Here is a 72089-nt window from a genome sequence, read left to right as displayed (position 1 = left end):
GGATTCTTATATCGAGGAATTGTGAGTCTTATCTTGCTTATATTTGTGCTACTAGTGTAGCGAGTTTGTCATTTGACTCTGTTCCTATTATTTGTGAGTTTCTTGATGTGTTCCCTACTGACCTGCCTGGTATTCCCCCTGTTTATAAGATTGAGTTTGTAAATGATTTCGAGCCTGGCACCCGGCCTATTTCTATGGCACCTTACCGTATGGATGCTGTTGAGCTTAAGAAGTTGACTTCTTAGCTTTAGAATCTCTTTGGTAAGGGTTTTATTAGACAGAGCATGTCCTCATGAGGAGATCCTGTATTATTTGTGAAGAAGAAAGATGGTTCTATGCGCATGTGCATGTTTCTATGCCCCACATTGATGATTTGTTTGACCAACTTCAGGGTACAACCATGTTTTCTAAGATTTATTTGAGGTCTAGATACCATCTGTTAAGGATCCGGGTTGAGTATGTCCCAAAGACATATTTAATAACCCATTATGGTCGTTATGAGTTCTTAGTGATGCCTTTTAGGTTGACTAATTCCCCAGCCGCTTTCATTGATTTGATGAACCCAGTATTTAGGCCTTGTTTGGACTCTCTTGCGATTGTGTTAATTGTGATATCCTTATGTATTCGAGGAGTAGTGAGGAGCATGCACAACATTTGAAGATTGTGCTCTAGACTTTGAGAGATCATTCATTTTTTGCCAAGTTCTCCAAGTATGAGTTTTGGCTTGAGTCGGTGACATTTCTTGGACATGTGGTATCTAAGAAAGGTATTATGGTAGATCCATTCAAAATTGAGGCTATCCATGATTGGGCTAGACCTACTTCTTTGACTGAGGTTTGTAGTTTCATTGGTTTGGCCAGTTATGATAGATGCTTCATTGAGGGGTTTGCTACTATTTCAACCTATGCGACCAGATTAACTCAGAAGGAGGTTCATTTCCGATGGTGAGGAGTGTGAGTCAATCTTTGGAAAGCTAAAGGGCTTTCTTACTTCATCTCCTGTGTTAGCTCTTTCTATTGAAGGTAAGAGATTCATCGTGTTTTGTGAAACTTCTAGTGTAGGCTAGGTTATGTATTGATGCAGTAGGGTCGTGTTATTGCTTATGCTTCTATAAAGCTTAAGGCCCATGGGCGCAACTACCTCACTCATGATTTGGAGTTGGTGGTAGTAGTTTTTGTGCTTGAGATTTAGTGGCATTATTTGTATGGTGTGCATTGCAAGATTTTCACCGGTCGTCGTAGTCTTCAGCATATTATGACCCAAAAAGAGCGCAATGCTCAACAACGTAGATGGACAAAGTTATTTAAGGACTATGATATTTCTATCTTGTATCATCAGGGCAAGGCAAACGTGATAGATGCCTTGAGCCGCATGTTAGTAGGTATGGGTAGTTTGGCTTGTATTTCTGTCTCTCAGAGGTCGTTAGCATGGACATTTAGGACTCATTTGGTAGAGTGTATAAGATAATACTGAATATGTTGTATTAGTAATATTGGGATTAGTAGTGCAGTGACTAGTAATACTGGGATTATTTTTTATGCAGTGTTTGGTTTAATGCATTGAAAACAATATGTATTGTTATATTTTAAAAAGAATATTGTTTATTTACAAAAATAACCTAGACATATAATAACTTTGTGTATTTTTTTTTACAAAACCTTATTATTCTTTTTTTAAAATAAAAAAAATTTAATAATATAACTAATTATTTACTTTAGAATTTGAAGATTTAATCATTCACTTACAAAAATTATTTTTTTATTATCTTTTCTTTGTTTGTTCATCATTTGCTTGTTGTTCCCACTTTGTGTTGTTTTTAAGTTGGAGGGAGGTACGTATAACTTTTGGATGAGATAATAAAATCATTATTAAAATAAAATTGTATTCTATAGAGTGTTAAAACTAAGTAGAAAAATTATTTTTATTTATGAGTATCCTATTTACAAAATTAAAGCTTATATGCAATTTGTTTTTAGATTTTAACCAATAAATATTTTTTTGAGTTAATGGAGTAGTTCTTTTTATAACTAAAATTATTTTGAAGGATATTATTATTTTGATAAATTGAAAAGAAGTAATTCATATTGAATAAATTGAAAAAGATTTAGAAAAAAATTAAAAAAATTTGAGGACATTTTTGTAAATTATAATAAAATTTGTAAACTAATTTATTTGAACAAATTTATTAGTACAAATATAAAAAATATAATTAAGAAAATAAAAAATATTTAAAAAAATTTGAGGGATATTCTTGTCTTTACACATACTAATCCCATGGTATTAAAACCCATGTATTACTAATACCACCATATGTAATGTATTAGTAATACATCCTATAATACTATGAAGGGTGTATAACTAATACATGGTATTAGTAATACATTGGTCCAAAATCCTACCAAATATAGTATTAACTAATACCAAACTTAATACATGGACTATTTCTCCTGTTACGGCCTACCAAATGACCCCTTAGTCCTTAGCTAACTTAATGGTTCGCCTTGATATTTCAGATCCTAGGAGGATTTTGGCTAGTGTGGAGGCGAGCTCCTCACTATTTGAGAAGATTTATGATCGCCAGTTTGATGATAGCAAGCTTTGCTTTGTAATCAGGTGTTGAGTGGTGAGCCCGAGGGTCATAACCCGAGACTATGCCCTAGTCGTAACACGGTGCTTAGAACCACAAATAATCCCAAGCTAACCCATGTACTGACATACTGCTTGAGCAACTGATTTAATATATATTTAAATGCTAAATAACTAAGTAGAAACATAATCATCATGAGATAAACTATTTCAATACACAACTGATCAAAGTTTACAGTACTAAAATTTAAGATAAAAAAAACTTAAATTACAAATACTGAATCTGACTGGCCATCTATGAAGCCTCTACTATACAGACTACCCAACTAACCCTAATCAATACATAAGAATAATGGAAATAAAATATAGGAATTGCAACTGACTTGAGTCCTGAAATAAGAGAACTCATCACCTGCTGGCTGAATGTTGATAATTGTCTGACCCTAGTGTGTGGGCTATATCTGGTACCTATATTATGAAGAAATATAGCCACAAATGCATATGTGTGGTCAGTACGTTGGAATGTATTGAGAATATGAGATGTGCAGTAAATCATGAAAATACTTAATATATTCTTTAAAACTGAGGACGTAACTTATTTGCTGAAATATACATTTAAATCATGGTTGTACGTGAAAGTTGTAAGACAAAGTGAAATTTCTAAATCATGACCTGAAAATATTTTTGTAAGCTGAGAAGCAGTAGAAACACGAATACTATATGTAAATCTCAGGTTAAAGCTGAATAGGTTGCAAACCGTACTCAAGATCATATATAAATACTGAACATGAAAGCATGAACATGTAAAATGAATGCAAGACCAAGTTAAGCATGTACTGAGATAATCTATAAAACTGACTGACTGAATAGGTGGTAAATTGAATACTTGGTCATACAAACTTTAACTGATATAATCTGAGTACTAAACTGAAACTGTAGGAGATATCATATAACAGACATGCCCCAATCTGAGCTATTCGGGGTCCAACTTATAACCCCAGTTGGTAGGGTGTCAGTACCTTGCCACAAGTACTAACACTGGCTGACAATGTGGATACAACAAAATTGATGTACTGAAGGTCTAGGATATTGACGGGTGACCCCTAAGAGAGTTTCAATCATTTACTGGTGGGTGACATCTCATAGCCTACGTTGGCTATAAGTTCTGGAACTTAGGGATTGCTACTAAAGGTCTCAGTCCTCTACTGACGGGTGATCCTTCATCCCTAGGTTTGCTCTATGCTAAATCCTACTTCCAACTGAATAGACACTGGCACTAATTAAAGTTAGCTGGACTCACAACTGATAATTGATCAACATAAATATGATTATAAAATTATGATCTGACTAACTTGTAACTTGAAAATCAGAATCATATGAAAACATATAGGTATCGGGTATTCATAACCCTCCAGCACTAGATGATACTTTAAACACCATTACAACATTTAAAACACTGTAAAGAAATTGATGATTCAAAGACCCAAAACATAGTACATTCCACTAAACTAATGAAATCCATGAAAGTTAAATATGGGGATGTGTTAAATATAGGAGGACAACATGATCATGTGGTTTAATTCATAACTTGATAAATTAACATGATATCAACTAAACATAATATGGTTGACTGAAATTATAAAGAATGTAAGAGTATAATTCAAATGAGGAAATACAATATCATGGTTTATATTCAAGACTACTTAGAGAAAATTAAGAAAATTAATGCTTAATATTAAAATTCCATAACAAGAGAAAAAAGGTTTACACTTGAATAAAAAGGAATTTTTTTGGGACTTCATGGGTGAAAGGAATTTATTGATGAATATGCCACATACCTAGACTTGCTTGAATCCTTGAAGAAACTTGGAATTGGGACCTTGAGAGTGTGAATTCCTTGAAGAAAACCCTTGCTATTGTTCTTGAGAACTTGTAAGGGAAAAGGGACCATTTATTGATATAATTGGGGTTATTTAATGATCAAATCATACTTACATAAGTCATAGGATAGTTTAGGATGATTTAGGGTGTAAATGACTTGTTTACCTTGGAAAACTAAAGAGAAATACATATTTTAACGTTCCAAAATAAGGTCCATGCCATGGGTATTATCGCAAAGTGTAAGATCTATGTCACAGGGCTTATCACAGATCCTAAGGTCCATGAAATGCTTCTTATTGTGGAGTGTAAGGTTTGTGCCTCGCTGAAATCGCGAACCCTCACTATTTCCTCACGAAAATGCTCATAACTTTTTGCTCAGGTATTTGATTAAAACAAAATTGGATGCATTGGAAAGAGGACAAATTTAAATATAACTTGGTGGGTCTTGATATCCAAAATTTATCATATTCCAGAATTTATACACGTTCAAAGGTTGCCCTTTTGGATCGAATACCAAAATTTAGTCTAATCTAAAGATCTTAGCTCAACCTTTCCCTAAGTGTTTCCTATGATCATTTTTCACCTAATAAACACTCTTCACACTAGGCTAATGATCATAAAACTTATATTCACACAAGATTCATTGGTTTTTAGTTAATACACATAGGAACAAGGGTTTAAATTCTAGCCTGAAAACACAGGGTGATACATTATCACCTCCTAAGAATCATTCATCCTCGAATGATGGGTAGGGATTTTTAAAGCTTTAGAAGTATGGACTAAAGTATGTAACTTCACATTAGAAATTCTCCATCAACAAAACACTTATAGGAATCAAAAGAAAAAGGGCTTTATGGCATTACTAAGTACATTATGTAAACACGAATCATGAGACAATGAGACTAAGGTTGTACAAGGGGTATTACAATGTCTGAGGTGGAATCTGTGGAAACTGAGATTGTTCACTGAACATTTATAAATTGAATCATGACTAAATATCTGATCAAGGACATGATGCATAGACTGAACTAAATTTATAACTTTCATGGACGTGAATGAATATCTCATAGAATAGCCATATTCATGAAACTTATGATAGTAAGATAAAACACCCTAAACTTTGGCCCTTGCAAAATTTCTTGAGTTTTGGACATTCTGGACAAGGTATGATTTATGAGTACTAGTAGCATGCTAAGGTACGGCTTGGTGACCTCCTCTCATATGTTAGTTAGTGATTCTTATTTATATTCTATCCAAGATACGATTTAGAATATTACTTCTTGTATGATAGGGTAAAAGTGGTATCTTACTAATTCGTATGATGCTTATTAACTAGTCTAGTGGATTTTGACCAAGGTACGATTCCTAGGGTACTACTCATATGCTAGAGTACACGTTGGGCATGCATGGTTGTATGTTGGGTAGTATATAGGTCCAAAGTGGTTCTAGTGTATTAGGCAAAGGTACTACTTATATCCAAGGTACGGTTTAGGGGTATAGGTTGTACCCTCCCATGGGTTAAGTTTTTAGCTTTTAAGTTGAGGGTAATTCAGACATTTACTACCCTAAAACCCTTATATCCCCACATTATATAACCCTTGGCGAACTCTCATAACCTACTTTGGAAAGATAAAACATTCTCAAATCCTCTGTAAATTCTCTCTTGAAGATTGGAGGTTAGGGTTTCTACAAGTGTCCATCTAGAGGCTCAAGAGTCAAGTTTCTCTCTATAAATCTTCATAAATAAGGCATGTATTCCTCCATCATGGTTAGTTCCAACAAAAAGCATATTTTATGAATTGTTTTCATGGCATAAATGTTCTATAGTTTTGAGTTTTCAAATATATGTTAGGGATTTTGGTTACAATGGTTGGGTATGGTTTTTTGATGTCTTTTAGTATGGTTTTCATATTATTATAGTGATTTGAACATTTGGTTGCATGGTAATGGTTAATTAGTACTTGGTTTTGGCTTTGGAAACACTATGCCCTCAACTTATTTAATAAAATGCCTATAAGAATATTTTTGGTTAAATTGTTGGACTTTCATTGAATTATGCATGATATAACTTGGTAATGGAACCCTAAATGGTATAAATTGTTTAAATGGTTTGGAATGGTTAAATAGTAAGGTCTTAGTGGTTATGGTTGGTCTAGTTGAAAGCCTTGTGCGGCACAAGGGAATCCTCCAAGCAAACTTAATAACATACATCTTGTGGGTTACATGGATTCCCCTAAGTCAACTTAATAATGTAATCTATAGGTATATGGTAATACCTTCTTCTTAAGAAAGATAGATAAGAATATTGCTTGCAAGCTATAGTCGGTATAATGATACCACTTGGTTAATAGTAATTGGAATTGGTGATTTAGTTGTGTGGTAATGGTTTTAATTGGGCAATAATTGCGGATTGTAATAGCTAACCATGAAGGTGGGAGTCCAATGGATGACCACTGGAAACTCATTTTTGCTGACGTGAGGATGGGTCATGGCGACCATATACTTGAGAGGTACATGAGAATCCCCTAACACTTATATATATGTATCATGGAGAGTGAAGGGTACACAGGAATCCCCTAATCCTATTATATCTATGCTTCATACAGCTACACACATCGGGGCCTTTCCAGGAGGTAACACTGGACCCATATAACCCATGGGTGGGTTATGATGATAATGCTACACATACCCAGGTTAATGGTTTTAAAGGAATGCAAAACCCAATTTTCTTTCCCAACATAGTTTATGTATATATATGTATAGTTGTTTATGCATATGGTTGTTTACTTGGTTTTAAAAGTTGGCATTATTTTATCCTTATCCCGAGTGCATGCTTGTTTTTACCCACTAACTCTTCTTCGGGCATTGTATCCCTACACGATGCAGGAACCGACCATACTACTCCTCCTGCTCATTGATTAGATTCGACGATTGCCAGTATTTGATTAAAGTGGTGAGCTTCTATAGTTTGGTAGGCATTTATTTCATGTCACTAATTACTTTACATACTTCTTTTCTTTTCATAGACTTTGGTTTTTGGCTATGGTCGAGGGCATGTCCCAACTAGATACTCTTTGGTTTGGATTAGAGGCTTTTTATGGACAACTGAGGACTTGGGTATGGAATGATTATGATATATATATATATATATATTGGGTTATTATTTTTGGTTTATTTGGTTGGTTACCAAATGGATTGACTTTGTTGGGTTGGTATAGAAAGTAGACCTATCCCAAAGTCATTATACCTTCTAATACACTATCTTCTTATATATTTGGAATTCACCCGACTCAGAGTATATATTGGTTGGTTAGATTGGGTATCGAGGGTAGTCTCCTGTCCTAGTTGGACTTGAGATTCCTAAGACAACAAGGTCCCGATTCGGATTGTGTCAAGTTGGTATTAGAGCCTAGGTTTCGGTGTCATGGGGTGTCTACAAAGATGTGTTAGAGTAGATCTTGCTTATGGGTGTATTATGACCCATACTTATAATCCAGAGGCTATAAGGAATTTAGGAATGTTCCACTTTCTTGTTGTTTTATTTTTGGGCTATAGAGTCTATGATCTTGAGCTCTTCCCTAAATCTTCTTTTTGTTCACCTTTCAGATCATGTCTTCTCAATGATCTAAATTTCGTGAAAACTTACCTATACTACTCTGGGATGACATGGATGGATCTCATCCAACTCATGGGAAACAAACCTAGTCAAGTGTTGTAGTCTCGAATTTTTGCCATGGAGTTCCACTGGTCTCCGCTAACCCTACTTTGAGAGATGACACTCATGCTTAGTTACCTTAAGAAGAGGTTACCAATGTCGAGTTTTGACATTCTATTCATCTATTGACCCAGATAGTGACATCACTGTCATGCCAGTCTGATCCAAGTGGTATGAGAAAGAATCAGACAATGTCGAGAAAGAGGCAGAGCAAGAAGTCTTAATGTTTAGGAGGGGTTAGAAAATTTGTAGTAGAAATGGTAGACAGTGGTTTGGGCAAGGGAATCCGAGGAGTTCCCATGGAGTTGTCAGTGTCCCCTATCCTTAGTTTTCTGGTGAATATTATGTTTTGGCTGATGGAGCTAAGTTAGCCCCACCATATCCTTCCTGTATGCTTTATGATCGATTCAACTATGGTTATTGCTATGAAGAGAGGAATAGGTATTTTTTTGTGGTCAGTTGTGTCACATGTAGCGAGAGTGTCCCACCAGGATTGCCACTGGGGAAAATAAGATACCGGTTGCTGCTTCTCTAGCTTTTGAACAAAGGGGTGCTGCTTCTGGTTCCATCACTGATCGGGATTATCTCAATATTCTTACTATCTTTTAAGAGTCTGAGGTATCTTTTTATACTGACACTCGTATGTTGATAACTCTTTTCTCGTTATGTGTATTGGTTACTTGGTAGGGGTCCCCTCTCTCTTATGTAACCCTATTAGTGGCTGTATATTTTTGGTTGGTTCAAAGTGTGTTTCATACCCTCTTTTTATTTCTACCTGGTAGGTGACTCTATGATTTCTAAAGAGTCTATAGGGTGTGTGTGGTATCGGTTAGTGGTGAGGAAAATCTGGTGGATTTGTTTGAACCGGATGTGTTGGATTTCAATGTCCTTTGAGGGATGGATTGGTTAGACTTGTGCTATGCATCATTACACTGTCGAAATCATAAGGTTGTCTATAAGCTCCCTTGCGAGCTGGTTGTTGGATCGGAGGATGGTTCCCTAGCTCTTAAGGGAAAGGTTATATCATATCTTGGATCTCGAAGATTAATCTCCAAAGTGGGTGTCATTATCATTTGGTCCAGGTTAAATATTCTAAATCGAAAGTTCTTTCTTTGCATTTAGTTTTGGTGGTGAATGAGTTTTCTGAGGTCTTTCTTGGTGACCCTAATAGTGTCCTTCTAATAGGAAGATAGATTTTGGGATTGATTTGGTTCCAAACACTTGCCCAATTTCTATTCTTTCTTTATAGATGTAAATCCTCGAGAGTATACCCTGGGCATCACACAGTGCTTACGGCCCCGTGGGACCACAAGTTAACCCATGACTGGTATCTGCTATGAGCACTGAATAATAATCATTAAACGTATGCGGAAGTAAATCTGAAAGTACCATAAGGTTCATAATACTAAAATATAATACGGCGTACATCTGTGGAATAACTGCTAACTGAAACTATCTGAAAGCCTCTAACTGAATGACTGTGGAGTTGATGGGACATGCCCCCAACTAACTCCGTCTGACTACTGGACTGAAGTACTAAAATAAACATAATCGGCCCTCGAAATATGAGGACTTACCACTGTTGTTATTGCTGTGCACTGTAATGTCTTAGTGCAGTTGGGAACTTGTGCATCCGAACCTATGATATGATACATCATAGCACAAAAAATGAGTATGCAGTCAGTACTTTGAATGTACTGGTATGCTAGATGAGGTTAGGCTAATAGACATGGGTTCATGTGTATGGATAACAACTGACTGAATGAATAGCATGAGATAACTAGATATGCATGTGTGAATGCTATAAAATCTGAGAATGCATTACCAAGCATATGACATGATTTTGAAATAGTCTGTAAACTATAATACTCAAATTTGATAACTGAATAACTGATAAACCGTTTGCTATGGTCAAACAAAACTGAACTGAGTTCTGAACTGAATACTGAATACTAAAATTGTGGGAGGTATCATCTAACCGACATACCCCGTTCTGAACTGATTGGGTTCCAACCGGTAACCCCAATTGGAAGAGTGTTAGTACCATTCCACGGGCACTAACAATGGCTGTGGAGTCAATCTTAATATGGCGGGTGACCCCTGAGATCAGTCTTAAACTATCGAGTGATCCCTGAGAGAGTCAGTCCTAAACTGGTGGATGACATCTCATAACCTGCACTGGCTACGTATTTATGGATCTTAGGGATTACTTCTAAGGACCCAGTCCTGGCAAACGGGTGAGCCCCCATCCCTAGGATTGCTTGGTGCTGAATCCTGTTCCTAACTGAAAGATGCTGAATATCAGATTGATCTAGGTTTAACTATTTATGATAATTGACTGAACTGATAACGCTTATAACTATTATAAAACTATTCTGTAGATACGGAAAAACTAGGTAAGCAGCTAAATTTAGGGTATTCAAAACCCCCAAGACTCGATGGCAATATCAACATGATCATACTACAACTTAAGAACATGATCGATAGTCATTATTCAAAACTCATTCTTTGAGGCATTTCATCAAACACTTGTAAGGTATAGCTTAAGCATGGGAATAGCTTTAAACTTGTAGTAATAGCATGATTTTAATACTAAAATCACCAAAAGATCACGCACAATTCATTCACTTAGACATTTTGTCAAACACTTAGGAGGCGTAACCTTGTACATGGGAAAGAACATCATATTAATTAATCATGACTACAACAATCAATTCACAATTCAAGGGTTTGACATGAGATATACATCAACCAAAATACCCATTGATTTATTTTACATGAAAATCGTATTATCTGAACTTGAAACTCAAATAATAACACATACATGGATATAATTCAATATAAATCATGTAAAACTCAGAATTTGAATTTAAAAGAGGTTCTTGGACTCCAAGGGTGGAAGGGACACAAGGATGAACATTTAACATACTAGAGTAGGTGAATTTGTGAGAATTGTTGGTGAATTCTTGGAACTTGATCTTAGACTTGATGAACTAGGGTTTGCTCTTGAGAGAATTGTATTAAAAGATGAGTGAATTTGCCTTGTGGAAGGCTTAATTTTGTGTTATGATGGGTTAAGATGGGTAGAAAATGACTCATTTGCCCCCATGATCCATAATTTAATAAACAAAAAATATGCCCACTGATGCGGCAGATGACGTGCTGCATCGATGGTATCAATGCAATTATCGATGCGCCGCATCGATGGAAATGACACTATAGCCAATGCGATGAATCCTGATCGCATTGGCTTGTTGTTTTGGTCATCTAAACGTGTCTCAAATGATGTCCAAAAATTTGAAAACTCACCCGAGATGACTATAGATAACCCTGATCATGAATCAATTTAAAAAATCGATAATCTAAGGTTGGAAAGGTTAAAATAAAATTCATCGAAGTTGAGAGGCCAAAATAAGACTAAGTCTTAACACTTAGCTGAATTTTCTAATTCTTGAATCCCTTTAGTATGCAACATAAGTCTGAAATGAGCTAAGATTCTTGTGATATCTCCCCCTTAGGAACATTCTTCCTAGAATGAGAGTGACTAAAACTGACAGGTACAGAGGAACTGAGATTACATGCTTAATATGCATGACTGAAGTGCTACTACATGGCTGAACCTGAAACATGGTGACTGGCTGAACTGACTCATGAATGTATGAATGATATGACAATGATAAGCAGCTTAAGCTGAGTATGGAAAAGAGAGATTCTAAGGAAAATTGTTACCTTAAGCTGAGAATGCCAAAGGATCTGAGATCATTTACTGGACATGTATGAATAGGAACATGAGATCCTAACTGAGTCTAAAATATGATACATGAACTGAATATCACAACTGGACAGATTTCTTGAACACATGCAGTGACATGAGAATGGTTATAAGGCTGAGATAGGAATGAGGGAGTAAATTTATGAGTAACCATTACCTCCTTCTGGATCTACTTTCTCAAGGAAAAGATGATAGATTTAGTTTATAAAAACTCGAGGCATTATGGCATCTCCCCCTTAGGATAGTATGTCCCCCGAAAGATATTGACTTGGTTGAAATACTGAGAAAAGACTGAGATGATGCACAAGACACAAATGAACTAAATTATAACTGAATATCTAGAATCTAAAACATGATGCATGAACTAAATTGTATTCATAAAAAAGGACTAATTCGGGATAAGCATGACATAAATCTAAATTTCGCTGATAATTATGTAGGTAGCATGAGTAATAGAACTGAACATACTGTAAAGTATGAATACATGAGTCATGAACTGCATGAATTAATTTTTGGAGTTTCACAATTTGAGGGACATAATTCATACTGCTAAGTGGATGGAACACCTCATACTACGAACTGGGAGAGTACATGGTTTTCTATAAGGTGCACGAATATGAGGTATGATCATAGATCTGATATGTAAAGCATGAGTAGATATCATGATAACTAAAGTACAAAATTTTAAGTTGAGATACGAATGGTTCGGGTATCTTCCCCCCTTACTGATATTCTACAATACACTGTATCACCACTAGAATCTGAGAGCCTGAATTGGTCACTTATGCTACCATATCTCCCTTATCTTAAAACCATCATTATAAATCTAGAAACTACTAAATCACTACTCTAAACTGAATTGCTGCCACCTTGCTCTAGAATTTGGGGGATAGTAATACGCGTAAATTGATAAACTCACCTTGAAAGACTACACCCGATAATATAAAACTTGCTGCTAGCACCTTCTTCTAGATACCACTCTTATCCCTCTATAGCCCCAACAATCACCATGTAACAACTTAAGATTAACTAACTCTGAATTTTCAACTCCTTTTTCTATTATCTCAACCTTCAAAGATTCTAACTTAGATTCTAACACATAACATGGATATCTTCAAATTTGTAATAACTATATTACTTTCATCATAGCCTACAAATATCACATCCACAACACATGTTTTGAGTCAACAAACATAAATTCTTGTATACACTACTTCAAGCCTACTGATTCACTTTTTACATGGCTAGTCCCATAAAATATATATAATCTGCTCAAATTTAGATAGAAACAACCCAACTCTACTACTTTTGCTAAAATCCTAGTTTTATTTTTTAAATTCTAGATCATATTCTATCATAGGATTCTGAGAAGGAATCTGAAAACACGTATGACTCCTAAGCACTGAAGTACTAACCCTTCATTCAATGTTCATCAGGATACTAAAAAAAGAACAACCCTGTTTCAATAATCAACTAAAGAATAACATGAATAGAGCCAATCCATATTGAGAATGATTTCAAAATCCATCAGCTCTAACTCTACAAAGTCTACTGAAGTAACCTTCTGAGACACCGTAACTGGGTAGTTTTTGTATACCCATCGGGCTATAATAGATTTACACTGGGGTAGATACTGAGAAGAGATCTGTTAAGGTTTTGAGACTGACTCTGAAGTTGATAGCTATGTAAGGGGTTACAAGAGAAGGTGAAGCTCCGTGGTCTATTAAAATATACATAAGAACGTGAAAGGCATGTAACATACCCGTAACTGCATCAGGAGGGCTTTCTAGATCATGTATGTACTGAAGTGCATATCACCTATTTTGACGCTGACCATTAGTTTCACTATAAGTGAAACCCTACTGAGTTGGGTGATCGAATGGGACTGGAGGATGATTGGACTAACCCTGTTGGTGGAAATCCTTTCCCCTCTGAGCCATTACTCTACACTCCCATATCCTATGGTGTAATTCTCCAAACATGGTACCCAAAATGCTACACGGTGCTCATAATTCCAAAGGACCATAAGCTAACCCATGACTAATATTTGTAACTGAGCCCTGAATAATAATGGTAATATCATAAATCCAGAAACATGAACTGAAAGGACATAAGGTTCAATACTGATACATAATTGAAAAATATGGTATAATAATACCAAAATAACTGAAATAACTGTCTAAACATTCTGCAGTCTGAAAGCCTCTAAAATTGAACTGTATGAATAAGGAGTTGATGGGACAATCCCACAACTAACCCCATCTGCTAAAATAAACTAAGTATTGAAAGAATGAAATAATTAAATAATAACATCCTTAAATGATGAGGACTCATTGCTGACTCTGACTGCTGAAACTAGAATGCTACTGATACTCTAGAGTGTGTGCTTCTGAACCTATGGTATAAAACACCATAGCATAAATGCGTCAGTACGATTGAATGTATTGTATGCAATTGAGGTATGATGAATACAATGGTTTATATGCACGAAAAATACTAACTAACTGAATAACATGAATGTGAGAAAACATGCATGAATATATAACTATATCTGAGATCGTGATAACACTGACTCATAAATTCTGATAATATGGATTTACTGATATCTGGGTACTAACACTGGGATACTAAAATTCTAAGTCTATTGAGTACTGAGGAACAAATATCTGATTACTAATAAAGAAATTGTTTCTAGCATTTTTGATTATGTAGAACTGGTCTGATTGACTACATCTGACAGTCCTAAATCTGAATACTGGTAATATAAATTTCATATAATTAATATACTATTAACTAGGTGACTATGTCTGACAGTCCTAATTTTGATGGAACTAGTTGAGTTTCATACTGAGCTGAGCGACGGTATCTTATAGTCCTGAAATTGTAGAACTGAACTGAGTTTTATTACTGAGACTCGATCTGAAACTGAGACTGTGGGAGGTAATCATCTAATCGATATGCCCCAAAACTGAACTGGTGGGGTCCAACCTATAACCCCAGTTGGAAGGGTGTCAGTACCATGCCATGGGTAAAGACAAGCTATGAGTAAACCCTCTCTGACAAGGAGCTCTTCCATCAACCCCTTCTAGTAGGAAAAATTCAAATGAGGTGTATAATCCCTAAAATCATAGGGTACATCTCAACCTACTATGGCTACGTAGTTATGGAATGCAAGGATTGCTTCTATGGATCACACCCTCTACTGACTAACAGGTGAGTCCCCATCCTTGGATTCACTCGGTTCTGAATCCTACTTCCAACTGAAGAGACATTGAACTGAACTATTATTGATAGTATCTTTTAGATGATTTGAATAGAGTTCACTAAATTTTGTTGACTGATTGAATACTACTGAGATCGGATAACTGACTGAGATTACTGTATTTTCCTGAGTCATATAACTCACTGAATTCTAATGATCTTGGATTGAATGGGAGTATCATGAAAACTGACACTGGCTCTAGGAACATAGCTAAATTGTTGGGTACAAGTACCCCCAGGACTCGATAGCATGAAACTTATAAGACTTGACACTTCGTGAAAACATAACCAATATCAACAATTCATAATACAATAAGTTGGGGATTTCATGAAATACATAGTTGTCATAGTGTTGTACATGGATGGAATTGCATATAGACATGTCATGCTTTCATCAACCTAATCTCATGAACATTCCATCAAATACTCATAATGTACACAATATCATGAAAGTCAGTCTTGGTCATAAGGGTAAAGCATACATTTACTATTTGAGTCACAATTGAGCTATAATACCCAATTTCTATCCTCCTAGCCATTTTTTCAAACACCCTACATGCACAACTTAGGAAATAGGTGAAATCATCAAATTACACATCATAAACAACTCAATTCATAGATTTCATCTTGCATGCTAACGTAGTTTCATGAAAACACATAAAGATTCCAACTTGGGAATTATACAATAAGATAAACATGGTTACAAATAACCCACAACATAAATATCATGTTTTATAATTTGAAAGAGGTTTCTTGGAATTCATGGATGAAAGGAATTCATAAATCAACACTTGACATACCTTAGTTCCTGATTTTCCAAAGATTGACAGAGAGATTCTTGAATTTGAGTATTGAATTTGAATCCTTAATTGAAAACTCTAACTTGTTCTTGAGAGAAACTTTGTATTTTGGGTGAACTATGGCTGAATCACCTGTTATTGGGTTTATCTAAGGATAAGAAATTGACCCTTTTGCCCTTAAAAATGTAGACATTTAATGACTAAAAACTGAGTGCCGACGCTACAAGCGATGTGGCGCATTGATGGCAGCGACGCGATACTCAATGCATCATGCCATGATCGCATCGAGCCTCAAAATTTATGGCTCTGACAGCCTGCACAAATGTTGACCAATGTGATTGGTTATGCGGTGCGCCATGATCGTGCTGGTTCACTATTTTGGGACTCCAAACATGATCTAAACGTGTTCCAAAAAATCCAAAATTTGTTCAGGAACTCCTATTGACCTTCCTAATCATGAACTAATAAAAATACGAACCATTAAAGGACGTTAAGGTTACAAAATGAGATTGCCAACTTTTGAAGGCCAGTAATAGGCAAAGTCTGGGAACCTAGCTAGAATTTTCTAAGTTTGGGACCCCTTGACAAGCTTAAAGGACTGAATTAAGATTTAGGATTTTACGAGGTCTTACATATGGCCTAGATTACCATACTTAAAGCATACATCACTTTCAACTCTACACATACCTAGGTGATTTCTACCATATTCTCTGCATAGCGGATGGGTACGACTGGCTCACACTACCCTGAGTTTTGGAGCTTGGCGCTCCATCCCAGAAGTCATTCCTAATCTTTGGTATTAGCGAAATAGCTAAAAATGGAGCTGGGGCTAAAAACTTCTGACTGAACTGAGAACGGTTACCACCCTCTGACGTTAGCTGAGCAAAACTAAAGCTAACCATTCTGGTTCTCTTATTCTATCTCTCTTTCTCCTTAAGCTTCCGCTCCTTAATATGTTGAGCATGGACCATAAGCCTAGATATGTCCATCTACTTAATTAACATTACAATCCTACACTCCTTGAGCACACTATCAGATACCCAGGGCATAAACTTACTCATCCTAGATCTGTTATCAGCCACCATATGAGAAGCATACCTGACTAACTGAGTAAACTTAAGGGAATACTCTTTCACACTCATATTGCCCTACTTCAAGTTGATAAACTCTAACACCTTAGATTTTCTCATCTCTAATGGGAAGAATCTTTCTAAGAAGGTTGTAGCAAAATCCTCCCATTCTTTAGGCTCTATATTTATGCCCTTATCCTATTTCCACTACTTAAACCAGGTGTGAACTATATCCTGCAATTAGTAAGTAGATAAATTTGCACTCTCACTAGGCTTCACACTCATAATGTCAATCACTTTCTGAATTATGTCAAGGAATTCCTGTGGATCCTCGTCAGACTTGGATCTTAAAAGAAAGAAGGATTCATTCGGGTGAAGTCTCAAATATGGGCTGCGATAGTATTAGCAACTAGATTAGCTAGGACTACAGCTGGTCGAACATTTTGAGATACTACAGAGTGATCTAGAGTAGTGAATGTAGTTTTAAACTCTGCATGAGAAACATACTCTTTTAGGGGATCTTCCTAGATGGGCGAAGGTACTGGCTGGTTTTTGTTTTTTCTTTCGTTAGTCTTTATGAGAGGCATATTTTATATACGGATGGAAGAATTGAATTATATAGAGATTTTAACTTGATCTTATGCTCATTCGCATGATATAAGCACTGAAAAAAGGGAAACTTTCATTAAGAATGTCTTGTAGCCTCTTGTCCATAAGTGTGGTACGCTTCACACCTATGCACAAGACTCTACTTGACGTGACTTTTGCACAAGACTCTACTTGACGTGACTTTCAGACTTTTTGGGACATTTTAAAATCTTAGGCTTTGATACTAAGTTTGTAATGCCCCTAGAGTACACCCTAGGCATCACATGGTGCTTACAACCCTGTAAGACCACAAACTAACCCATGACTGTTATCTGTTGTGAGCACTGAATAGTAATCATGAAATGTATGCTGAAGTAAAGCTGAAAATGCCATAAGGTTCATAATTGAAAAATAGTACTGAGTACATCTGTGGAATAACTGCTAACTAAAATTTTCTAAAAGCCTCTAACTAAATAACTGTGGAGTTGATAGGACATTCCCCTAACTAACTTTGACTAACTACTGGACTAAAGTACTAAAATAAACATAACCAACCCTCAAAATATAAGGACTCACCACTGCTACTATTGCTGATACACTAGAATATCTAAGTGCGATCGGGAACTTGAGCGTCCGAACCTATGCTATGATACATCATAGAGCAAGAAACGAGTATGTGGTTAGTACTTTGAATATACTGGTATGCTAGATAAGGTTAGTATGATATACATGGGTTCATGTGTATGAATAACAACTGACTGAATGAATAACATGAGATAACTGGATATGCATGTGTAAATGTTGTAAAATCTGAGAATGCATGACCAAGCATATAACATGATTCTGAAATAGTCTGTAAACTAACATACTAAAATCTAATAACTGAATAACTGATAAACTATATTCTATGGTCAAGCAAAACTGAGCTGAGTTCCGAACTGAATACTAAAACTGTGGGAGGTATCATCTAATCGACATATCCCTTTCTGAACTAATTGGGGTCCAACTTATAACCCCAGTTAGAAGGGCTTTAGTATTATATCATGGGTACTAACAATGATTGTAAAGTCAGTCCTAATGTGGTGAGTGACCCCTTAAATTAGTCCTAAACTAGAGGCTAATCCCTGAGAGTGTCTGTCCTAAACTGGCGGGTCACATCTCATAACCTACGTTAGCTACATAGTTCTAGAACTTAGGGATTTCTTCTAAGTACCCAGTCCTAGCTGACGGATGATTCCCCATCCCTAGGCTTGCTCGGTACTGAATCCTACTCCCAACTGAAAGACACTGAATACTGGACTGATATAAGTTTAACTATTTATGGTAATTGACTGAACTGATAACGGTCAAAACTATTGTGAAACCATTCTTTAGATACTAAAAAACTAGGTAAGCAACTAAATTTTGTATATTCAAAACTCACAGGACTCGATGGCAATAACAACAAGATCATACTAAAACTTGAGGACATGATAGGTAGTCATTATTCAAAACTCATTCTTTGAGGCATTTTATCAAACATTTGTAAGGCATAGATTAAGCATGGGAATAGTTTTAAACATATGGTAATAGTATGATTTCAATACTAAAATCACCAAAAGATCACAATGCATAATTCATTTACTTAGAAATTTTGTCAAACACTTAGGAGGCGTGACCTTGTACATGGGAATGAACATCATATTAATGCATCATGACTACAACAATAAATTCAAAATTCAAGGGTTTGACATGAGATCTACATCAACCAACATACCCACTAATTTATTTTATAAGAAAATCATGTTTTCTTAACTTGAAACTCAAATAATAACACTTACATGGACATAATTCAATATAAATTATGTGAAACTCATAATTTGAATTTAAAGTGGTTCTTGGACTCCAAGGGTGGAAGGAACCCAAGGATGAACATCTAACATACCAGTGTAGTTGAATTTATGAGAATTATTGGTGATTTCTTAGAACTTAATCTTCGAATTGATGAACTAGGGTTTGTTCTTGAGAAAATTATATGAAAGGATGAGTAAATTTGCCTTGTGGAAGTCTTAATTTTGTGTTTGATGGGCTAAGATGGGTGGAAAATGACTTCTTTGCCCCTATAAACCCGTAATTTAACAAATAAAAAATGTGCCGCGTCGATGGTATCGATATGATTACCGATGCATCGTATCAATGGTAATAATGTGATATCCAACCTGATGTATCCTAATCACGTTGGCTTGCTAATTTGGTCATCCAAACGTGTCTCAAACGATGTCTAAAAATTTCAAAACTCACCCGAGATTACCTATAGATAACCCTGATCATGAATCAATTTAAAAAATAAACAATCTAAGGTTGGGAAGGTCAAAATAAAATTTGTCTTAGTTGAGAGGCCAAAATAATACTAAGTCTTAACACTTAGCTAAAGTTTCTAAGTCTTGAACCCCTTTAGTATGCAACATAAGGCTGAAATGAGCTAAGATTCTTGTGAAGTTTTACAATAGAATGGTTTGGGTTAAGTTAGAGGATCTTAAGGAGCAATTAAAAAACCCTTAGATAAATGTTTCATCCATCCTAGTGTTTCTCCATGGGGCATTTCTGTTCTTTTATGTATAAGGTGGATGGTTTCCCTTAGGAAGGTATAGGTTGTTGGTGGGTTAATGAGGAATTTAGGGTGTCTTGCTTGTGGGGTGGACCATATGTGTATATTTTATATGGGGTACTTTGTTAGTAGTGCATGGTGGTTGATGTATAATAAGTTTGAACCTTGATATTGCTTTTGAAGAAGGGAGTATGTTAGCTTGGGGATAGCAATGCAGGAATTGTGAAGGTAGATTAGTAAGTTGGATGAGGTGTGCAGACTGAGTGAGGTTAATGGCTTAGGAAAATACAATAGGGGGAAAGTTGTGACGTATAGGTCGGGGATTCAGGCTGCACTGATGGATTGAAGGCTAAGTCATTAGATAGTTAGAGCATAAGGTTTGTATTATTATGCAAAACTATAGATAGCATTTAGATGGATGAGGTTTTAAGTATAGGGGAATCAAGCGTCCCTAGTGTATGTCCTTGGTGATACCCTTTAGAGCAAAGTATTGTGCTGGAAAGTGTAATAAGATGAACGTCGAGGATTAATGTTAAATCTTCTTCTAATGGTGGACTTCTAGGGAAGGTTAGGGTACATATTCTAGCAATTCTCTCCGATCTTAGTTACAAGGGCACTCTCCTAGTGTTGCACGTATTCTGGTAGTGCTCATGCCTAAGGTTTGTATTTTGCATTCGCCTTATTCCCTGGATATTAATCTTTACATTACGTTGCATTACCTATGATATAAGTAGTTATGTTTCTTTCGATGTCCAATCCTAAGTACTCCAACTATGGTGTGTTTGTCGGGATGGTTGTTCATTCATGAACTAAGTGTTGCTATGAAGTACCTCATGCCTATGGTGTCGTGTCTCTTTTTGGGGGTATCACTTGGATGGCATGAGTAATTCTTGTACATTAATTCCTTAATGACCATTCTTATGTTAGGGTAGTAGTAGCTTTTGAGGGGTAGTGGTGCTTTAAAATATGGGAAGTAGAAGTCCCTAGTGGGGGAGATTCTGGGTTGGCTACTAGAACTAAGGCTTTGGAAAAGAAGGGGAGGGTGAGTTAAGGTTATTTTCATGAGAAATGGTTAGGAGAAGAGGTGGTGAAAATCTTTGTGAAAATGGTAGAGGTTGTAAATCTTTGAAAGGGTAGGCCATACCGCGGGAGTAGAATAAGTAGGCTTAAATATTGTGATTAATGTATATACCAATCATTGTGTTGGGTACTCAGGAATCTTGATGGGGCATGATGTGTAGTGGTAGTGATGTAAGCGGAATGTTGTTTTGGGGTGGATGTAAGGAATCGAGCTCTGTGGCCTAAATTTACTCCTTTTAGCTCTGGATAAGCTTGAACATGGAAGTGGTGTATAGCTAGACTCAAGCTCTCATAGTGATATGTCTCTAGGAAATTCTAAGATGAATGGACTTTTCCTCTAGCATGAGTTCTATTTATCTGGTATACCATATGTTTGTGTTGAGGTAAGTTGTGGAAGGTCCTTCATTGGTTGGTTTCTTTGGGTGGCATTGGTATCTCAGACTCCTTGTCCTACAGAGGTTCCGGTGAGGATCTTGGGTTGGTAAGTTCACAAGCTATGAATAAAAAGGTGTGGCTTCGATTAAGGTTCTATGGTGAAACCAAAATTTTAAGGAATCCATTTGGGATGCAGAAGAGGAAATAGAGTCCAAGTATCTGTGTTGGTTCTTTATTTTGGAAATTTATGCATGAGGTATGTGTTCTTGTTCACATCTTTGTTTTCTAACTTTGTTAGAGGTCGAGAAGGAGGTGTTGGGGTGTAAATCATGCTTGGGGTATGTGATGATCTTCTCATCTTGTGTTATGTCCTTCTCTTCTAATTTAGTTGCAGGGAAGTTTGATAAGTATTAATGGTTAACTCATATTTGTGATCGCTTTTACCCGTCATTCGAGGATGAATAATCCTAAGTGGGGTAGAATGAAACACCCTACATTTTGGCCCTTGTAAAAAATTTCTTGAGTTCTTGACATTATGGACAAGGTACGAATAATGAGTACCGGTAGTATGCTAGGGTACAGCTTGGTGTCCCTCCTCTCATATGTTAGTCAGTGAGTTTTGGTTGCATTCTGTCTAAGGTACGAGTTAGAATCTTACTTCTTGTATAATAAGGTATGAGTGGTATCTTGCCAAGTCGTATGATGCTTATTAACTAGTTTAGTGGATTCTGAGCAAGGTATAATTCCTAGGGTACTACTCATATGCTAGGGTATGAGTTGGGTATATATGGTCATATGCTTGGCAGTATGGAGGTCTAAGGCAGTGCTAGGGTATGAGACAAGGGTACCACTCGTACCCTAGGGTACGATTTAGGGGGATGGGCCGTACCATATTGCTGGTTAAGTTTTCAACTTTTAAGCTGAGGGTATTCCGGACAATTCCAACCCCCAAAACCCTTATATCCCCATGTTATATAACCCTTGGTGGCCTTTCATAACTCACTTTGGAAAGATAAAACACCCTCAAATCCTCTCTAACTCTCTCTTAAAGATTGGAGGCTAAGGTTTCTACAAGTATCTATCTAGAGGCTCAAGAGTCAAGTTTCTCTCTGTGAATCTTCATAAATAAAGTATGTACTCCTCCCTTATTATTAGTTCCAACTAAAGGCATGTTTTATGAATTATTTTCATGGCATAAATGTTGTATGGTATTGGATTTTCAAATATATATTGGGTTTTTGGTTAAAATGGTTGGTATGGTTATCCCATGTCTTTTACTTATGGTTTTTATATTATTATGGTGGTTTTAACATTTGGTTGCATGGGAATGGTTAATTGATACTTGGTTTTGGCTTTGGAAACACTATCCCCCAACTTGTTTGATAAAATGTCTATGAGAATCTTTTTTATTAAATTGTTGGACTTTCATTGAACTATGCATGGAATAACTTGGTAATGGAACCCTAAATAGTATAAATGGTTTGGAATGGTTAAATGTTAAAGTCTTGGTAGTTATGGTACATCTAGCTGAATGCCTTGTGGGGTACAAAGGGAATCCCCCAAGCAAACTTAATAACAAACATCTTGTGGGGTACATGGGATTCCCCCAAGTCAACTTAATAATGTAATCATGGGTACATGGGAATCCTTTCTTCTTAAAAAAGATAGCTAAGGATATTGCTTGCAAGCTATATATAACGCCCTAATTTTCTGAACCGAAATGCTACACGGTGCCCATGACCCCGAAGGACCACAAGCTAACCCATGACTGATCACTGAATAACCATACTGTAAAATATACGAAAACATAATACTGTAAGGCCATAAGGTTCAAATCTGAATAAACGTCTGATAAAATAATGTCTGAAAATTGTATAACAATACCAACATAAATCTGAAATAACTCTCAGACATGTTGTAGTCTAAAAGCCTCTAACGGTACTGAATAAGGAGTTGAAGGAACATGTCTCCAACTAACTCCATCAACTGAAAACTAAATAAAATGATAAATAAAGTAATAATGATATCATCCTTGAATGAAGAGGACTCACTGCTGACACTGACTGCTGAAATCTGCAATGCTACTGCTTCTCTAAAACTCATGCCTCTGAACCTATGGTGTAACATTAAAAGAAAACACCATAGCGCAAATGCGTCAGTACGACTGAATGTACTGAGTATACGAGTGAGGTAGGCTATATGAAAAAGGTTTATATGCATGAACAATACTGACTGATATGAACGTGAGAATACATACATGCACAAATAACTGTAACTGCACTTGTAGTAATACTGACTACTGAGTTTGAATGCTGACACATGAGTTTACTGATATTGAGATACTGAATGATTGAGTTTATTGATATTGATATCTGGGTCACTAATAAGTGAGGAACTGATACTGTATTATGGAATACAGAAAGACTGATATTATATTACTGATAAGTGAATGGTTGTTTCTGATAAGTGTACCTAAGAGTTGTGTGATCAGTATGCATAATTACTTTCATTCCCAGCAAATAAGATCAAAGTTTCTCAAATGCAAACACCATAACAAGAAACACTTATTCAGTCAGCGTATAATTGATTTGAGCAGCGTTAAGCATTTTTCTAGAATAATAGATGGAATGTAAGATCTTCTCTCACTTTTTTCCTAGGACTTACTGTAGTGCCATACCACTAGCATAACACATAGCCTCAAACGGCAAGGACCAATCAGGAGACACAATAATAGATATTGAAATTAACTTCTCTTTTAGTCACTCAAATGACTTCAGACATGCATCATCAAACACAAATTTCATATCCTTCTCTAACAACTTGCACAAAGGATTTACAATTTTAGAGAAGTTCTTGATGAATCTTTGATAGAAACTTAATGACCCAAAAATCTATGAATACCCTTCACAAAAATTGGTGGAGACAATTCTAATCACCACAATCTTTTCCTTGTCAACTGCAATCCCCTTCATTGAAATTCTATAACCAAGTGATCTTAAGTGGATTTATGCACCTAAGTGTGGTTATTCGGCCTAAATTAGCTTAGTTTTGAGGACTTATAGAGTTCATAATGAGTTAATATTTATAATAAAGAGCATCTTAGTGTTACTTTATTTGTTATTAATGTTTAAGGTGTGTACAAACGAAATTTAGAACCAGAATGTACATTTACAATTCAAATAAGATAACTAGTATTCTTAGCTTGAGCTATGTTCTATTCTAGTCTGTCCTGCTTGATTCTAGCGTGGTTAAAGACCTAATTTGTGGTGTGTATTATTATAGTAAGATTGATATGATGATTAAGGTGATGTATATATGATATAGAATCTGTAATTGAAGAAGAAACACAACCATAAATCAAGGAATTGAAGACCAAATGCATGGAGTATTCAATGACCAAATCTGGAAATTGTTGACTCATTGGTGTACGACGTTGCCTAGCCACCATTTTAAGGGTGTTTCACACCATTGGCTGCATTATAAGAAGTCCATTCCATTATTTAGGAATAATAGCAGTGTGCCATGCTGCCTAGCCACCGCGATAGGGGCGTGGCACTAAGGCAAATAAAAAAGGGCCAATGTTGGCCTAGTATAAATAGGATACTCCTATTCTTTTGTATGAACCTTGGACAACCTTGGGGAATTTACATATAATTGATAAGTCTTCAATTAGGTTTTAACTGTTTATTTTTTCATTATTACATGGATTCTTTAACCATCATATTTTGTAAGTCCATGAGTGGCTAAACACCCTCAACTAGGGTTAAGGCCAAGAACATGATTAATTTTTCTTATAATTGAGTTGGTTTGTGTTTGTTTTTATTATTAGTGTTTCATGTATCATTTTTTTACTATCTTATGGATTCGTGACTCTTAGTATAAATACATAATTCTATCAGGAGCCCGGAAGGAGGAACGATAGAATAGATTGTGGGATATGTGAGATAGGTTTGTAACATTTCAATTGATTGAAGTTATAATTTATGTTTAGGATAGGAATATATCTAATTTTCCCTATTTTTATCATATACAAAAGTAAATACAAAAGTGTTTAGCTCAGTTCTTGCATTCCTATTCAATGATGTAGTTGTAAGGCTAAGTTAGATAGTTGATTAGAGGTTTGGAAGATCGTAATCATGTTATCAACCTCATAAACCAAAAACCAAGATAATTAACTAACCAACAAGATTATATATCTAAGTATGATTGTTCGTAGTGCCTTAGCCCTGGGATTTTGCCCAATATTGTTTAAGAACATTTACTTTACCGCATTATTTTAGTTTACTTTTAATTCCTAACTTTCAAATGCTTTTTGTTACTTTAGCACTTGTTAATCTTTGTAGTGAATCTTGAATTAGATAGTTGTTTAAAAAAAGTCCATGTAGGATCAATATTTGGCTTTTCTAAGGCCATTTTACTACTTTGTAAACTACGTACACTTACATGTGCACTTGGGCGCAACACCAAACACTATTTTTTCTTTCATTGTGAATGACACTTCTCCGAATTTAGAACCAAGTTAAAATTTTCACATCTCTTCAAAACATTTATGGGATGTGCCAAACAATATTCGAATGAATTATCAATAATCGAGAAGTCATCCATGAAAACCTCAATAGTGTCTTAAACCATGTCAAAAAAATAGCCACCATGCAACGGTAAAAGGTTGCGAGTGCATTAACAGACTAAAGGGCATCCTCTTGAACACTAAAATCCCATATGTACAAGTGAAAATTGTATTGTCTTGATCTTTGGGAGAAGTAAAATCTGGTTGTAATACCAATAATCGTCAAGAAACAATGCCATTCTCCACTAGCGAGATAGTCTAACATCTGATTCATAAAGGCATCAAAAAGTGATCCTTTCTAGTCCATGCATTTAATTTTCTGTAGTCCATGCACACACTCCACCCAATGACTAGTCTCATAGGAATAAGCTCATTTTTATCATTTGGAACCATAATGATTCTATCTTTTTTTGCACACATTGATGGGGATCACCCACTTGCTATATGCAATTGGATATACCATGTATGTATTCAACCATTTGATATTTTTTTCACCACCTCTTTCTAGGCAGATTTAATCTCCATTGATGCTCAATACAAGGCACACAATCCGCTCTAATTGCATTTTGTATGCACAAATTTTAGGAGAAATCCCAATGATATCAGCAATGGATCTTTCAATGACCCTCTTGAATCGCTTCAACATAGAAACTAAAGCCTCAACTTGCCAATCTACCAATTAGCTGCAATAATAATCAGCAATGTATTTTTGGCTCCGAAAAATGCATTACGAAGATGTGCTGGAAGAGATTTGAGCTTCAAGACTAAAGGTTTCTTAATATAAAGATGAGCTGGTGGGGTCACTCTATTCTTCAAATCAAGATCTAACTTATTCAGTGCATAACTATATGAAACCCTGCCTTCAGGTGTGCTAACCAACTTATCATAACCCTCAATATCATCGCTCTCGAAATTCATAATTACTGATGCAAGGGCCTCAAATTCAAGTCTCTCCTCAATAGAAGCTACCAAGTCATCCTCGTCGATTGTATCTATTACAGAGATCACAGGCATATCCTTTGGATACTTTATGAATTTGTACACATTAAAGGTAATTTGTTTGTTGTTCAGTCAAAATTTTATTTGCCTAGTCTCCATGTCAACCAACATACGCCCAATTGCAAGGAATGGACTCCGCAAAGGTGATGGAAACCTCAAAGCCAACCTCATAGTTAAGGATGACAAAATCAACTATAAAGATGACAGATCCAAATCTGACCAAAACATCACATAAAATTTTCATAGACCTTTTCACAATGCGATGTACCATGAGAAGTCTCATCGAAGTAGATTTGAGTGCACCTAACCCAACTATCTATAAATTACTATCAACATAGTGTTTGGTTGTTTATAAACTACTATGGGCATCAAGTTAATGCTATCTACTGAATAACTTACAACTTTTGCAAAGTTGAATGACCCAATAGTGCAAGGAATCGTTAAGGCTCCAGGGTTTTCTTTATTTTCAGCCAAGGATCTAGAGGCTATTTCACTACAGTGGTATACATTGTTAACGGACTCATAAATGACCTTTCTCTTCTTAGACACCAAATCCTTCATAAACTTTATGCAATCTAACATCTGTCCAAGTGCCTCAACTAGAGGGATATTAACTATCAACTTCTTCAGTATAGAAATAAACTTTTGATCGATAGTTTTTCTCTTCATCTTTCTTCTTTGATTTTTGCAAAAAAGTAGGAAGAGATCGTGGAATGGGAGTAATCGTTAAATGACACCATGAAAATTGAAGCTTCTAAGAATCAATGCAGGCTTAGCTTAGAGTAGAATATAATTATATCGAAGGATTCATGTAGCCATTGTCAACTAGTTTAGATTAAGAATTTAATTGTTGTTGTCTCAGTTGTGACTTTACTTAGGTCACGTTATTAGGAAAAATGTAAAATTTGGTAGAAATTTCACCAGATATCCATTTGAGCAACCCTATTTTTCTGGAAGTGTCTTTGACACTACCTTATAGATAGTATTGCAACATGCTATTGGTCTATAGTCACTTAGAGTCAAGCATTTAGGATCTTCTCATTGCTCCTGCATTTAGATAATCTATATATCCTAAAAAAATTTAAAATTTTGGTTGACATACCCATTAAAGCTAGGAGTCTTATCACCGGACATATGTATTAATTGGTAATTTGAAAAAGCATTGCCCATCAAATTAAATCTATCTTTATTTTGATTTGTCTGCATTATTTTTTTCTTAGTTCATTATAAAAAGAATGTCTCTTTCTTTTTTAGCAACTTTAATTTTAAATTTTTACATGGCACATTTAAAATCAGTCGATTAAATAACATTTTGATACATTTTGCGTAGGCGTTTGACCATGTTTCACTGTGACAAAAAGAAAGTAGTTTTTATTTTTAAAAAATTAGAGTTGTCTTTAGCCATACAACAAATTAGAGTTGTTTTTTTTTTTTTTTGTAAGCAATTTTGAGTGAAAATACCTTTTTGTTGTTTTTGGAACTTTTGAAAGTCGTTGAAAAAAATGAATTAAGTGAAAACAAAATTTGTTGAAATTTCATGGCCAAACGTGAACTCCCAAAAAAGGTGAAAACTTTTCGGGCCAAATGTCACATGTTTTTAGTTTAAGAAAACAAAATTCATGTTTTCTTAACTTTTTTAAACTTCATGCTAGTAAAATCAGAAAAATAAAATTGAAATGAAGAGATTATCATATTCATGATCATGGACAAGCCAAGTTCTAATTTTCTCACATTGGACAATTTCCTAAACTATATAATTTTTGGTGTACTCTATCCTTCATGAATTAAAATTTGATAGGATGAAGCATGCAACAAAATCAACTGTCAGCAGTTAAACACTCCGTTTATTTATGTAATATTATTATATTTACTCATTATTCTATTCTAAAAGGAGTTTTTATATATTTGAAAAATGTCTTATCTATAACAATGTTATTTTGTCCTGTATTAATAAGTTTTTATAACTTTATCAAGAATATACTAATACAAGAATCATGACGGTCAACTCTTCAGTAAAAAAATCGCCTAAACCCACAAAATTAAGTATACCAGAGACAGTTTTATGAGCGGTGAGAGCAATCTAATCTCTTGAACTCAATGCTCATAAAAGCTCATAAGCCAAAGCATTAGGGGTTTCATCCCTTACAATGACAAAGTTAAAACTTACAAGAAGGTAATTGATGAACAATTTATAAACTTTGACAAGGCATTGGCCAGTACCCTTATGAAGAGTGACACTTGATAGAAGTCCTACAAATTCGAGCACCCTAAAGTGGTAAGAATTTACTCCTACAATTCAATAATGTTGTCATCATACAATATTGAAATTTGAGCATTTTCATTAAATATTGTAGTAGAAAAAACTGTTTGAATTGCCAACCAAGAATGCACATACATAGGCTATGAAATACATAACCATCAAAGTGAATCGTGAAAAATATTGATAGCTACTACCATTCTAAACACCAAACAATATAAGGCTAAAGAGGATAACTCTTGATTCTATATGTTGAATCTTAATATATATCACAAATGCAACGCAGTAAAAAATTAAACAGGAACATATCCTCAGTCATTAATGTTTGAGTATTGTAGAGGATTGTGTTCGCATTGCCAAGAATTTTAACATAAAGGTAGAAAAAAGAAAGGGGCAAGGGATAGAAATAGCACCTAAAGCTAAAATAATACCACAAAAATAGTACTCAAAATTAAATACCTCATAAATAGTCATAAGTTAATTCCACAAACTAGCCTTCACTGTCATATACGCTTAAACAAAATCAAAAACTCCCTTGAAGTAACTTTCCCTTTCTTTCTTTTCTTTTCCTTCACAATTTCCTTTTCATTGAAATTCCTAAACCTTTGTTCAGTGCCAGCTTTTTTATAAAGCAGGTAAAGCTCTTGCTTTAGGTCCCCAATTTTGGGGGCCCCACTTTACATCCCTATTTATAAAAAAAATAGTATAGGTATTTATATTCAATGGACTTAAAACTTAGAAAAGTAAAGGGCCCATTTGTATCAAATATTATTAGACAACAACAACAACAACAAACTCAGTGTATTCCCAGAAAGTGAGGTCTGGGGAGGGTAAAATGTACGCAGTCCATACCGCTACCTCCAAAGAAGTAGAGAGGCTATTTTCGATAGACCCTCGGGTCCAGGTAGTGAATAGTAACCAAAGCGTAGTGAAGCACGATGGATGACCTAACATAAAAAGGAATAATACATACTAAAATAAAAATAAAATAAAGTAGAAATCCGAGCAATACTAAATAAGATAAATAGGCACAATAAATAAGAGATAAGCGATAGGGCATCCAGAATACGACACCCCCTAGTAGTAAGAAACATTCACAGACCAGGGACACCTGGGCCCTCCTGACTAGTTGCTCCTACCTACTTGCTACAACTCACGCACTCATCCTAGCCTCTACCCTTATCCGCAACCTCCACACCTTCCTATCTAGGGTCATGTCCTCGGTAAGTTGCAGCTGTTTCATATCATGTCTAATCATTTCCCTCCAGTACTTCTTCGGCCTACCTCTCTTCCTCTTAAAACCCTCCAACACTATACTCTCACACCTTTGGACTGGGGCATCCGTACCCCTCCTCATCACATGCCCAAACCATCTCAACCTTCTTTCCCATATTTTATCCTCTACGGAAGCCACTCCCACCTTCTCTTGGACTGTCTCATTCCTAACTCTATCCCCTCTAGTAAGACCATACATCCAATGCAACATTCTTATTTCTGCCACCTTTATTTTATAAATATTGGAGTTCTTGACTGGCCAACACTGTGCTCCGTATAGCATAGCTGGACGAACTGCCACTTTGTAGAATTTGCCTTTAAGCTTAAGTAGACCTTCTTATCACACAAAACTCCCGAGGCGAGCCTCCACTTTATCCAATCTGCTCCAATAAGGTTAGCAACATCCTCATCAATCTTATTATTCCCCTGAATTGTAAACCCAATATGCTTAAAAATATCCCTCTTACAAACATCCTGGGAATCCAACCTCATGACAACATCTTTCTTCTGTGTCAAGTCACTAAACTTGTATTCCATATACTTCATCTTGGACCTACTCAACCTGAACCCCTTAGATTCCAGAGTTTGCCTCCAAACCTTCATTTTTTCATTCACACCTCTCTGTATCTCATCAATCAATACTACATCTTCCGCAAATAACATACACCACGGTATCTCCCCTTGGATACGTTGTGTCAACATGTCCATCACCAATGCAAACAGAAATGGACTAAGAGTCAAACCCTGATACAACCCTATCACAACGAAAAAGTTTTCTGAGTCCCCTCTCGTAGTTCTCACCCGAGTCTTTCCTCCATCGTACGTGTCCTTAATAGCTCTGATGTATGCTATCGGGACCCCTCTCGCCTCTAGGCATCTGCAAAAAACCTACCTAGGGACTTTGTCATACGCCTTCTCCAAATCAATGAACACCATGTGTAAATCCCTCTTCCTTTCCCTATACTGCTCCAGCAACCTCTTTACTAGGTGAATTGCCTTCGTCGTCGAGCGACCAGGCATAAAACCAAACTGATTCTCCAAAATGGACACGTCCTCAATATCCTCTCAACCACCCTCTCCAAAATCTTTATAGTATGACTCAACAGTTTGATTCCTCAGTAGTTGGTGCAAATCTGAATGTGACCCTTATTTATGAATAACGGAATCATTGTACTCCACCTCTAACCCTCGGTAATTCTTGCCATCTTGAAAATATTATTAAACAAAATAGTTAACCACCTTAAACCTTCCCTACTTATAAACTTCCAAAAATCCATCGGAATCTCATCAGGCCCCATCACCCTTCCCCTCCGCATTGTACAAATAGCTTCTTTAACCTTCTCGGCCGTAAAGCATCTACAATAATTAAAATCATGTCTCTCCTCTGAGTGCTCCAGCTCCCCTAAGTCAATGTCTCTGTCCCCCTCCTCATTCAAAAGTCTATGAACATGCTCTTGCCATCTCTTCTTAATGTGGGCATCCTCTACCAACACTCTACCATCCTCCCTCTTAATGCATTTCACTTGGTCGAGATCCCGGCCCTTCCGCTCCCTAGCCTTAGCAAGAAAAAACAACCTCTTTTCCCTTTCTTTCTCCTCTAGTCCCGCATATAAGCTCTCAAACCCTGCATTTTTAGCCACCGTAACTGCAAACTTAGCCTCTTTTCTTGCAACTTTGTAGACCTCCCTATTCCCCCTCTTCTCTTCTGTATCTTTACTCTCAATCAACTTAACATACGCCCCTTCTTAATCTCCACTTTCTTCTTAACTTCTTCATTCCACCACCAGTCCCCCTTATGATGTCCTGCCCGACCCCTCAAAACTCCTAACACTTCTCTAGCCATTTCCGTTATACAGCTGGCAGCCTTATCCCATATAGCATCCACTTCCCCCTACAGTCCCATACCCCCCATCCCACGACTTTCTCTTCTATCACCAGCGCACTTTCAGGCGTCAAGCCACCCCACCTAATTCTAGGCCGACCCTCCCCAGCCCTTCTCTTCTTGCACTTCTTTAAAAAAATTCCATCACCAGAAACCTGTGCTGAGTCAAAAGATGCTCGCTCGAAATGAGTTTGCAGTCCTTACATAAAACCCTATCCCCCTTCCTTAGCAGTAAAAAGTCAATTTGGGTCTTGGCTACCGTGCTACAGAAGGTAATCAGGTGATCCTCCTTTTTCTGAAAGCTCGAGTTTACCACCACTATCCCAAAGGCCCTTGAAAAATCCAACATAGATGCTCCCTCATCGTTTCTATCACTGAAACCAAATCCCCCATGCACCTCATCGTAGCCTTGCGGTAGAACCCCAATGTGTTGATTAAAGTCCCCCACTATAACAATCTTCTTCGAACTAGGCACACTTCTCACCACTTCATCCAAAGCCTCCCAAAACCTTGCTTTCACTTCCTCTCCTAAGCCCACCTGCGGTGCATAAACACTATACACATGCAGCATAGACCCTCTAAAGATCAACTTTATCATCATCATCCTATCACTAACCCTCTTAACCTTCACCACCTACTCTCTAAGCTTCTCATACACTAAGATCCACACACCATTCCGATGCCTTTCACTCCCCGAGTACCACAGCTTAAACTCATCCACATCTCTAGCCTTAGTCCCTACCCACTTAGTCTCCTGGATACACGTAATATTAATCTTCCTCCTCTTAAGAATCCTCACCAGCTCTATTGACTTACCCTGAAGGGTCCCTATATTTCAAGACCCTACCCTCAACCTATCTACTCTCACCTCTTTCCTCCCTCTACCACCCCTCATCGCACCAGCCCTAACTTCCAAAATAGTATCTGACCTATACCTCACACCCACCCTTGCCCTCTCCTCTTCACCCTTACCAAAAACTGCCCCCGAACTTAACTCCCTCAGACATGACCCTATTCCACTATCAACCCCTACAACCACTATCTAAAAATTGAAATAATTTCAAACAAAAGGCCCAATCAGTAGGCTGATAGACAAGAAAAATAGAAAAGCAAAAAAACAGTATGCAAATAGTAGGCATGCACAAAAATCCCTAATCGTCCTAGCAGCTATAGAAATACCACAAAAATTACCAATAAGTGAAAAACAAAATAGTCACAACTATACTCAAAATAAACAAAACAATACCCATGAATGTAAGGGTGAATGAATAGAGCATCAAATATTATTAGACATATTTAAAAAATATAGAACGATTCCGAAAAAGAAAAATATAGAGGACTTGATTTGACTAAGTCTTCGAAAAGGCAAAATACATATTTATAGGTAAAAAAAATTTTGAAGGAAGAACAAAAATTAATTGCTACTTTTTTTTAATCTTTTCAATTAAAATGAGACTTTTCATTTTCCTTTTCCTGAACAATGAAAATAATGTACATATTCATTCTTCCCTATTTATTTACCTTCAATTCTTATTTTCTTTTATCTTACACCATCAAAGCTTCAATTGTTCAAGAATTTCTTTTCATAATATCATTGTTGATCCAATTTTCTTGAATATCAAGATTGCTAGTAGTTTATGAAGATTGAAGTTATTAGTTTCAGATCAAGTTATTAAATCAGGTTCTATTATTTTAATTTTTTATTATTATTGTTCGTCATAAGATAATCATTCGTAACTTTGCATTTCAAAAAGTTAGAAAAATAGATTTTAAATAGAAATTATTTATTATAGATTTTTATTTTTGAAAAAAAAATCAAGATCGCTTATCGAAGTTGGCTTTAGGTCCCCAATGATGTTGAGCCGCCCATACCTATGTTCCTTTACTTTTTTTTGATACTTAAAAAAAAATTATTTTCAAATTAAAAAAATAGAAATACTGGCATGGCATCAGATTCAGAATGGTGAAAGTATGAAAGGGATCTCTACTATTCATTGATAGACAATAATACCAGAGTGATATCAGTCATTGGACAATTCTCTTTGCTATAATGCTGAATTGTTGCAAACTAGTACAACATCTTTTCCATAAAAATGAAACAGATCGAAATGCAACCTTTCTGGGAGTCTACGGATAGAATAATTAATGCATAGATTGCAACTTGGTGGCAAGAATGTGGGGGGATGGCTGCTGTTTTTTTTAGCTTTAGGTGTTATTTCTATCCTCTGTAAAAAAAAAGAGAGATTTTCAATTTGTAAATTTGATATTCGAAGAACTATATGAGAAAAAGTTTATTTCAATTCCTCTGTTAAAGATATATTTATGTGGTATACATACTGTAACGACGTGATATAAAAGTGTATCAATCTAGCATAAAAGAGTATCAATTGGGTATAAAAGTGTATCAATCAAGTATAAAAGATTATCAATCAGGTATAAAAATGTATCAATGTCGTATAATAGTGTATCATTTGGATATAGAGACTGTATGTGGTCCACTAACTCAATTGTTATCGGAAAACATAGTAGATTGATCTACACATAATAAAGTGAAAAAAAAGAAGATTTGGGAAAGTATATTTTGAAAAGAAAAGTGATTTAAGAGTAGCCAACTGTAAAGAGTATAAACCTTCTCAACTTGTCCACAAAACGTACTTTAACTTTACCAATAATTATCTCCCTCTAAATACTTTTAAATGAATTTTATACCATTTCGAGAATATTATACCACTCTCACTAAAGAAAATGCACTATCCACACACCATGTTGAAGCCATATTGGAGCTATGTAAATAATTTTTTAAGAAAATCTTATCCCTAAAGTTTCTTCTTTTCCGCTGCCCCCTCCCCACCCCTACCCCTCATTTCTTCATTGCAAACACTGCTCCCACCCTCGTTCTTCATCTGGAAACCCTCCCCCCACATCTGCAAGTTCTAACCCTCTTCTCCCTTCCTCATTTACAGTTCTAACCCTTCCCCTCTTTCTTTTCTTGAATCAATAACTCACCTCACCCCACACCCGCATCCCCATCTTCATTTGCAACTCGTCACCTCACCCCTATTTTTCATCTATAACTTGATCCCCCATTCAGCTTCACTAGCTCGGCTTCTATTGTCTCCATCGAATCATCATTAACGTTGTCGTTTCTCTTTTTTAAATTTTCTTAGTGATATGGCTATATAATTCAACTTGTGTTTTTGAAATCACAATTAAAATTAATCAATGAGATAATCATTTTGAAGCTATCTCACTCACTAATAATTTAAATTTTTAGATGATTACACAGCTCTTAATCCAAATCATGTGTAGAATTTTTAATGAATTTTTTGTTGTATTCAACTTTTTCTACCTGATGTTTGCCAAGGATAATCGACCTTTCTTTGGTCCTTAATTTTATAAAAAATCTCAATTAAATATACCTCAATCTTGAATTAATTATGTTTGTTGAATGAATTTAGAAAAAAATGAGGAAGGAGAAGAGGGGTTGGTGAGGTGTGAGAAAGAATAAGGAAAGAAAAGTTGTAGAATTTAAAAGTGGGTGCCCACTTTTTTCACTCTTTTTTACCATTTAGGCATTGAATTTTTAAAAATTTGTCATGTCAGCTATTGGGGTGGTATAAAATTCACTAGAAAGTTGTTTAAGGAGAAAAATAATTATCCATAAAGTTAAAGTATTAATGTATTTTCTCTAAATTAAAAAATTGATATTCAATTTAATTTGATTTTAAATTTTAAAAATCAATAAACATTTGATTTATTTTTAATTTTTACTTTAAAATTTTGAAAAATAGTCAAATTAAATAAATAAATAAATTATGTTCATAAATTTTATAATTATTTGAAGATATTAAAATTTTATAGATAGTTATAAATATTTTTTTATTTATTCTGAAAAAGGTACAATTGAATTTATTAGTGAAGTTTAAAGAATAGGAGGTCTTGATTCAATAGGACATAAAATGAGTATAATGATGTACAGAGTAAAATAAAGCAATGCAAGTCATAAATAAGGCAAGAACTGATGAAACCAAAGCTTATGAAGATCCTATGGGATTATAATTAGCTTTAAAAATATCTTACTAGAGTTGCTATACTTTAAGGGAGTCTAATACTATTAGACAATAATAAGAAGAGTAAACCAATAATAAAACTCAAGGAATAATTGATTTGTATTTTAGACAGTTATGATTGTCTTGTTGTCCCTTTTTCTAGGATGACGATTACATGATTTTAAATAGTGGTTCAATTCCAACGATTAAATTCTATGTTCTAACTACCTTAATTAACATCTAATTAAATTTCATTAAATTATAAAGAAATAACGCTGACATTTTACATGGATCAATTATATAACAATTGTCAACGAATAATGCAAGTTATGACTTTTCTCTGACCTAAAATATCTTGTTGATGCGATGTATGAATTTTTACAATTTGCAGTGTGTTACTTGGTTCTGATTGTCCTGATCCATATGGTTGTGGCCTTTTATTGGGTTATGTCCAGATGATAATAAGTAGCATACTTATCATTCATCCACATATTAAGGCTATTTTTACCTTATATAGATAGTCCCTATGCTTTTCTAAATTGATCTTAAGTCTGAGATTTATATCAAAATAATTTTTTCTCGATCTCTGTGGCATATTAAATCCATGATTTTACTCTATGTAGAATTTTCTGGAGGAAGAAAATGAAGTGTCATTTTACGTTAACTATTTATAGCATAAGGCATTCATTCAAATCTTTTACAAAGCATGTGGCTTCATGTGCTTACATGCTTAAGAAATTTGAGGTTCCCAAAGTGCTTTTTGATTTTTTTTTTAAATTTTTTTTCATCGCATTTTCTTTTCTTTTAAAGTCTTGTTGATTGCTCAGAAGATTTTTTTATGGAATCTCTTCTTTTCATATTCATCTTATTTTCTCAAAGAGCCTTTTTATCTTGTAAGGCATCCTTGAGAGCCATTTCACTATGTGGTTTTGCTGTTAGAAACTCTTTCGTTTTTTACATTTGTCTTCACTAAAGAAAATATCTTCCTTATGCAAGTTCTTCTGGAAAAACATTTCTTCTAGCTTTTGCTTTTCATTAGTTCTATATTTGAGCTTGGCTCATGATTTATTTTTCCAAGTTGGAAGCCTCGTCTTTGTCTTTGCCTCCTTAGCTATTTTTGTTGTCGGTGAAAGGTCATTGATGAGGGTGAGGTAGAATATGGGTGTAAAGGTGAGGATGAGATTAGTGATGAAATATAACCACCTCTATCTTAGCTTTAATGGCAGTTTAAAGGATGTCGTTCATTCCTTGTTGTGATGTTTGATTGGAAATTTTCAACGTTGATGGAGTCACTAGACAGGAATGTTTCTAATTATTTTTCTTGTTTTACAAATTTAACGTGCTTTCAATGTACACAATTCACATTTTTTGTCTCAAAAGTTTAAGATTTTATCAATACATGTGTTTTGCATTATTTAGTAGCTTCGCACACAGGTGGTACCTTGGATGTACGAGTTCAAAAGGCATCACACACGTTACTCTTCAATCTTTATTAAGAGCAGTTATTTGGTGTGAGTATTTTCTACGTCTCTGGTAGTTTATAAGGATTGACTTTTCTTGATGTGGTAATAGACATAATGCCTTATGACTTTCTAAAGAAAGATGGAGTTACACGGTTCAGGGGATGGTGCCATACTCAAAAGTTTTTGATAGAAAATTATACTTCATATTCTAGGAATGTTCTATGCATTCTCCCTTTTTGGGGTGTTGTAATATGTACTGATATAAGATTTTTTTACTTTTGTCCTTCATAAGGATTGTTTTATGTAACTTCCTCAATTTACGATCCCTTTAGAATCTGATCAAGTTATACTCTTCCTTTGATTTATAATATTTTTCTTCTTTTGTCGAAGTTTTACGAAATATTTTTTATCTATCTAAAGTGCTTTATGTTCCTTTTATACAGACAAGTTTGATTTGTAGATTTTAGTTCTAACTATTTTAGGGTTGTTTACTTTTCAAGTCCATATCTTTTCTAGATCTAAATAGATCCTAGACAATTATCGTTTTACTTGTGTACTTAAGTTTATGAATGCTTGCATAGTTTTGAATGTTTTTGTGAACCTAAATGTGTTTCAATTAATTTATTTTAGTTAATTTTCCAAAAAGTGAGGGAGTTCAGAAATTTTAAATACATTTGAATCCTTTTCCAATAATCGATTGGTATTTCACTGGCCAAGATATTTGACTGAATTTGTTCTTTTTAGTTGGATAAATTCATTCCATCTTCTGATTATATGAATTGATAATGTGTGTTCAACTTCATTCTTTTGACTAGATAAATTAGTATGATGTTTTGCTAGCGTGAGTTGAAAATGTGTGTCTAATTGATTGTTTTATTTGTACGGGGGACTCTTGACTTTGTACTAGTGAATTTTAAGACGTCTCATATTCCTTTTTGACATAATTTTGGAACTTTTGAGTCTCTTGGGATTTTAGTATTTCATAATTTTTTTGTTATGTCTTCTGTTTTCAATCTTAATGTTGGAACATTTTGTTATGTATGATCATTGAGCTTTTTATTTTGAGCACTTATGGATTCTTAAATTGTATGACAGCTAGAATTAGAATGCAGGTGAAGTTTTCTAAATGAAGAATTTATTTCTTGACTGTAGATCTAACTTGCACAATAACTTTTTGGGTGTTTCATCAGATATTAGGTGAAGATCATTGACCCAATTTTGACAAGTCCACAGTTTCATATGTTAAAGAGAAAGTATTTGACTTCTTCACCTAAGTATTCCCCACTTCCTTGTTCTTTAAACTGATTTAGGAGTTTTCTTTGTAGTAAAGTTCTTTCTTTATCCCCGATTGTCTGACGGTTCTACTGATTCATTAACATTTTTGAAGCACAAAAAATTGTATGTAACAAACATTATGGCTAAAAATAATGAAAATGAATCCCAAGATGTCTAGAAAGTTTTTAGACTAAAGCATTAAAATTTTACAGGATGCATGTTACACTATTTTCTTATACTTCAATTAAATCTTATCCTATTTAGACTTTTCTTTTGAGATTTTTAATGAAGTATCAGTAAGCACATTACAGGCCTGATAAGTATCTATCTATCACCTAAGAATAAGACTATAGAAAGTGTCTAAGTATTGACTAACTTAAATCTCCAAACACTAAGAGGAAAAAAGGGAGAGATAGGACATGAAAGGCTAAACATGTATTTTTTTCATCTTTTTATTTTTTGTCTTTAATTTAAGAGTGTAATGACTCTTTTCATCATTATAGTATAGCTTAGTGTGCAAAAATTGGGTTAAGATTCTCTTCGGATGAAATGTTAAAAATTTTAGACTAGACTAGTCATGGATGAATTTCAAGTATGGTATGGTCTGGTCTAGAAAAATTTGGTAATGGATAGTACATGATTCAATGATTTAAGACTATAATGTGTTAACCAATGGGTTAGGGAGTTCAGAGAAACTTTCAAAATTGAATTTGGGTTAGTAGAATTCAGAATATAGTATTTGGTGTTAAAGAGTTAGCTTGAGAAGTTGAGATCTGGGAGTGTATTGTAAAATTGGTCCAAAACTGAGACTTCTTGAACATTTTGTCTCACCTACTCTACTATAGCGAGAGGCACGCTGCTACCATGGGTTTACTATAGTGGGCAGATCCCGCTATAGCGAGGCCACTATAGTGGGAATTAAGCCACTATAGCAAGCTATGCGTAGTAACTAGTAGTTTTAGGCTTAAGGTTAGATTAGGGATAAAAAAAGGTGAATTCCATCATTTTTCTCTCAAATTTCTTCCTTGAGGTAAGTTAATTCACCTATCTAACTAGATTTTCATTCGTTAATTCTTAAAATCTCTAGGTTTTAATCATGGTAAAGGTATTATCTTGACCTATGTGGATTTTTTGGTGTAAAGTGGTGAAAAGAGGTATAAAGCTTTGGATTTTGCCTAAGGGTTGCTAGGTTTTGATTATTATGTTAGAATTTGCCCTTGTAGACAAGAAACAGAAAGAACTAAAGTTGAATAAAGGTAGAAAAACCTATAATAAGGGAATAATTTTTAATTATCTTAGGGTTATGAACTTAAGTTATAATGCCTATATTCTTAGTATATTAATTGAATTGTGTTATATGTGTTTTTTTAGACCTGAACCAAGCTGATAATGGAAGAAAGGACAAGGATCAAGTTGTTTAGATCATTTGTAAGGCTTGAATTGAGGTAGGTGATGGTTGAATTGGAGTTAAAACTTAAGTTGATTTATTTGTGCATGTTAATTGACTATTTATTTACTTGTTGCACTGCATGCTAATGAATACTGAACATGTTGGATGTATTTACAAGTTAGTATTTGATTATCTATAATGAGATGTAAAATGACTTGTTTTGATATGCAAGTCTGGTTGAACTATTTCATTATGTTATTGTACATGTTATGGTACCATTTGATGTTGTGAGATGAACTGATAAAGTTTTATTGTCATGAAATTGGTGGATTTTAGGAAGTATAAGATTGGAGACATGGAATAAGAAAGATATAACACTTGATTTAGGATAAGTGGGCAGACACTGGTTGTTTGAGTTATTTATTATATGAATTGAGCTCGTCTCCTGTAGTTCATGACTCGTGAAAATATATAATACCTTTAGCATGTGTGTACATAATATTGAAGATTTTTTGGTTCCTTGAGTGAACCGAATTACATTGTTGTTCATTATTTTTGGATCCTTGTATGGTTCGAGTTATTGATATAGTACTTGAACTGAGTTAATGTTTGTTGAAAATCAATAAAGAGGTGTTTCTGACAAGTTTGAGTTGTCTATTTTATGAGTTATGGTAGTTGACTTGAGTTAAACATTTTTGTATTTGTAAATAATTCTTTTATCTACTTGATTGCTTGGATAAAATAAATCTGTGATGGAAAGACCAATTGAATGGATAACTACTAATATTACATGGTTTCTACTTATTTACAAATTGTTGGTTGTGTTCATATTTGCTAAGTTTAATTGGTTTATGATACTACTAGTATATGGTGGTTTTATACAGATAGTATCATGTGCTCTTTTTTTATTGAGTGCAGAGCGTATTCCAACGGCTCAGACGAGACCTCATTTGTAGATAGTGACCGACTTATGATCTAAGGGTGAACATCAACTTTTGTGTAGCCATGGATCATATTTCTTTGATTTTTTCCATTATTTAGACATAGACAGTTTAGTTTATTATTAATTTGTTGTTGTACCCATGGGTTATTTTGATTAGATGCTCTGGCATGATGACCTTTAGTTTCTGGGGGCATTTGGATTTGATGTTTTCATTTATGCATTCTATGTTTTTAAGAGGCATTATGTATTTAATGGAACTTGATTTTCTATCACAAAAATAGTTAAGTGTTGATTTTTATTGTTAGGGTTAGATGGTTTTCCTACTAGAGGGTTAGTCACGAAAAATTAGGGTTATGAACAAAAGGTAAGAATCGGTTGGCCACCTACGATGAAAAGTCAAACATAGACGTGAAACGCTCTCTTATTGATGTAGTGTTACATCCCACAACTTCGACATATCACTTAACCCAATTCAACTTTGGTGTAAAATCTCCTGATTAATGAGCTATTACATACGTTTTCAACAGTGGCTGCTTCTAGGTAAACCTTTGCTTTCACACATCACAATAAATTCTAAATAAAAATATGAGCATTTATACTTATCAAAGTTACAATTAGATTCAACATATTGTAACTATATATTAAATTGTTCAAAAATATATTTTTACCAGGAATAAAAACTCTAATTTTAAATTAAAAAAATCAATAATCCCGAGAAAGAACTTTGATCCCAAAAGAATTTTCAAGAAACACGATTGCATTATGGACTCACATCAAAAAAGAAGAAAAAAAACCTCAAAATGACTTTGAAAAAAAGGACTCAAGGCTAATCAACAAAATTCAAAGAACCATTCTCTCAAAAATAGTACTACAGAATAATTACCCAAGTCGTTGCTCTGGTATAACCATAAAACATGTCATGCCATTGATGTGCCATGGTTTCTCGACACTTTTAATGCTTAAAAATAAAGAAAATATGCAAGATTAGGTGTATTTGTAGATATGATGTGTTTTTTACAAGTGTTGTTCAAGAAATAGGTCTTGGTAGTAAACAGACAAAAAGGAACTAAATTTTATTAAGTTTGGCGTCTGGTGCCTGGCTATGACTTATTGGGTCACGATACTAGTTGTGGAGTAAGTCATCCTGAATATGGTGTTCAAGATCCTAAAGATGTAAAAATAAGGTGTTGGCTATGACTATAGACTAAGTCATCAAAAAATGTAAAGAGTCCTCACCTGACTCAACCGAAGAAAAACTCCAAAGATTCACAAATGTGCAAATCAGTGTTAGTGGCTACGAGTCCTTCCTACGAGTTGTTAGGAGAGGGGACGAGTCATTTACTGACTATTACTAAGTAGATATCACCCATGTCCTAAAAGCTTACAACATTTTAGTAGCAAAGACTAATTAGATAATCCCATTAGGAGTAACTATGGGTCGTTGCTAGGAAGCATCACTGGCCAACATAAAAATAAGCCAATGACTCATTTCCACTACCTACTTAGTTTTTCATTTATTCTAAGGACAAGATTTATTTTGTATCTATAAATACTCCTATTAGGTTTTACCTTCTATTACTACTTTTGAGTTCATATACTTGTTCTTGCGTGTTGTAACACATTCTTTGGGAGATTATTTCATAGTTGAGATTCATGATTTTATTCTTCTTTTATAAGAGCATAATTATGTTTTGTTTTCGAAGTTACTATTGTGTTCTTTCAATAATGAGTATCTAAACCCATAACTATGGTTGTGGAAACCATGTTGGAATAACAAAGCAGGATTTGAAGTACTTAGTAATTCTTGAATGATATTTATGCATGTTTTTTGTTCTTTTTCTTTGAATGCTCTCTAACTAGTTCATGTGTTGGAACTCTCCTTATTCTTGCTTTCTTTGTATGAAGGGGTACCAAATGGATAAAGCAAAAACAACATACTTGAAGCCATCAATCTTTACTTAATAGCTTGAGTCATGGGCGCATGAAGCTATATGGGATCCTTGATAAGGGTTTGATTGTAAAACTCATGAGACTTGGATGAGTGATTGAGGATAGTCATCTAATAGGGGTTGGATGGTCTTTTAAAGGAACTTAACGTATTAAATTTTCATGCGAAGCACCTGAAGAGGTCACTGGTACGAAAAATCTATGGATTGACGAAGTCATGGGGAACAAAATCCTAGTGTTTCCATTATTGATAAAAATCCAAATAATTTCCGGAGTTGTTACTTGCTCACAAACTGATTTCCAAATATTACGTTCAAAACTCCCCAATTTCTAAAATAGTTTAGATAACCGTATCGAATTAGATTTTAGCCTATTCACTATAGGATCAACCCTAATTTAGGTTGAGTTTTATATTTGACAGTAATCACTTTATATCTTACTATGAGGTGTAATTTGAGAGATATTAAAGTGTGTTGCTATTTTTAGGGAACACGACTTAGGAATTAGATCAATTGTCTTTATTTAACTGCTAGTCTTTATTTCCTAATTTTACTTTTTATGTTGTTTTTAAGGTGCACACCGGTGAATGCACAATACTAGGAGTCAAGGCAATCTACTAATTCTACTTAATCTTGAAATTAGAAGGACACTGAGAGGTTTGAAGAAAATAAATCAACAAGAAGTTCTCAATTTAGGAGCTCATGATATGGCGGACAAAGTTACAATATGTATGCTCGCTAAAGAATAGGAAAGACAAGAAAATGTTTGGCAAGAAGCAATTAATGTACAAGCAAGACAAGTAGAAGAATAACTTCTGGATGTTATTATGGAACAAGCAAGACAAAGAAGGAATCCGGGTTATGAACATCCCAATCATTATGATTCTGTAATACCCCGTACTTCTACTTAGTTTGAAATCATCCCAAGTATGTTAGAAACTTACTTTGAAATATGAATCCACTTTTATATACATAGAATTTTTAAGATTTTCACTTTTTGTCATATGAGAAATTGAATTAGCTTTCCAACGATACCAATTTCGTCCAAATCTAGTATTGGGGTAGAAAGTTTTGGCTGTTTTACAGAAAGCAGTCAATACTGGCCAGGTGCGACGATGAGGGCGGACGGACCATCGAGCTAGCGATGAACCATCTCCCAAATCATGACAGCGAAGGCAGTGAGACCATATTCTACCTAAGGACGATGGCTTAGGCCGATGGACCGTCGAACTAGCGACGAACCGTCGCCCAAGCAATCGCAGCCGAGGCAGCAAACCCCTATTCTACCTAGGTGCGACGATCAGGACTGATGGACCATCAACCCCGCAATGATCCATTGCACCCACCGCTGCACAGTTTGTTTAGTTATTTTAAAGTCGTTTTTAAAAGGATATTTGGGTCCTTTTTCACCCGTTTTAACCCCTAATTATATCATATCAAGGCTCATAAGTTCATTATCCCTTTACAATATCAAATTAAGGTTTTCTCTCAAAGATAATCCCCAATAAACAAGATCCAAATCAGATACAAATATCAGCCATGGATTAGCTTGTGGTCCTTTGGGGTCATGAGCACCGTGTAGCTTTCTGGGTACCAGATTCAGGGCGTTATAGTTTCCTAGTTTAATAATGTATATGATAATGCATATTTGGATTATGTAGGTGAAATAGGTGCTATTAACCCCACCCCACTACTAGCTGGAACTAAGTTTGATATCATCATCACTATGATACAATTTATGAACTTGAAAGGAGTATTCACTGACCTTTTTATTACTGATACAAATCTATATATAACAAACTTTGTAGGGATTTTCAATTCTTACAATATGTCTAGGGTGAACCAAGATTCTATCAGAATGTGATTGTTTCCTTCGCATTGACTGGTGAAGCTACTCTATGGTTGACATAGTTGCCAAATGAATCAATAACTGACAGGAGTTAAAGACGCAATTCTTGGAGAAATTTTTCCTATTATCCAAAATATTGTAGTTTAAAGATAAGATTTACAACTTTAGGCAACTATATTTGGAGACACTGTATGAGACATAGTCGAGGCTTAAGAAGAAGCTACAATAAGTCCCAAATCACAAAACACCTACTCGCATTTTTCTTGAAATCTTCTACAGATCTTTGAATGCTAATAATAAAGTTATAGCTGTGAATGTAACAATAGGTGCATTTATGAGTCTAACTTGGGGGCAAACTTCAATAATATTGGATAGAATGACTAAAACCAACAAGGGTTAGTGTACATAGGAAACTAATATCCCCACAGACGCTTACTCGATTGGAGCATCCATAGTGCATAAAAGAAGAGATGATGGGATTGCTCAAGAAGTAGCCCCAGTGAGAAAAAAGTTAAGCTTAATTACAAAGCAACTCACTAGACTTAGGTGAAAAGGTAGATTTAGTTTGTTTTCATGGTAAAATGCCTGGACATGATGACTTAGATTATGAGGAGAAGGAGAAATACTTAGATGATCAGGTGGTGGGTGTTTAAGCCAAAGGCCAAAGTTCTAATCAAGACAATTGGTGCTCCGATCAAGGAAATCAAGGTTAAAACTATTACAAGGATAATAACTAGAATAGATCTAGGAGTAGAGATAAGAGTTGAGGTAGAGATGATTATTGGAAGAGGAAGGATATTACAAGAATGATAGAAGTTGCTTATACATTTTTCTTGGGAGTTGTGATGTTGATTCGACCAATTCTAGGGTGGAGGAGCTTTTCTCTAAAGTGTTGAAAGGGCCGGGTAGAGAAAACTGATGAAAACCTTAAAGAGATTCAGGTAGATATTGTTAGGACAAATCAAAAGGTGGAGTCTTTGTCTACTGCAATTAAGCAACTTGAGTAGTAGTTTAGCCAAATTTTTGTGGCATTGAATCAATATCAAAAGGGTACAATTATAAGCAACACTATCCAAAATTTGAAGAATGGCAATCACTACATGGTTGTCACCAATAGAAGTGAAAAGATGACTATCGATCCTCTTATGCCCATAATTGTTGATGATGAGGTTGAGCCTGTGATGATTGATGTTAAAAAAGTTTCCAATTTTGTAAATTAGGTTATTGATAAAAATTTACCAAAAAAATCTATCTTCGATTACTAAAAAGGAGATTGGGACTCAAAAAGAGAAAAAAAAGGTCCATGTAGTTTGACTCTCATTTCATAACCTCCTCCACCTTTACATTGAGATTAAAGAAGAGAGTTAAAGAAGGGAAATATCATAAGATTATTTCAATGTTGAAGCAATTATCAGTTAACATCTTTTTGTTTGAGGCACTTGAGCAAATTCCTGGTTATGCTAAGTATTTGAAGGATCCTGTGATGAAAAAAAGGATTGTGAGTTTTGGGCCTGCTGATAATTTGTACCATTATAGTGCAATAAATTTATATTCTCTTGTTGAAAAAAATCCTAGAGAATTCACAATTCCATGTATCATTGGGGATTTCAAGCAAGGTATTGTGTGAGTTGGGTGCTAGTATTAATCTGATGCCGCTAGAAAAATTTAGGCAGTTGGATTTAGGGTCACTCAAACCAACTTTGATTAGACTTTTTATGGTAGACCAGACTATAATGAACCTTGTGGGTGTTTTGTATGAGTTTTTTTTAAGAGTTGAGTCCTTTACCTTCCTAGCTAATTTTATCATCATCGAGTGTGAAGTTGATTTTGAGGTTACCATCATCTTTAGGGATACTACTTGCAACCAGAAGAGAACTAATTGATATTGGAAACAAGTCAGTTGAAGTTTTGATTGAATCATATGGAATGTCTTTCAATGTTTGCAAATCTATGAAATGACAAAAAGACATGCATATGGTCTCATTTATTAATATAATTCATGAGGATTCCTTTATAGTTCCTATTGAAGAGTGGCTTGGTGTTTAAATGTCACAACCCAAAAGTTGAGGTCATGACGGCATCTACCTGATGCAACCTTGGTAGATAAGCCAATAGCCCAAAAAAAAGAAAATAAAAAAGTAGCTCAAAAAGGAATAACAAGACTTCTAGAACAAAGTCAGGTCAACACATGTACAAATGTAGCAGAAGTTTGAATTAAATACCATAAAACCCCCAATATCTAGTGTCATAAGTGCAAAGCATCTAAATACAAACAAAAGTACAATACCTGTTCTGTGTAAACAAGAAAAGATATCTAGATAGATATAAAGAGGTCTGGAGACAACTATAGAACCCTACAACATGACAGTACCTTTATCACCAACTCTGAAAAGCATAAACTAAACTACTGTGACTTATACTCGTACTCGGATCTACACCAAAAGAGAATATTAGGAGTGAGTATGGTTAGTCCGACTATGTAAAGTAGAAAAATAATACAAGTAAAGAAGTACTATGAGTACTTCGCCTGCAAACAAAAAAGTTTTCATATGATAGCTCACACCGTCTCTACTAATAGTTCTAATCTATAGAAAAATCAAATAGAAATAGGCATTCACAAAGGTACACAAAAACTGATTCCACGTCAAGTAACACATAAAATGCATATGTAATGCAATGCAATAAATGATGAAGTGAATAGTTTGAACATCATCGCATATCTTTCTGCATACACTTATTGAGCCTCAATGCTCCTCAAAAGGACCTTTCGGGGCTTCGAAACCCATATATTATATCAAAGTCTCCACTAATCTCAATCTCATATATTAACTACTCGACTGGTACATCCCTCGGTCTAGGTATTTTTAAAATTGTCTTATTTTCTCTGAAAAATTAGGGCTTCTCAATGGTACCAATATCTCATGAATATGTATGTATGTAATAAGGATATAATGCTCATGATCAAATCAGTATGAAGATAACCAATCCATTCAATACATTACAAGTAATCCTAAAAATCAACTCAATATGTCAACATTCTGTGATATCAGTTCTAGTTTGGCACCATTGGAATAAATATATATGTAAGACATTATTTATATGATATGAACTCATAACTCTGGCATTTCTATCACAATAAAGGCAAATAATGTTCAATGGACTATAATATTTATTCAACCTCCCGCACGGACATCATATTAAGAAGAAAGATATTTAAATACATAAATAAGGCCAATACTAACAAATAAATCTCCCACATGACAACACGCAATATATAATATCACAAGTTAACAACAACGAGAATATAAGCTCCCACACAGGAACACAATAGTAATAGTAAACTCAAATTGTAGTACCCATAGCTATTTTCCCCAACCCATAACATACTTTACTTATTTATTAACTACCAAACCATAGTATACTTTACTTATTTATTAACCACCCAGCCCAATTTGAAGAAAGTTAAGCCATAACCTACTCAAAGTGTCCAAATCCAAGCCTAAAGTACCTCAACATGGAGCCTTTTTATTTTGAAGGGTCTCAAAACCAACTAAAATATACAAATACAATATATACACATTAAAAGAAAGCTGAAGATATCTATATTGACTATTTTTAAGTTAGGTCTAAAATGAATTCAAAAAATAAGTTTGAAAACATAAGGGGTAAAATTGGAATTTTATTTTAGTAATAGACTCCCCATGTTATAGGATTCTATAGTTGAAAGCAGACAAATCTTCAGAAAACACTTCTGGAAATTAATTTTCCATAGGAACTAACACAAGAGTTGGAGTTTCATCCTTGAATCTTTAACCCAAACAAGATGATAGATGCACCCTTTGGAAATTATTTTTCTTGCCTTAAGGTAAGATACAAAATGGACCTATAGGCACTTAGGTACTACCTTTCTAGTTTATAACTGACTCATTCGGATATTAATACTAGACTACTCTGTTTCGATAGTTAAATAAGGCATAGCAAAAGTGGAGCCAATCCATGCCAAGAATAGCATCAAAATATTTGATATGTAACTCTACAAGATCATCTGAGGTGAATTATTATAAAATTATTATTGGTAAATTACTAAACACCCTTTTGGCTATGACTGGATTACTGACTAAAGTAGAGACTGAGAAGGGTTATAATAGGATTTTAGGATTGACACCAAAATTTACTGCAATATAGAGAGTGACGAAGAAAAGTGTGGCTCTAGACCTAATAGTGCATAAATATGAATATGAAAGACTTTCAAGATAAAATCTATCACGTCAGGAGAACCCTCTTGATCCTGTCAAATTTGAAGGGCATAGAACCTATTTTGACATTGTCCTCTAGCTATACTAAATGAGGAACCCTACTAAGTCGGGCGATCTGCTGAAGAGTTAGATTGACTTTGCTTACGAGTTTCCTTACCTCTTCATGAAACTATTGGATATTTCCTTAATCTATGGCCTATCTTGTCATACCTAAAACAACCATCACTACCTACTATACACTCACCCTTGTGGTTCCTACCACATTTTTTGTAAATTGGGTTAGTACGAATACTATTCATACTACCTTGGGACTTAGATCTTGGTTCTCTATCTTAATTATCCTGCCTGAACTTAGGCACTAGAGTACTAGTAAAAGATTGGGCTAGATCTAAAGATTTCTAGTAGAACTCAAAACTATTACCACTATTTGACCTCTATTAAGAGAAATTAAATTTTTTCTGGACCTCCTACTCTTCCTTTCATTCTTCTTAATTCTATCCTCTTCAATCCATTAAACATGAACCATCAATCTAGAGATGTCCATCTCCTTAGCCAACATGGCAGTTCTACACTCATTGAACATATTCTCAGAAAGACTTGCACAAATTTGGTCTTTTAGGTCGTAGAGTTAGCATCCATAGACGAAGCATATTTTGTCAACTAAGTAAACTTAAGAGAATACTTCTTCATATGCATGTGACCCTGCTTCAAATTTATGAATTCCTGCACCTAGCATTCCTTTAACTCAAGTGGGAAGAACCTATCCCAAAATGTAGCACGAAACTTATCTCACTCTACAGATCCCTTATCTGCACTTCTATCATCCTTCCATTACTTATACCGGGTGTGAGCAATACAACTGATAAGAAACCAAGTCATCACTTTATGAATGCTATCCAAGAACTCCTATTAATCTTCTTCAAATTTAGACCCAAAAAATACCAGAGGATTTATTCTAGTGAAGTCTCAGACTCTGGCTGCTGCCGTATTCACTGCTGGGTTGGCTTGTTCAATAGCCTACTAGTTATTCTAGGCGGTCATAGACTAGGATAATGCTATAAAAGCAGCCTAAACTCAGTATGGAATACTTATTCGTTCAGAGAGTTTGCTAGAGTTGGTGATGGTGCCTGCAGATTAGCAATACTATTGTTATTCCTATTCTTCTTTGCAAGTTTCCTTGGGAGGCATGTTCTATAAATATGTAGAGAAAGAATTAGAAGAAAGTTTTAATAATATTCACACTCTATCGCACAATATGAATATGAAAGAAGTGAAACTTTTTCTAAGAAATTTCATAGCCTCCCACTCATAAGTGTGGCATGCTTCACACACTTAATGTGGCTTTCAGACACCCTAGGAAACTTTAGATCTGATGATCTAATACCAATTTTGTCATGGACCGAGAATACCCCACAGCCATAATCGATGCTCAGAGTCATAAGTGACCCCAAGTTAACCCATATCCTAGCACAACACTAAGAACACTGAAGCAGATTATGAGATACTGAGAGAAAAACAAATTAAAATAACATGATCATAATAAAAGTAAAATCAATACTGGATGCCAAAACTGAGACTGTCTGACATAATCAATATGCTAAAAATACAAATTTATGTCAGAAAACTCTAAAAAAATAGTCATTGTTGGGACAAGCCCCCAACTAACTTCAATTGTCTAAAACTAGAATATTACTACAAAGAAATGTTGATAACTAGCCCTTGAATAATGAGGACTCGCCAAACATTGCTATTGATATAGTGTTAAATCGTACTAAGCATGATATAGATGATGAACCTTAGATCCTATATTATGAGACAATATAATGCAAAAGAAAGTATGTGATCAGTAATTTAAATATATTAAGTATGTGAGATTGTGAATATCTGATATAGGCTGAACATGATGCATGGGACATGGTAAACTAATGCAAGACCATGTAATAAACATGTACTGTATGATAAGCTAAACAACTAAATACAAGGTCAGTAAGTATCTGAATTTGAACTATGAATGGTAGACTAGGCTGTAGGAGGTACCTTTAACTAACATACCCTAATATGAGCTAACTGAATTCCAACCTATTACCCCAATTGGATGGTTGTTCATTACTTTGCCAAGGGTATAAACACTGACTGATGTGGATCCACTAAACTAATGTTTAAAAGGACTAAGGTGTGAATCCTGCTTTGACTAGTGACTATTTAGAATATGGTGGCACCGTAGTTCTAGAACTTAGGGACTTCTACCAAAGTCTCATCTGAAATAATGGGCGAGGCTTCATTCCTACATCTTCTCGGTGCTAAGTACTACTTCAAACTGAATGACACTAATAACTATAGTGCTCAGTGATAATAATCTAAAGATTGAAAATAAATGCATAATCTAAAAGCATTCAAAAATATGTGATCTACAGAATTTTATATTCATATGTAAATTCTTGAAATCCTAGGTCATTAGGTGTTCATAACCCACCATCTCTGAAGAATGCAACTAATCATGAAAATACTACAATCTAAACATAATAAGGATTTCCAACGTGATGTGCCATGATTTCATGGCACTTTTGATGCTTACAACAAGGAAATTATGCAAGTACTTAGGTCTTTTTTTATGTGATGTGGTTTTATGATGTTTTTTCAGAAAATAAAGGTTTGGAGAAAAGTAGGAGAAAAGATGGAGTGTAGCTTGAAGGTTACCTACGACACCCACCTACGGGCTATTAGGTTGGGTCCGTCAGTTGCAGATTTGAGTTTTTAAAAGCAGTTAACTCCCTTTGATTCCTATAAAGGAAACCTATGGGATGTAGGTTCCCCATAAGTACCACTTGTAGGTTGGTGATTTAAAGCTGAAGGATGCTTTAATTTGTACAAACCCACCTAGGGCCCGTAGGTACTACCTACAACCCGTAAGTAGGGTCGTGGGTTGATGCTGACCTTATTTTCCTAATTTGTTTTGGATAGGTTTTCTCATGTAACGATAAATACCCCATTGATGTTTTATTATTAGCTTATGCACTTTACATACTAACAACATTATATTGTGTTCTACGATACACTTTTGATCATGGAATTTTTGTCCTTGGTTTTTAGGGTTTGATATAAAATTGAGATTTTGGTTTTCATTCTTAATTCTTTGTGGTATCATTCATATGCTTTTAATTATGAATTATATGCGTGTTCTTTCAATCATGAGCAGGTAAACCTCTTAACTAGGATTGTGGGAATCCTGATGGATTAATGAAGTAGAGAAAGTGCAAAGTCATTCTTAATTGGTATTCATGAATATATTGTGGTTTTCTTTGTATTTATTGCTTTATTGATGGCTGCAAATGTTAAAAATCTGTGTGTATTCAATACTAGCTCGAGAAAGAGACTGAGATTAGGAAAAACTTATCACAACAATAACTGGAAGCTACCAACCTTCATCTAATTAACTTGAGTCTGAGAGGAGATAGTTAATCTGGGATGTAGGACAAGAGTTAGTGAAATGACACTTTGAGACTGAGAGAAGATGAGTGAAATCCACCCAAACCAAGGTCTAGAGATGTTTAGGTGATAAATAACTTGTTAGATTCTGCTTGCAAGGCACCAAAATAGTATGACGAGCATGATAATTTTGTAGAGTTAAGAAGTTAGGAGGAACACAATCTTAGTGATCTTATCATACTGATAACAACTCTATTTTTTGACAACTGTTACTGTTACTATTGTTCTTACAAAACCCCCCATTTTACTTTCTACACTTTCTGGCTACTTCAAAAATCTTGTGATTAATTTTAGTCCTATTTTCAGTGGGTTCGACCCCAACCTTGTTGGATTCTATATTTGACAAGAGATTGCATTATACTTTGTAAGAGGTATCTTTTAGCATCGTTTTTGGGTAATACGACTATCAATTGATTGATTGAGGTTGTTGGTTTTTTTATTTTTTGTTGTTTTTAGGGCATATGCCGGTGTATGGCCAATATTATGAGTTAAGAAAATCACCTGATTCCTTTTGATCCTAAGCTTGAATGGACCTTATAACAGAACTATAATATGGAATAGTATGAGCATGGATCCCGGCACAAGGGGTTCCAGAATAATCTAAATAAATTAAATCGCCCACCTCTGATTATTGTTTATGAAACTACCAAGGAAACTACTAAGTGGTTGTTAGCCAAAGAGAATGCGAGGTTAGAACTATCCCATCATTCCAAGTAAAGGGCCATAAAAGAGGAAGAAGATCACTGAGCAGCAATCAAAAGGGACAAACTTAGAAGAGATAAATCTCAACTACCACCAGTTTATCTGTATTTGTTAGTTTTTGATGATTTGGAAGAAGATTTGGGGTATGTTGAGCCAATTGAGACATGAGATATCATTCATCTAGAGTTTCCCTTAGGAACGAAGTTTGACATTATGAGTGTAATGATTCAGTTGCTTAATCTGAAAGGTGTGTTTGCTGGCTTGCCGACTGATAATGCAAACAAGCATATTAGGAATTTTGTTGGGATTCACACTTCATATAATCTACTTGGGGTGAGTTAGGAAGTTGTGAGACTCGGGTTGTTCCCATTATGTCTTATAAGTGAAGCAACGTTATGGTTAGGGGAACTAACTCGTGGGCCCATTACCATTTGGAAGGAGCTGCGGACATAATTCTTGGATAGATTCTTCCCGCCTTCTAGAATGATGTAGTTGAAGGATAAGATTTACAATTTTAGGTAGTTGTATCTTGGTTGAGATTCAAGAAAAAGTTGATGAATGTACCCAATCATAAAATTTTAGGAAGGAATTTTCTCGAGATATTCTATAGAGACCTGAATGCAAACACCAAAGTTGTTGTTGATAATATCACTGGTGGGACTTTCATGAGTCTCCATTAGGAGTAGGATACAAAAATCTTAGATTAGATAACCAAAACCAACAGAGCATGGTGTATATAGGAGGCAGATAGGGGAGCCGACACTATGATCTTGGCTCTTCTAGTGAGCAGAGATCCCTAGATAATAAAGTGGCTTAAGAGGTAGCATAGTCGAGGATGGAGATCGAGTTACTTACTAAGCAATTTGTAATTATTGGAGCAGAAAAGGTGAATGTAGTGGGCATACGAGGTAAATCTATTAAACATGAGGAGTCTAAATCTAAGGAGGAAGTAAAGTACTTAGACATAGAGATAGCGGGTGTTTGAGCTAAGAGACAAGGGTCTAATTAGGACTCTTAGAACTTCAGGCAAGGGAATAAAGGTAAAAACAATTATAGGGAAAAATATAGGAATATGAGCAGAGAGAGGAATGGTGATTGGAAGATAAAGGATGATTATAAGGAGAAGAGTGGTGTATAAGTTCAATCAAGGAACTGTGATGCTGATTCTAGGATGGAAACATTGCTTACTAAGCTGGTAAAGCGTTCAAAGAGCCAAGATAGTTGCCTTAAGAAAATTAAGGAAGACATTTTGGGATTGAGCCAGAAAACTGAATTGTATGCTACCACGATTAAGCATCTAGAGCAATAGTTTGGTTAGATATCAGCTACATTGAATCAACATCAATCGGACACTCTTCTGAGCCACACCATTCAAAATCTAAAGAATGAAGTCATTGCCTATCCATCACCACTTGGAGTGGTAAGGCTACTATTTTTCCACCTATACTTGTAGTTAATGAGAAAAAGGATGATACTGTTAAGGCCAATGATGCACCTAAATTTGAAACTAAGAAATTAGTAGCTAATGGTAAGAAATCACAAAAATTGATGGGTGTAGACAAATGAGCTGAGAATAATAAGGGAAAGGGTAAGGAGGTCAAACCAATTTTGAAGCCTGTGTCACTTCCTCCGCCTTTTTCGTAATGGTTGAAGAAGAAAGAAGATGGGTGATACCAGAAATTCATGTCGAAGTTGAAAGAATTATCTATGAATATCCTTTTTGTGGATGCTTTGGAGTAGATTCCTGATTATGCAAAGTTCATAAAGAATTTACTGACTAAGAAACAAACGATGAGTTTTGAGCCCGCTGATAATATGCTCCATTGTAATGCTATTGCTTCCCAATATTTAGTTGAGAAGAAAGAGGATCCTGAAGCTTTCACTATTCCTTCCACTATTAGGTCCCTAAATTTTGCACGAACACTATGTGACTTGGGAGCTAGTATTTATCTGATTCCAGTAGTTGCGTACAAGAAGTTGTGGTTAGGGTCAGCTAAGTCAATGTCTATGATACTATTGATGACAGATTATACTGTGATGAAGCCGGTTGGTCTATTGTGTGATGTGTTGGTGAAGGTAGTGTCATGACCTGACTTACGAGTCATGATGACACCTACTTTATCCCGCCAGTAGGCAAGCGAAACTTCAACTCAGAGCTAAATGTAATGGGTTAACTTGGTGAAAAATGCCCAAAAGAAAGTAAAAATAGATATTTTGAACTTATAAATAAGCGAAGCAAAAGAGATAGTCTAAAATGTAACCATAACATAGATAACCATCCCACGACCTGGTAGAGCCAGTACAAGAGCTACTATAAATACAACTTAAGTTCTAAAATAGTTAATACAAGCTTGTCTTGAAACTAAAGACTAGACATAGATTGATAGAAAGAAATAAGGAAACTCCGACTCCAAGAGCTCACCCTATCTCCGAAACCCAACACTGTATGATCCTCAAATCAATGGTGGAATCTATTACTCGGATCTGCACCAAAAGGTATAGAAGTGTAGTATGGGTAGCAAAACCATGGTACTCAGTAGGCATTATTGGTTAACTAAGCTAAATCATGATATAAATATGATAAAATGCAAGATAACATAACTAAGTCAAGGTAAAGGTAAACCTGAATCAACTCCACCATTGTTGTACATAGATAAGTAAATAACCAGAATGATAACATAACATAAAAGAATCAAACACATGCAGTTATAACTACAAAATTAGTCCCCATAAACCAATAAGTGCGTAAAAGTAAATAACCCAACGCAGGCCCCCATAAGCCTGGAGGGTACAACCAAGTAAAGCATAAGTAGAACACCGTTATTTACCAACGCCCATGTTACAATTAGAATTCATCCATGCCATGCCATACTATAAATAATTTTCAATTTTTAAACTTGAACCAATATCCATATATCAACATCATACTCTATTGTCAAACTAAAACTGGTATCATATAATCAATATCATAAATAATAGTCGGACTTGAACCTATAAATATATCATAATTGTCATAATCATTATTCGGACTCAAACTGATATATATATCATCAATATTATAATCATTATCCAAACTCAAACCGCTATATATATCATTAATATCATAATCATTATCCGAACTTGAATTAGTATATATATCATCAATATCATAATCATTATCTGACTCAAACTGATATATAAAAATATATCATCAATATAGAAATCTAGATCACCACCACCAGGTCTTCTCGTATTTAGCACTAACTACCAATATCAAACCATTTTCCCATTAGGTCTCTAGCCTCATCAAGCTCTATACTAATCATTTCAAGGTATATCACGAGTGTATAAAGGTCAAACAAACTATCTCAAGTCTTGTCCTAAGGTGGGATGGAAGGGCCCACTTCTAATCTCCAAAATCTATTTTTGGGGAAATTTTACCCCAGAATAGACTAGGGTATTTAAGTTCACTTTTAGATGTTAAAAAAGTGTCTATTAGACCTAATTTAGAGGTTATACAAAGAAGCTATGCAACTAAACCAAATACACCTAAGTTAAGGTTTTGGTTAACCTAAAGGTTTTCAACTAACTTAAGTATTGCAAATTCTATAACCAACACCTAAAAATACACCCCAAATATAACACAATATCATAAACATACTATGACATAGCTCAATCTGAGAAGAGGGGGAAAACTTAACCTACCTAGATGCAGAAGAAAGCTCGAAAAACTTCTAAACCACCGACATTCCCTTTTGAGAAGCTTTAGAAAGATGCCACACTACCAAAATCATATTCCGCTCATCAATACAAGAATGATGATACCCATATTAGACCATTATTCTTTGGGTTCAAAAATTACCTAATATCCCATATGGGTCTATTTACGAAAATTGCATTTTCGAAGCAAACCCAACATTCTTTAATGATCAAGGAGTAATTACGCTAAAAATGGGTGAAATCCTAGATACTTTGATGCTAAAATCAAGTCACCAAGTTTTTGAGATTTTGAACAAGAAATGAGAAAATCCACTATGAATGAGAAGGAAACTTGCCTCAAATTTAAAGGAAAATGGCATAATAATTGTTATCCACGCTCCCCAAATTACCAAAAAAATCTAATCTTAAGATAATCCACTTTTTAGGGTTTTAGTCTCTTGAGAATGGGTGAGGAATGGGCAAAAATGGGCTAAAAGAGGAATATTTATACAGTTCCCAAGTGTTCTCATATCGTAATCACGACCCGGCCCTCGGGATTGTGGAACCTATCAGTTTGCCAAGGGATTCACTATCACAACATGGAATCATAATCGCGACACTTATGCCAGCCAAGGGTATCATGATCGCGACCCCTGGCATCGGTATCCACAAATGCACCAGTTGTAGCCGAGACCTAGAATTTTCCAAATTTCCACAACCCCTCGAGATTCATCTGGAATCCCACATATATAAATAAGCTATGCTACCATATGAAATTCAACATTTTGGACTTTTAATGGTGCAGTCGAAATTTTCATCCAAGGTTGTTTCAACTAAAAGTGGGTCGCACACTTATATTCTATTTTCTCAACTTTCCGACCAGTAGGTCAAAATGATCCTGGATGTCTCGAGATCCACAAAAAAAGTCCACCTAGTATAAAATTGACGTTTAAAAACTATTGGAACAGTCAAAATAGGCATACAAGGTCGTTTGACTAAAGTTTTTTCTAGTGGCCATTTGGAACTAACGAAGACTTCAAAATAGGGAATTGACTATAAAAATCAAATGAACTACTCGGTGACCAAACTGTCAGTCCTAGAAAGTCATAATAACTTAGGGAAACTACAGGAAATCTCTAACAACAAATATATATAGAATTACAAAAAATAACCTGAAGGGTCATTATAGGTGGCTTCTTTTATATTCCTAGCTGATTATATGATTCTTAAATATGAGGTGTATTTTGAATTCCCTATTATCTTAAGAATGTCTTCCTAGCCACATGTAGGGATTTGGTTAACATGGAGATGATACATATAAAAATCAGGCTCAATAATAAACATGTACTTTCAATATGTATCAGTCGATATAATAGCCAAAAGATATAGAGTTGGTGTCTGTGATAGACACTATAGATAAAGATACATTAATTGCACCCATTAAAGAGAGACTTGGTGTAGAGGCATTAGTGATAGTAATCATGAACTTTAATAGTAATGGTGTTGATGAGTATGATGAGATAGTAAAAGGTCTTGTTGGTAGAGGTTCGTATTCTTATGCGCCAAAGAAGTTGGATAATGATTTGAAGAATAGAGAAACCTCACCAACTCTACTATCTATTAAGGAGCCACCAATCTTGGAATTTAAGGCCCTCCTTTCCCACTTGCATTATGCATTCTTGGGGGACAACAATACCTTATCAGTTATTATTGATATAGATTTAGTGGATACACAAGTTGAGGCCTTAATCTCGATATTGCAGAAGTTTAAATGGGCCATTGGTTGGACTATTAAAAATATTATCAGGATTTTACCAAAAATTTGCACACATAAGATTAAATTTAAATCAGAGTGTGAACATAGCATTGAGCAACAACATCGTTTGAGTGATAAAGCACAACTTAATCCCAAATTTAAGGGGTAAGACGGTCATTTTCAGCAGCCCAACTCTCGTTAGGGTCAAATCCACAAGGAGTGAAATTTAAATTCCTATGGGTGTTCTAGTTACTAAAGGGATACCCAAAGTGAATGCAAAAAGAAACATGTAATGTAAAATGGGTGGGTAGGGGTTTGGTTAATATTTGGGTTGTATCAATCTTGAGTCACACTTCAAGCCTAGATAACACTTTTGACTTAAGGTCAAAGTTGAAGAAAATCTTGGGATTATGTCTACCTAAAGGTAACGTGTGCATAGGATCATGATAGTTTAGTATGAAACCTAGTTGTTGAATACAAGATATGCTAGGCCGAAAATCATTGTGGTTATTTTGTCAACCAAACATCAAAGATTTCACTCATTGGCTCTTTTGAGCACCTAACAAGTATGTCCATGATAATCACCTCAAACCTCAATCGGACATCCCTATTTCTAGAAAAATGTCCTTGACATTAAAGGATGTAATAGACTTTAGGGAGAAACCATGTGGCAACCACTAAAACTAGAGAAATGAATCACTTTTTGGCCTCAACCATATTATACTCCCTTTTGTCTTATTCTTCAAAAAGTGATAAAATCTCCCACCTTAACTTGTTCACATGCCTCCTCACAAGATATAAAATTTTACATACCAAGTTATCAACTATTCAACAAGAAATTTAAGTGCAAATGCTCTATCCCAAGAACTCTCAACGTTAACAAGTACCATACCATAAGCTTGCCTCTATTTTCAATTGCCACTACAATGAACATATTTGGTTGGGAATCATGAAGGAATTTGTGAGCTTATAATGTAAGTTTAGGGTAGGGTAGGATATCAATTTAGGACAACAAGGCTATACCCTCCTTGAACTTCTACATCACACTTTTTTCAACTTTTGATATTAGGACACTTCTTTTCTTTCACTATTGTGACTAATTTGTCTTTCTAGATTTACCCACTTTCTTTTTATTGATTTTGCACAAATTTTATGCATTTATTTCCTTTGTTGGATCATTTGTTTCTTCTAATCACTTTGCTTTATTTGCTTAAGATCTTAGTCACTTTCTTTTGACTTCGTGTCCCTGAGATACCTCTTCTCTTTCACACCTCTAACTTAGGCTTTTAGCCTCAATTTGTATTCTTAAGTTCAAGGAGGATAGGGTTCAAGAGAGAAATAATAGAAGGGTCACGACTTGAAATATTTTTGCCAAAAAAATACCAAAGTCTTAAAGTGGGTGACTAGGGTAATACCTATATATTGGTAGGATTTTTAGGATAAAGTGGGTTTCCAATTTCACAAAGATGGCCTAGGATCATTTTACCAACCAAATACAATCAAAATTTAGCCTTGAGAGACTAATGGAGCAAGTTCTAGATGGTAAAATTACACATGAGATATTGATAAATAAGCTCCCACATATTGCATGCGAACTCGCCAAGGGAGTTCAATTGTTCCTCCCGCTCGAGACAAAGATGGAGTATCAACTAATTTTCAAAAGTCAATTTATCGAGTCACAAAAAGAGACAGTTTTGTTACAATGTTGTTTATATCCAAGCCATTGAATTTTGAATTTTTTTTTATGAAGGGTCATGTTTGTTTTGCATTTGCACCACACATAATTTGCTAATTATGGTAACAACCCAAGCTTCTGCCTCACATTGTGGCTTTAATACGGGTGAACCACCCACATGGCTAATCAAACTTTTTTGATGGGTATGAATTCGATCTTAAATCAACATATGCCACATGTACTCAAACTTCTCAGACTTTCCCTGCATCCATGACTTAAAACCCAATCACGATGCTTTCCCCTTAAGAATGTCGTCACTCAATCTATCATAGGGAAAAGCTCATCAGATGTTACCATAAGTAAAGAAAATAAAAATCAAGAAATAATCCATGCAAATGCGTGCACCATCATAGTGCTTGAATGTCACAACCCAAATAAAAATAAGAATCATCCAAAAGAATAACAAAATCTGCAGAAATATCAATAATACAAGCCGAAATCAAGTGAACACAGAGACAAGCACCCCCAAATAAAAAGGTAGCAGTGTCCTCACTGTATAAATAATCAAGGATAGAAAGTGATAAGGGTGCTCCCTAAAACTGAATCAAGGGCTGCTATCACTCTCAGACTTTGCACAATTATTAGTCTCCTTAGGATCGGACCACTTGGCTGGGGCCTTATCATCACTCTCTACCTAGGAGAAAGGAAGTCTATCTCAGGGTTTTAGGACCTTTCATAGGCCCTTCACCTCCTTTCACATCTTGTTTAAGAACATATCCTTCTTTTTCTCCCTTATGGCCATCTTTTTATGTGCAACACAGAGATCTCAATATGACTCTAGAAAGGATGAGTAAGCTTTCTCAAGCCTTATAATGGTAGTTCCCTGCTTTTTTTAGTACACTCTATACTTCACATAATCAGACCGTGATAGATATGAATGACGAACGGTGGAGGGATCTCTCGGTCCATGACACGAGCTCCCTGATGGCTACAATATCAACTCCAATATCCTCAAGGTTCCTAGTGGTGGATGGCCTATGAAACTCAGGCTCCTCACAAATCAACCTCCCCAAGTTGATCTTTCTTTTCTTGCCTTTGCTTGGTGTGCCCTCTCCTCAAATTATTAAGGGATAGATAGAGGTTCTAGGAAACACCCATGTATCTATAGCATAATCCTCAACCCTAGATATCTTGTAGAGCTCAATAATCAAAGAGGGAAAGAAGAGATATGTACCACCCTAGTTCTTAAAGTGGTTTATTTCATTAACCACAAACTCACCAACATCCAAGGAAATGTCATCTAGAATGCAGACAACTATCAGAGCATGCAAATCTGGGTCTTCTTTTATGTGGGTGCAAGGGGAAACTCGACTACATAGTATGTGCAACCAAATCTGAACTTCAGAACTAAAGTCATGCATGGAGATATTGCTTTTAGTTTTCATCCAAGAGTCTTCCTTTTTGGGACATAATTTTTCCACCAACCAACTTCCTGGCTCATACCTTTTTGCTTTGAACTCACCCATGTCTGCATGTTGTAGCCAGTAGATATCATTTATTTGTTCTACCTAAAAGTTCACTATTTTCCCCCAAATCTTAATAGTCATATTGAACGGATTCAAGAAAGACACTTCACCAATGTTGGCATTGAATTCATAGACCCATTGCTCATATGCTATGCACGAATTCGGGGTGACACACCGCCACCCCGTGGCCACTAGCTTGTCATGAAATTCCAGAATTTTTTTTTGCATATTATCCAAGCAAATTCATCTCTCTGGAAGCAGCTTTGTCCTTGAAAGATCATTATAGTAGTGACTGTGGCACTCGGGTGCCATAAATCAGATATGGTCATACTTGTCCATGAGATTATCCTGAAATCAATGGGCATATGCGACAATAATCATGCACAAACTATGCCGCATTCTCTACTAAACTCATTGGATGGCTACTTGGTGGTGTGTGGCTAAAAATTTAAAGTGCAGGAATTTTGGAAAGGCAAGAAACTACCCTCAGTTATCGTGATCGCGGTCCCTAGCCGTGTTCGTAATTCCACGATTGCAGTCTCTAAGGCCGCAACACGGTAAATGAGACCAATTCCACACCAGCTTTCAATGTTCAACATTTCCAAATTCTTTTAGGACATAAGAATGTTTTACAACAAGGATGCACATTAAGACCAATGAACAAAACTACTAGGTGCTAAATTATTCCCTTAAAAATGCAAAAACCATTATTTAACACTTATTTGGGCAATACATCGTGTACTTGGTATGCACTCTTTATTTGTCTTAATTTTACACTCATTTGTGGGTACTCAATACTTTCCCACTTAAGTGCACACCATAATCTAGTAGCTAAACACCACACAAGTACAAAGTATGAAAACATGTAAGCATGAAAATTAAAGATTCAGGCCCTCTATACATCATGCATTCTTTTCCTATGTTTAAGAATCAAAGCATGGATTCATAGCACCTATCAGATACGTGATACAAGAAGGAAGAAAAGATATTGTTGGAGAGCTCACAATCTTGGCAAGAATTGGGTCAAATTAGAGAGTAAGATTTGAAAATGGAATGTGAGGGAAATGGGGGAAATTAGTTGGTTATATGGCTGAAGTAAACACGATTACGGTCAGGTGACCATGGTCTTAGACACATGGGTGATCGCAATCGCAGCCTAGGGCCTGTTATCATAGTAACTGAAGGCATTTCTGCTCCCCTATTTTCCTCTGCTCAGCTCACCTCACAATTTGATAGATTTTCCCCTATTGAATTTTTAATGCGACAATTTCACACTTCTCCCTTTTTAAGCCCATCCAATGCATTATTTATTGTACAAATACAGGAGTTATTAAAATTCAAAATCTAAAATCTATGCTATAAGATCATAAATGAAGGCAAGCTACTTTTGTGGGTTGTCTCCCACATAGCACTTAGTTATCATAGTGGAACGATGTCTTCTTTTTTTCTTTCTTAAGGTGGGTCCTCAAGCTTTTTTTTACTCACCTAATCAAGATAAACATCAACCACGAATATCACTTTAATTTACACGAATTATTTCCTTATCTTGCAAACTTTACAAGAGACCTCATTCTCATGCACTCTAAACTTCATCTCCCCCATTTGTAAGTCAACAATGGCCCTTCTGGTGGCTAAGAATGGACAACCAAGAATTATGGATACCTCTTGGTCTATTTAACAATCTAAAATAATAAAGTTTGCTGGAAGTATAAATTTTTCCACTTTGACTAGGACATAAAAAAAATTCCAATAGACCGATCTGCCATTAAGAGTCTCATAGATGTAGGGGTTAGGGAATCCAATACAAGCTTTTTATATATGAGAAAGGGAATGATGTTGATACTAGTACCAAGGTCACATAGAGCTTTCACAAATATATGTGTTCTAATGGTACAAGGGATAGTGAAAGCTCTGGGGTCATCCTTCTTCTCCACAATCTTTCTACTCATAATAGCACTACAGCCATGGGTGACTTTAATAGTGTTACCTTCGATGAGATTCTTCTTGGACATTAAATTTTTCATTAGCTTAGCATATCTTGGGATCTCTTGGATCACCTCAAGAAATGGGATATTGATCTAGAGATTGCTAAGCTTGGCCATAAACTTCTTGAATTTGTCACACTCCTCTTTTTTATGCAATCTTTGAGAAAATGAGAGAGGGACTTGTATTGTAGGCCTTGTTTCATTTTGTGGCTTTTCAACCTCAATTACTTCCTCATCAACTTCCACCGGCTTTTTTTGTCTTCTTCTTCTTGATTTTGAGGTAACACCTCATTTGGCTTAGCCTTAGGTATATTTCCACTCAAGTCTTTTTTTAAGAGTTCATTAAGTGTCTTTTCACTCCTTATGACTATTACTAAGACTTTAGTAGGGCTAGTATTCATTTGAGTGGAGATTTGCCCAATTTGGGTCTCTAATTGCTTGACAAAGGCAAAGTGAGACACAACAATTTGGGAGATTTGGGAGAATATCCTTTCATTTTGTAGATGATCTTCTCAGTTCCTAAAACCTTTAGAAAAAAAATTTCCAAAAAATCTTCAGATTTGTACTTGTTGAGGTTCGTGGAACTTGTCTCTTTGTTTTTTTCCTGATCATGGGGAGGTACATAGTGATAATAATCATGCTCTCTATCTCTCTAACCCCTATCACGATCATGATCAATCCAACCTTGATTCGTATCTTGCCTTTGATAGGAGAGGCAGGTACCCCCTAGTAGTTTACCAATTACCAACTTTCCTCATCTAATTTCTTAGCCTTTTCCTTGTTCTCATAGGCTTTTGATGTCATGACATCACCACTTTCATGGCCAAACACCATTGTTTTCACTTTTTTCATTAAAGTGAAATAATTTTCCGAAAAAAAGTGAAAAAATTACTCATGGCCAAACGGCTAGGTTATATACATTCAGATAGTTTTTCTGCTTTTGACGTATTAATTTTGGACATCAGTTTAACAGGGGTGCACACACCTCTAAAAAGTTTTTCAAATGTATGTTGGGGTCCTCATACACTTGTGCCCCAAAAAGTACTTTCATTTTCAACATATGCAACATGATACTTGTGACATAAAAGACACCGTTCCAATGAGTAGGTGGGATACAAATAGCACTTAAATGACAAACGTCATTAAGTTACCCCTCATCATCAAGAGGAGCATCTAAGGACCCTATGTGACTAGAGTTGTCACTTATTGTTCCATTTACATTATGATCACCTACAAAATCGAAAAAAAAAACATAAAGTAAATTAAAACCACTTTGGGTATACCCAAGTAAAAATCACACCGCACAAGTGAAATCTAGATTCCACTTCCCTGGCAACGGCACCATTTTGATAATGCTCAACTTACTCTCGAATTTAAGGGGTAAGGCGGTCGTTGCCAATAGCCCAACTCTCGTTGGGGTCAAATCTACAAGGAGTGAAATTTAAACTTCAATTCCTATGGGAGCTCTAGTTACTAAAAAGGATATCCAAAGTGAATACAAAAAGAAACATGTAATGTAAAGTGAGGGGGAGGTTGGTTAAGATTTGGGTTTTATCAATCTTAAGTCACACTAAAAGCCACAATAATACTTTTGATTTAACGTCAAAGTTGGAGAAAATCTTACGATTATGTCTACACAAAGGCAAAGCGTTCGTAGGATCATAAAAGTTTAGCATAAAACCTAGTTGTTGAATGCAAGATAGGCTAGGTCAAAAGTCTTTATGGTTAGTTTGTCAACAAACCTCAAAGATTTCACCCATTGGCTCTTTCGAACACCTAAAAAGTGTGTCCATGATAATCACCCAAAACCTCAATTAGGCATCCCTCTTTTGAGAAAATGGCCCTTGACATGACCTACCCTCTATTTACACTTATTTCTAAGATTGCAAAAGGTCGTAAATCACGTGCTCAATTATCCACTATTGGCTTGTCCCCCTATGACCCTTTTTCAAGAATGCCATAAGTTCCCTAAAGTTCACCCTCATCCCTCTTTTAATGATGATGAAGGTTTTCAAGAGTTTGGGGTTTCCACCCATCAAACCCATTTGGAAATTTGAGGTTTCACCCAAAAAATCCAACCATTAAGCTTAAGCAATGGTGGAATCCATAATAAATAGCTAGAAATCATGTAAACCCATCAATACCTACAACATAAATATCACTTTAGTTCAACATAATCCCAAGACTAAAATAATCTACTCATGAAGAAATTAGAGAAAGTTATACCATAATATGGATTGTTTAGAGAATTCATCCTTCACAAATACTAAAAGTTCATGTCTCCAAAATTAGTTACAAGGCTTGCCCAATTTAGGGTTTTTGTTTTGAATTCAAAAGTGTCTAAGTTGTAATCAATACCCAAAGAAGAAAACATTTTAGAATATAAAGTAATATGGATTTGGCCAAGTGAATTGATAGAACTTCCTTGGAAAACATTCCCACTAAACCGCAATCACATGAGATTATCTGCGATCGCGGCTAACGCATCCACAGTAATGCTCTACGATCACATTCTTTTGACCTTTTTTGACTGACCTCAACTGTGGTAACTAAGGTTGATGACTGCTCCAGGTTGTTCAATTGTACTTATTTCTTTTCTTTGATCTATTTCAACTTAAATCCATATCTTCCACTCATCTAGCTTATATACCTGCAAAACATAGAGTTTAGTGCATTTAATTACCACTTTTTCTCATTGATATCTTTAAATAATAGTAGTGTGCACAATTAGCGAGTGTAAATAAGTGGTAAAATCACCACTCATCATTGAGTCCACCTTTACAAGAGGTGGTGAAGAAGAAGATCATTAAGTGGTAAGATGCAGGTGTGGTTTACGCTATTGCTGATAAATACTGATAAGATATCTCGAGATGTACTTCAATCTTCCATAGCCCAGCCATCTGATAACCTAGAGATCTAAAGTGTAAAAATTCAAAATTATGAACCACCAGATAATTCACCTATTCAAAGAGTATCCCAAAATTATGATCCAAAATATCAATTGACAAGCAACACTATGGTCCCTAATGAGAAGAATAAGTAGGTACCCATGAGACTATAGGATGAGATTTTGTATGGATTATCAAAAGCTGAACACTTGGATGTAGAAAGATCATTTTTCTATGTTATTCATGGAATATATATTATACCGTGTTGCAAGTAGAGGATGATATTATTTTCTTGATGGTTATTCAAGTAAAATAGAATTTCTATTTCCCTCGAATACCAAGAGAAGGCTGCTTTCACATGTCCATATGGTACGTTTACATTCAAGAGAATGCTTTTCAGACTTTGTAGTGCATCCGCTACCTTTCTACATTATATGATGTCTATCTCTTATAATATGGTGTAGGATACTATAGAGGTATTTATTGATGATTTTTTGGTTGTGGGTGACTTATTTGATAACTGTTTGGCTCACTTGGCTAACGCACTTTAGATATGTAAGGAGTGCAGCTTGATTTTAAATTGGGAGAATTGTCACTTCATGGTTAAGAAGGAGATTATTCTTGGGCCCAAGATTTCAAAGAAGGGAATAGAGGTTGATAGGGCTAAAATTAATGTGATTGAAAAATTGCCTCCACTGATTTTTGTGAAAGGTATTCAGAGTTTTTTGGGTCATGCAAGGTTCTATAAATGGTTCATCATAGACTTCTCTAAGATTGCAAATCCATTGTGCAAATTATTAGAGAAGGAGGTAAAGTTCGTGTTTGATGATGATTATATCAAGGACTTTGAGTTCCTAAAATATAGGTTGATTTTTGCTCCTATCATGATGTCTCTGGATTGGACTCTTCTACTTGAGGTGATGTGTGATGCTAATGGTGTGGATCTAAGAGCTAGACTAGGCCAAATACATGAGAAATACTTCATCCCATCTATTATTCCAGAAAATTACTCAACCCTACATTGAAAAATTACACGGTCACTGAATATGAGTTATTTGCGATGGCATTTGCTTTTGAGAAATTCTGGTCATATTTGAACTTAGGTGATTTCCCTGAGTTGAGATGCACAATGTCTAAGGAGTACTAGGGCCAAAATGGGTTCATTATAATTAAAATGGGAAAGTGAAAAGTGAAAACATAAAAAATAGTCTATATAGGCTTAAAATAGGGATCAAGGGATACTTATTCATCTTTGGAAGGTCTTTTAGGCTAAAAGTGGACTAATTCAAGAATGGCCTATTCCTAACCGACTATCCTAAAACCTAGGATAGACTAATCGGGCAAGTTCTGGATTCAACACACAATGAGAACTATGTAAGCATCTAAGCATCTTACACACACATGGCACAGAATTGTATTACAACTACTAACTATCTGTTTCATGTAAATTCTAGCGATAATTATCATGTCCCTAATCCTTATGCCATAATGATGTGTGAGTAGATGCTAACACATTTGAGGCTTTTAACTGAGAATAATTGCAAAGTCTTAAGTAACTTTTGTCATTTTTTATTGTTTTCTCTTTGATATTATAGTAAAAGTCAAGATGCAAAAGAACCAACAGTAATGGAAGTAAAAGAGTTGATTTCTAAGAAAGTAGAGAGGGAAATATAGATTGTGAATTGTCTGACAAGTCGTCATCCTTATGATAAGCTATTAGAGTTGCCATTAACCTTAGATAGAGAATGAGATTCAGCTAGAAGAAGTGATGATAACCTATGATAGACCTTTAGAGTTGTGATAAGCCACTAGGATCGTCGTCAGACTTAGACAGTGCTTGAGAACTTGAAGTGAAGAAGCGACGACAATTCTGATAAGTCATCACATGTCTGATAAGCCGTTAGGAATGCCATTATCCCAAGGCAAAAATCATGAAAATGGAAGAGGGCCTAACTATAATTCTGATAAGTTGTCAAACTCCTCATAAGACATCAGAGTGTCATCCTCAGCCTAAGGCAGAAATAATCAAACTTGGAAAAGAAGCTGACGACATTTCTGATAAGTCGTCAGACTCCTGATAAGCCATTACACTTCGTCGTCACCTGTGCGAGAAAAGATCTGTAATCTTTGATTTGTTTCTATAATTAGGCAGAAGTATTTAAGGCATAATTTAGGGTTTTTCTAACGATCTAGAACTTCACATTTTCATTAAGTTTTCTCTCTTGTTTTCTCTGCAACATTACAGTTTACTTTCGGAGAAATTATTATTACTTTTTTTGAGATTTTATACTGTGATCAAATCTGAGAAATACTTGTTGTTATTCATCTTGCTTTAAGTTCATCTATCAAATTATGAATTCAACTTCTTGTCTTGCTTATTATATTATGAGTAGCTAAATTCCTTTAACTCGAGTTATGGGATCTATGGGTTTAGGTTTGTAATATAACTAAGTGTTCAAGATTCTAACGGTGGTAGAAACTTCTTGTTAATTCCATTATTTTATGTTCTGACTATTGGTTGCAAACAATAGGCCTTGCTTACTAGTGATTTGCTTGAGATAAGAAATCAACCCTAGTAAAAAGCAAATTATCAACAGGGACTTGGAAGCATCAAACTTTCATTTAATAATTAATGTTGTAACAAGATTAATTAACTTGAGATAACATCCTGTTATGAAATATAAATTCCCTAAGTTTGAATGAATTAGGTGGTTAATGTCTAAATAGGTTAAGAAACATTTAGACATAACTTCGACAAGGATAGTCTGTTGTTCCTACCTACCACAAGTATCTTGAACCGTTACTAGTGTCTGTCAAATCCCAACACCCATAGTGAACATAACTCTGGTTTCCCTTAACATATTGATTTTAAACACTGAATTGAGAAGTAATTATTTGTTACCTTTCCAAAAAAAACCATTCATAGGAAACTGCTAACTATCAGTTGATTAACCTGTAGATAAGTCAAATTCACACCATATTCCTTGTGGGATTCGACCCTAACCTATTTGGGTTATATAATGACAATGATCGCTTACTTTCTCATAAGAGAGGTATAGTTTGAGCATTTTCAAAATGACGCCATTGACGGGGAATACGATTGTAAATTGAAGTTTGTGTGCGCTACAGTCAATTTTTCTAGTTTTACATTTATTTGTTATTTTTGTTTGTTGTAGGACTTTTGTGGTGTATGCCAAGAACCAAAAGTTTTGGAGAACCATTATTACCATTTAATCTGGAACCATAACTAATCGGCAGAATGGTAGCCCAGTAGGAAGCTGATAGGTTAGAAACCTTAGCTAGAGCTCAGTTGAATGTGTAGAATGATGGTCAACAAGTATGGTATCCAAATCTTGAGAATGAAGACTTAGGAGACAAGGACCTGCCAAACCCTGGTAACCCAAGGCGTATAGAGCAAATAGCTGCACCAGTACAGCGTAATGCTAATAGGAACCATCTGTTCCGAGAAAGGCAAGATCACCAGTCGATCCATTATGACCTCAATTATGATGATGATGGAATGGATGGATAATATTCAACGGGTGTAATTATTTCTCCACCATTAGAACCTAGGGAAAAATTCTACATAACGAGTACTATTTTTCAACTCTTTTATCTGAAGGGTTTGTTTGGTAGCCTTCCTGGGGATGATCCGAACTTGCATCTGGTGAACTTTGTCACTATTTGTAAATCTTTTGATAACCCAGGAGTGGGTCAGAATGCTATCCATTTGATATTATTTCCATTGTCTCTGTCAGGGAAGGCAACATTGTGGCTTAATAAGCTGACACCCGATTTTATAACCAACTGAAAGCCGTTGAAAGAAGCTTTCCTAGAAAGGTTCTTTCCACCTTCCAGGAGGGTACAGTTAAGGGATAATATTAGTAACTTTAGACAGCTCCCAACTAAAGCCTTGCATAAAACCTTGGAGAGATTCAAAAAGAAGCTGATGTAGTGTCCAAACCACAACATAACGGACATACACTTGATGGAGACTTTGTATAAGGCTCTTAACTCTGTGACAAAATGGATTGTAGATAATGCTGCTGGCAGTTCGTTTATTGCTCTTACATTCCGAGAGGCTTCATAAATGCTAGAGAGAATGACCAAATAGAGTCGGACATGGCATACCAGAGACTCTATTATAGAAAGCCCCATTGTTTATATTGGTATGACTGCGGAACAACACAAAAGAGATGAGAAGCGTGATCAAGACATGGCTCACCTAAAAATACAAATGAACCTGCTAACCAAGAATTTACTATGAGGTAAAACTGAGAAAGTGAAGGTTGTGGGATTTCAGAGAAAAATGAAGTCTGACTCAGAAGAAGAGGCGAACTATGTAAATAATCAAAGGGGTTTCCAAGGAAATATCCAAGGAAATCAAGGTCGGACTTATTATGACAAGGCTGGATATAAGAACAAGGAGCAAGGAAATTGGAGGAGCAATAATGATAAGAGTAGGTTATATGTCCCTCCTAGAAATTGTAAGGCTGCTACAACAAGTTCTGAAAAGATACCCATGGA

The sequence above is a fragment of the Capsicum annuum genome, chromosome 2, assembly GCF_002878395.1.
Source record: "Capsicum annuum cultivar UCD-10X-F1 chromosome 2, UCD10Xv1.1, whole genome shotgun sequence".
NCBI classification, from domain to species: domain Eukaryota; kingdom Viridiplantae; phylum Streptophyta; class Magnoliopsida; order Solanales; family Solanaceae; genus Capsicum; species Capsicum annuum.
Note: the sequence above shows the minus strand (reverse complement) of the source record.